This window comes from Dermacentor andersoni, chromosome 2 (assembly GCF_023375885.2).
Source record: "Dermacentor andersoni chromosome 2, qqDerAnde1_hic_scaffold, whole genome shotgun sequence".
Taxonomy (NCBI): domain Eukaryota; kingdom Metazoa; phylum Arthropoda; class Arachnida; order Ixodida; family Ixodidae; genus Dermacentor; species Dermacentor andersoni.
The window spans coordinates 156,514,861-156,586,550 of NC_092815.1; the positions used below are offsets into that span (position 1 = coordinate 156,514,861).

The following is a 71,690-nucleotide window of genomic DNA, read 5'->3' on the forward strand; positions in this document are numbered from 1 at the left end:
AACTATTCTATCCGGCTCGACCTATGTCAGGAAGTCCACATTTATATTGCGACGACAATAATTTTTGCAGTGCATGCTCATATATACGTGTTCTCTTTTGGTTTGTCTTCTACTTATACGACCAAGCAGTCCTCAGTAGTAGTGAACTTCTTACGCGAGAAAGAAATGCACGGTTGAAACAGGGGGGTTTAATCAAACAAAAAGATCAAGCTCAACAATAAAAATAATTTACCCAGATACTTCTCTGGGAATTGCCTAAGCATACATAAGCATTGTGCCACATGCTCATCTCTATACAGCCTTGTGTCATTATCAATGTTATGAAATTTCATCGGACCAATATAAAATCTTATCGATCGTTACCAGCCTTATCTGACTGCATCTTACACCTATCTCGGTTATTCACCTTATCGGACTCGATCCGACCTTTACAAACCCTATCAGTCGTTATCAACGTCATATGAATCTATCCCATTCTTATCAACCATTACCTTTCTTTACCAACCTTATTGGGCATTATTCAAATGTTATCTACTCTTATCAGTCCTGATCAACCTTGTCGAACTTGATGCAACCCTTATCAGGGCCTATTGTTCTTATGAGAATTGCCTCGACCATTTAAACCCTGATCGCTCTTTAGCACCTTATCAATCCGAGTTGAAACATAATCAACCGTGATGAAACGCATAATCGCCCATAACTCCTTATCACCCTTATCAACTCATTGACTGTTTATCTGTGTCTGTTGGGCGACGTGAAGCGCATGAGCCATCACAAATCGGTTGCATTTTGGTTGGTGAAGAAATGTCCTAACGTTAGAAGCCTCCCGCGACAACTGCAACGGATCGAGGATGTGGCATGCTGGCAATATATTTTCACAAATCGGAAGTTTTCCTGGGCCACGGCTTTGGTAAAGTGCACTTTCATAATGCATTATTGAGTAAATACTCCTGTCCCTAATTACAGACCTGTCAGAAGTGCCGGAACACACGGTAGTTGTCCTAAATGTGCCTGCCAGAAATACAAGCAAGCAAATGTGTAAAATTTTGTCTTACAATAGTATCACTGTGAGAGACGCGATAGGCCCCCTGTACCTCGACGCAGATGTTTTCTGAAACGGTCGATTGGTAAGCGATTGTTCCTTCTTTGGCAGGAATTACACATAAAGTGGAGAATTCTGTCATACATCAGCTTTATGATCAACCGCCTTACTGTTGGAAACTGAGCAGCTTTGACGAAAACAAAATGATTTTTTCATTATGTAACGCAGCTTTTATTCACGTGGACATGATTCAGAGAAGCTACAATACTCGAAAGCAGTTGCTATAAGTTCGGCGGCGCAGCGCGCAGTGCAAGTATTGTTCAATACCAATCGAAGAAAGGAAGTTTACAACACTAAAGTTGCCCCAGCACTAAACATGTGGCAAGTTCTTAGAGTTGCGATTGTTATTCTTGGAGTTTGTGCTCTGCCCCTTGCTTTGAGCAAGGCTAAACACCAGCTTCCGCACAATATGACAGAAATTAAAAAGGTGAGCTACTGATAATCTTATATGTGTGTACATAACCCAGCTGCCTTCCTACAGGTAACGTATTTTTTTCTGTATCACGCTCTTAAATTTGGTTGGTCACAATGACATCCGTATCCCCTTTACGATGGTATGGTGGAACAAGCTACGCATCTTTTCCTTTTCATATTTTTCATGCCTCTGACTCCTTAAATGATTCCATGCAGTACGCTGCACAATTCAATAGAGAAATATTGCATCATTGCACGTTCTTCCTGTCTATTCTTCCTTAATAGTTCAACAATGTTATACTAGCTGACACTTTTGATTCCATTACCTTAGCCATACTATCTATCCTTAAGCCCAGGATTTCGGGCAGGATGTCAGAATCTATGTGCACCACTGAGTAGATACTGTGAGGACCTACCTGCACATGAGGAAAGTTTTCTGCAACATATCCAGATATCACGGAGGAAGATCTTCTTCATCTTAAGAATTTTCTCCCGTAACTCCGCACTCTGTGGCATTCTGGTTTGGCTCACACCAGCATGTTCGTCTCTTCGAGTAAAGCTCATGCACTAGAATTGTGCTGTCGGCCACAAGCACTTTTGAAAAATGTTTGAGGGTGTTCATTGAAACACCGTGTAAAGGTTGCTGATAGTCTCCAGTATATTGAACGATCTCCAGCTCAAATGAGCCTGCGTAATTTCATTTGACCTTTTCCCGTGCAGACAGGCCGCTTTCTTCTAACGCCCCTTCTATGTATCTCATGTTCTGCGTGCCCTTCAAAACTCAAACACACCACTGAGATTGCAAGCATAAGCCCGGGAACCACACACCTCGTAGCCTTTCCAATTTCTTGTAATAATAAAGCAGTCTATGTTTGAATAAAACCGCGTTTCTTTCGCCGTTCGCTTTGGTTGCATTGTGATGAATTTCTACGTATCCCTTTTTCAATAGCGTTTCTCTGTATTGATCTCTAAATGGCATCTATATTTGCTTTATTGTGACCACCTGATCAGTCGTGTTATCAAACGCGACGAAGCCTTATTTAGGTCACTGTGCTTCATCCTCTAATCCACATATACCACGTGTTGCACGTAACTAAAACGAAACCTTAAAACTGAAATGGAACACCTTGGACTACAGAGGCAAATGGTACAGTTTTCGCCTTCTCCGAGTTACTCAGAATATTTCCGGAACCGCAAAAAATTTGCTGTTTAGCTTAGTTCACGTACACAAAAGAGATAATTTTTAATGCCAGACAGTTGCAGAGGTCGGCCTCAATGAAATTCCTGCTAATCCGTGCTGAGGAAGGGATTTGGGCGAATAACGGAGATGTGATGTGAGGAGGAAGGAGGGTGGTGGTTCTGCCGAAACGGTGGTGAGGGCTGCACAGCATACTGCTTCGGTAGAGAGCGTACGTTGGCATAGGGCAGTGGGTGCTGGGGAGGTGTACTCGGCCTGCACGTGTAAGGGCAACGGAAGATTCCCGCCGCCGAAATGCGGCACTCCAGGAATTCGAGTTCCGAAGACCCGAAGACGCATTTCTAGTGGCTGACAACCAGGCCTAATTGTTGAAGGCGCTGAAAATGTTCCAGGTGGCGACGCTCATCACCTTGTGGGGTAGAACTCTCAACGAGGGTGGCACCGATGTACGCAAGTATAACAGGGAGGCCGCGCGTTACCTTGGCATCCTTTGGAACGTTTGAGCTGCGTTGCGTAGCCCAAAAAGCATGTGCACATACTCCAACAGGCCGAAGGGTGTAGTAATCTCTGTCTTTGGGATATCGGCTCACTCAACGGTGATTTGGTGACACGCTTTGAGAAGGTTGGCTTTGCTAAACATCTTGCATTCTTCCAAGTAGCCTGTAGAATCTTGGCTGTGTAATGGGGGATAGCTATTCTGAACCGTGTGAGCGCTGAACACCCTGTAGTCACTGCATGGACGCCAGTCGCCCGGTTCTTTCTCGGTTACCAGATGAAGTGGGGAGGCCCAAATGATGAAAAAAGAACGAATAATGCCCAGCTGGAGCAAGTCATCAAATTCCCATTTAGCAATGGCGAGACGCTCCCCGAAGAGGCGGTGAGGATGAGCTGGGACGCCTGGACCAGGCATGAGGATGTGGTGGGCTACCCTGTGCTTGGTTGGCTCATTTAAATTGCAAGGCCTCATCACACCACGAAAGCTTTTAATAATTCTAGCGTCCGGGTATTGTGGACTCAGCGTGCGGATACCAGTGGGAGTCACAGCCAACAAATTACCTGTAATGTAGAGGCGTGTCTTGCTTCCATGCAGTACTTAGCCAGTACTAATACTGGCTAAGTATAGATGCAACAGCCAGTTAAGGCTGTTGCATCTATTATTAGCATATTAGCATATCGGTATTAGCATATCCGGTATTACCCGGTATTAGCATATCGTACAAGTTTTTCGTTTCTGGAGGGAACTTTCCCAACAAAACTTAAAGTGGCGAAAGTTACTCCTATCCATAAAGGCGGCATTACTTCTGAATTAACAAATTATCGACCGATATCCGTGCTACCAGTCTTCTGGAAAATATATGAAAAATGCGTAAACAACCGTCTTACGAAATATCTCGACAAACACAGCCTATAATCGCCATATCAACGTGGTTTTCGAAAAAACAAAATGGCGGAAGAGGCTCTAATAAGTGTAAAAAACCACATAATAGAAAATATTGAAAATAAGATGTTCACTTTCGATGTCTTCCTTGATCTGCGTAAAGCTTTCGATTCAGTTGACCATCATATTCTATTGCTGAAATTAAGCCGCTATGGAATTCGTGGTGTTGTCCTGGACCTATTTAAAAGCTATTTATCATCAAGATATCAATTTGTTGGCATAGAAAATGTAGAGTCCCAGTACTTAAGCGTAATAAAAGGAGTTCCACAGGGATCTATATTAGGTCGCGTGCTTTTCCTTCTATATATCAATGATATTACGGATGTTCAATATACACCGGAAATTACAATGTTTGCTGACGACACTAGCCTGTTGTTCACAGGATCTACTATTCATGAAGTAGAAGCTTCAGCAAATCTATACCTCACTAAACTTTCAGGTTGGCTAACTAAAAATAAACTAAAAACTAAACACACAAAAAACTAAATTTGTTATGTTCAGGCCTATTAACAAGCACATCCGCGGCAATGTAATAATTTATTATAATTCCTAGGAGTCTGGTTCCATGAACACCTGTCATGGACACCACACGTGCAACATCTCTTAACTGATCAGGCTCGCTCTGTAGGATGTCTCAGTAAAATTGCTTCCCTTCTACCTTCGTGGTTAACTAAATCACTCTACTATACGTTATTTTACTCGAAACTACTATACGGAATGCTGGTGTGGGGAACAACAACTAAAACAAATTATGATAGGTTAATAATCCTGCGGAAGCGCGTGCTTCGTATTCTGGAAAAATATAAAGGTCACGCCAAGGACCTAGCCACTGAACCACTTTTTCTCAAACATGAAATCCTATCCGCAAAAAAAGTGTATAGTCTAAAGTTGATGCAACACATACATAAACACAAATTACAGGATGCCTTCCCAAGAACTGTATCCACGAAATATGGGTTCAGAAGCTCTAGCCGAAAAACTAAAAAAATACGCACGAACTATGGCAAACAGGCCATTGAATATAAAGCAGTGCAATTATTAAACCTCCATGAATCGAATATTGACCTTACATTACAAGCCAAGAAGCTCAAGCGCAATTATAGATCATTCCTTCTGACTACTAACCTCATAGTCGATCCATAAATGTTGTCAAATTATGTTTTGTATATTTTGAGATGAATTTTTTAAATTTTTTTGCTGGAAATTGCGAAAATTTAAACAAAATTGTTTGATTTCATTTCAATGTATCTTTTTTAAATGTATAATGTATTGTAGAGCGTGTTGCATATACATGTATAAACAAATACGTATGTGATCCGATGTAGAGAAGCAGATGCATTGTACTTAATGAATCGTATATTGAGTCGTGTCAACTGCTGTAGACTGTCTTGTTCATCAGGGGGCTATGACCTCGTCAGGCTTTCTCGCCTTTAGTCTTTGCCTCCCGCAGGGAAATTTTGTATTCTTCCTGCAAAATAAACATGTTTGATTTGATTTGATTTGAATCAGACGATGGCGGCGCATGTTGACGTCTAGAGGTTGAAATAGTTCACGAAGCCAGAGCTCAAGATGAGCTGCTTGACGTCTGATTGCGGGCCGAGTTCGAGCGTTAGCGACCGCACACATACGTGGCGATGGCAGTAGAGTTCGTCGCACGAAGCGTTGGTACAAGTGACTTAGAAGTGCGGTCACGCTTTGAGAACGGCAGTGTGCTGACCTTGGCACCCATGTCTACGAGGAAGTGCAGGCCGGAAACGCGATCCATGACTAAGAAAAGGTGGCTGGGTTGTAAGGCGAGGTCGCATCCCACTGTTATTGATCTTGCAGCCACTTCCCTACCATTTCCATCGGGACTTGCACATACTGGCGGACGCGTTGTACTGGCGGACGCGTTGTTGAACAGTGCGATGATAGTCGCAAACAGGTGATGTCCGAGGACGGCGCCAGCGGAGACAACTCGGGCAAGGCGAACGACGTTTATGACGTGAGGAGTAGTCAAACTGAGTGGGCGTCCGTAGGGTGTCGAGGGAAACGACAAACTAATGGGTTCCGGACTCTAAGTGCGGCATGACTGAGCACTCAGGTGTTGAAGAGAAGGCGGCAACCAAAGGAGACGCGTCGTGGACTCAATCAACGCACTGGGAGAAGTGTTCAAGGGTCAAGTGCCATGTAGCGGCCAAGCCAATGCGGTTGGAGTGCAAGCGCTGGAGGAATATCTCCATCAACAGCGCATCGTTTGAGATGACGTTGCGTGTGCCCAGAAGGTGCTGCATGCGGTTGAGTAGCTTGAAGTGATGGCTATCTTTAAACTCCTGGGAGGTTAGCAGGTGATGGAGGCGTGGGCTCTCCGACGTCGTGATGAGATCTATAATACTCTGCTTAACTTGCTTGTACAAGGCATTGCTCGAAGGTGCAGCCATGACGTCCGTCATATCGTGAGCCAACTCAGGAGACAGGTTGAGAAACCTATCTTAAGAAACCGAGACAGTCTAGAGAAACCGAAAGTATCTGAGGTGATGTAGTGCTGATTGTAGGTGATGTAGTGCTGATAACCAAACATTGGGGTCTCAGCACGTCTCAGCATATTGCGAAAGAAGCGGGAGAGAAAGAGGAAAAGCTGGAGCGCGGGTGGCAGGCGAAGTCGCAGTTTAGGGGCGAGAGAATATAAGCAGTAGTTGGTGAAACCAGTTGAATTCCAGTGTAGATGGGTGATGTGGCGAGTAAATGGTTGGAGTCACCGCCCAGCATCCGCCATTTGCGGTAGTTAAGCACCCGCCGTTCTTGGTAACAAACGTTTACTGAAAACCAATCTTCGCAATTACTTATTCATCAGCCATGCCTCGCCACGCATTCCTTAGTGGCAGGGTCTGTGGATTACAACTAAGCTGTCGCGACAAGTTGCGACCATAACGTGACGCTTGCGGTTACGGTTACCACACTCGTGCTTCTTACTATTGCGCGAATACTATAAACATGGGTTTACTGCAAAAGTAGAGAACAGACATTTTAGAACCGCGTTTCTCGCCTTACGCTCAACGCAAGCACCATTTCAGCATGTTGCAGCATTGCAGCATTGAAGCATGTCCCTTCAAGACAGGGACGCGAACGCAAACCTAAGAACGCGTTAGAAGACAGGGTACCGCCTTGGGACTCGTGCCAAACATATCCAAGCCAACAATATGCTAATAATCATGCCGTCGTTTCTACGCAAAGCGGTTATGTATTTAAACTTTTGGAGTGACAGTCCAATCGCCACCTACGGGAGCGCGTGAAGCCACCGGCAGCCATATTGTTAGAGAAAAAGGAGCGCGGCTACAGTACGTGGCTGCGGTATACGCGCGACGCAACCTGTGCTTGCGGTTCTGCGATGAAAAATAAAATTAAACCCCTCTAGGAGGTATATCAGTCCGATATTGTGTGTCGCTGTTGTAAAAAAAAATGTCGTGGTGGTGGGGGCCTTGTGTTCTGTGTACAATATGTTGCAAGAACTGAAAAACAGTCGTTTCCTGTTTTTTTTTTTTAATTCAATTAACCTGCAGCGTGGATCGGCACTGTGATGCCCTTTCGTCGATACGTGGTGTCGGCCCGTATTGACACAATGACATGACCTTGAAATACAGTATCCTTATGCCATTTCTTTAAAAAATCACTATTTGTGCCAATAAGCGCTTTTGGTTTAAATCTAGAAAACAAGAAAAAAATTCAACGGTAGGTCTCATTTTTGTCCGGCGTTTCAGTTCTAGCTGAAAAGAGTCGGTGAAAGCAACTTTACAATAAAGCTGAGGCAACCCACAATCTGCACGTAGTAGCAAGCCTACATGCTCTCCAATGAGGGTAACCTGCCAAAGTTAAGGTCATGCGCCAGCTGGCGGCTCAAGCAATCTTTACTTTTCTTTCGTTTTTGCATTCGTTCTGCCTGCGTCTGCGGCAAAAGCGAGAAGTGGGAAGGCAGATAAACAGAAATTGGTGGAGGGAGGTGGTAGTGTAATGGTTAACGTGCCCATCTCCCAAATGCAAGATGCGGCATTTGGGAAATGGGCTCGAATCCCAGTGGTTTGTTTCTGAAGACAGCCTTCTGTGCTTTGTGGTGACTGCGAAGCTCAGAATGAGGCGGCAGCCTGACAACCGTAGCCGTCAACGTAACAGAATAAGTGGGCGTGCAAGGTCACACCTAAAGCCGAAAGTACATTCAGAGGAAATACACTATGCCCTTGTCGACAAAAAAAGAAAAAAAAGGAAAACGTGATGAGCAACGAGCGGTGTTGTTTAGCGAGGCTGTAGATAAATAATGTAACCATAGACAGGACCACCCTCCCATCCCGGTGCTAAGCGGAAATATACATCGACAACATGTCAACTAGCGTGTAAGTGAGACTTCATTAATGACGTTGCGTGTTTATGTTGTGTCTAGCAGGAGCGAGTAGTGCAAGAGAGGACACTGGAGAGAAGGTGGTGAGCCAATTCCGCGAAAAGTAATTGAGGATAGCCATATTGAACGTCGACGCCGTGTTGAAGAAAGCCTGTGACTTCAGTTCCTCAACCGCCAGAAAGGCTTGAGCGGTAGCATACCGCTGGGCGTATTTGGTAACCACAGCGATAGACACACACTTTGCGGAAGTAAACAGAGGAAAGTGACGTAGTGAGTTGGCCGCCCTTTTCGCGCTCTGGCATAGACTGAAAAATGAATGTGGCGAAGTATGACGCACAAGATAGTATATGCCAACCCAAACGAATCAGCGTGGTCATGCTTGCGCGACACGCCATGGTATCCTGCCAGCAGGACATCATGAAGTTGCAGCACTGACAGTTTTCATCGGGTACTTGAGAATAAAAACGAGCATATCAGAGACGTCCGAGGGACGTTTCTACGGTACAAGAGCACATCGCCCCCCCCCCCCCTCCAGAAAAAAATAAATCACGAGTATAAGCTTACGAATAGGGGAGGGGCATCATAAGACCGAGCACTACGGCGCTTGTTGATCTTGTTCAGGATGACGTCAACGTTTCATTCAGCGTTTATTTCTGAGAAAATTTGTCGAAGTTACATTTATTTGCATCACAATGGCGGGAGTAATCAGGCATACATTGACATCATTTCATTAGAGGGTGCCTGACTACTCTGTGGAGATTACGTATGACAATGAGAGCAAACAGAGAAAGCTTTGCTTACATCGATTCGCACATACGTGAGATGCGCATAATTTTTTGACTATCAATTTAAATGATTAAGAATGGAGCTCATTAACGCAATATTTCTATTCACAGTGAGAAAAAGCGGCTGTCGTATTCACAGTAGAATTCATTTATATGGCTTTAATCCCATGGACATTATATTGTTAGCAACTTCCGTGGGATTGGAGTCGTCAAAATGGGATACAGGTGACAGAGAAATCAGGAGGTTGATGAACGGCAAGAAGGCAAAAGCTTGCACAAGACCTCAGGGATATAAAATGACTTTTTGAGCAGCTTGGTCAGGGGGCCACGCCATGGTTTCCACGTCTATTAAAAATCCTCCAATATATGAACAGAGGCCGACAAAAATGCGGGCATTTTGGGAAAGGTGAAACCGCAGGAAATTTCAAGACAGCATTAGCCTAAATATAAAAGATGACTTAAAAATAAGAAATCATAATGTTGAAAGGGTGCCCAAATTTTGGCACAAATAAACTGGCTGTTGAAGCAGTTCAGCTGAAACGCAATGGTGCGAAATAAGGCGAGAATGTCGGCAAGTGTTGAACAAAGGTCAAGTAGGTCCTGTGGCCGACGCCAGCGCTCGGCAGCTGTCAAGCGACTGCACGTATTAGAGAGATGCCTGGTCTTCGGTCGTTACAGTATGATTCGGGTCTGAAATATTGGAAGCGGACTCCATCACATTAAATACACTGCATTCCACGGTGTCATTCTTGGACAGCTGGCACCGATTCTCGCGCAATGAGGATGGGAACAAATTGTCTCACGTGCCGGCTATCACCTTCCTCGAACTGCCAACATTCCTTCCTCTCCGTAGTTGCTTAGATATTATTGGGTTCGGCTGCTAATGACGAGGTCTCGGGATCGAATCCCAACCACGGCAGCCGTATTTCAATGGGTGTAAAATGCGAAAACACCCGTGTACTTAGGGTTAGGCACACGTTAAAAAATCCCAAGTGGTCTAAAGTATTCCCGAATCCTCCACTACAACGTGCCTCATAATGAAATCGTGGTTTTGGCAAGTAAAACCTCATAATATGTTATGCAACATTCGTTAAGGATGCCCTGGGCGGTCGCACAACTCTTGAATACAATTAAGTGTCAGTAGTTGTGCGCGAGGTCCTTGAGTATGTGGATAGCCTTCATGGCGTTCGACAGCTGCTAGTCTACATTGCGGCTATATAATAAAGGCGGAACGGCAACATGGTCGAGTATGTGTAGAACATACAAATCTTGCATATATTACTGCACAATAATATTAAATAGCGTTCTTGCTCCATGCACGTGGATAACCGTCATTGGAGACTACTTTGGAAACTAACTGCAAGTACTGTATGTGTCATACCCAAGGGTGTACCTGGCCTGGTGGCCAGTAAATGTGACGTAATATTGCGAGCAGCTTCGGCCATAGCATGCTAACGGACGACGACACAGACTGAAGTGACTAGCGCAAAAGTGGACAGGGGACACTAGAGAGGCTACAAGGACAAGCGCCCAGTTTGAAGTTTGCGCTTATCCTTGTCGCCTCTCTAGTGTCCCGTTTCCCCTCTTGCACTAATCACTTCAGCATGGAATACCAACTAGCCCGGTCTCACACCTTGCGACGACACAGGGACAGTTTGCTCAATTCCTGTGTCGTGACTTTTGTGTCAAGGTGAAAAACCAACATATCTATGTATATGTCTTGATGCTTAAGCACATGTAAATTTGCAGCTGCGGCGGTAGCCCATGAGTGCGCATCGCAAAGTAGCTAGTGTAATAATTGTGTGCACCTTAACGACTTCTATAGGTGAAAATCAAAATCCGTCCACGACGGCGTCTCTCGTAGACGCTGTGCGATGTTCGGGCGTTAAGAATGTGTGCCGACTGACGAAAGGCTGCCACGAAGTGCTTCTAATGGTTAGGCTAGCGTCTTTACTCCATAGAATAAAAAAAAGAAAAAGGAAAAGAAAACAGAACCGTATCAAAAGTCCAGAATCAGCCATTGCACTTCGCGACTAAACGCTCTTAGGATGACGAGTAATTTCCACGCGACGAGTGGCTACGCTTTACCAAGAACACTGATAACGCCGGCGGGACAAGCATTGTGGTGAAGTTGCATGCGTAGAGATAGCTTTCAATTATTTTATTTTTGTTTCGTTGACGTCATCACGCGTAACCGCTCGAAGTTTGAAAAGTTTAAGGTCAGTACGCCACGTGGTGGCACTCATGCGAACTAAACCCTTGTGTCCAGAAAAGCTGGATACGCACGTTCCTGCGGAAAGGTTTGTGTCGGTCCAATGCGTGCGTTGGACTACACAGCCGAACAACTAATGTCGACATTTCATCCAGACAATAAAATGCAGAGACAAACGCACTGGGCTCCACGACAATAAGCTTCGCTTATTTTAGCTATCAGCTACGATGTTTTCTGCACATTTCACGTATGCCTGTTCATATGTAATTGCGATGGTTGGTATGAAAATATGCGGGGGAAACATTTTGACGGACCTATTATGTAACTGTTCATCACAGAACGATCAAACGATTTCCCTTCGGACCGTTTTGGAAAATTATACGCCGGCTATTTAGAAAAGTTCCTCGGAAAATGGCTTTGTGTATCTGCGTTGCACAGAGCGATAAAGCTTCGACTCTTTTTATTTCAAATCCAGCAGCTTATATGACCTGTTTTGACCGACTGCAAAAAAAAATTGCAGTTTCTCCAGGACTAGGAAGCACTGACTGCGATAGCATGGCTTAACGTTGCGTCTGAATTTCTAGGACGGTGCTTTAATTACACACAGATCCGACTAACGTGGACGTGACATGCGAGGGTGCGCCAAGATTTCTGGCACTCCTAAATGCTTTAACACGCAGTGTAGGTTATGTAATGATATCGCGCAGGCGTTAAACGCTGCCCTTAAAGAGCAGTACCACTAAAATGACACCGCTTACAGGTTTCAACACTGATAATATTTTGGATCAAGATTGAAGACAGAGATTGAGGACGAAAGGCATGTGCTGCAATTGTTATGTTTCATGTCATTCTTTTGTGGGCGGCCATTCTCAGCATTTTGAGGAATAATTCAGTCAATAACGTAAACCAGGTATGAACAAATTTAGTCATTGAATAGTTTATCAATATAACCGGCATATCTGACATCGATAAGCATATAGTATGTATATACTTAAATATATGCAGAGCCCCGCGGCGGTGGAGATTTCAACGACGACGGTGAAAGTTCACTTGCAGCGTCATGTAATTGTTGTCAGAATAATAAATAGTTCATCCTTGGAGCGGTGACCTGTTCTTCCTGCTGTCTACTTATTTTGAAGTTATTCTGTGCCTTCCCTAGTGCAGCATAGCCAGCTGCGCTCAAACCAGTTAATAACACCGCCTTGCCTGTGTGACTTCCTGTTCTCTCTCGCGCCTTGCCGCTTCAATATTTCATACATATGCAGCTTGTAGATTTATGCTTTATTTTTGCCTTCGCGCACTACTCTACAGCCTCAGAAGTGAGTCGTTATGCAACAGCGGAGCGTCACCTCTGAAGTTACTGTTTCACTTGCTGCCTTACTTTATTCAGTTAATGTGTTCCCTGCCTCCATTGGGGAGCAGCGCAATAATTTTACAACCCTTAGGGCGACATAGTGATTTATACTGCAAAGCGTTTATTATTTTATACGAAATTCTCTGTCACTGCAGTCGTGCTCATAGTTCAGATGAGAAGGGAGTGCAGAATTGCTTCTAAGCCATTAGTATTGTTTCTATGGTGGACCGTAAATGACTCTAGAAGGATGCTCCTGGCTTTATGATCATTGCATATATTTAGAAATTCACGAACTCTGTCCTCCAACAGAGTGCGTTGTGTGTGATTCACAATGTGATCCCTTCCAGTAGGACAAGCAGGAACACGCCTTCAAGAAGGCGCATATGGAGACAGCTGGCACTAACCTCCGATAAAAGTTTATGTTCAAAAAAGTTCCGGCCATTATGCCTTCAGCTTGATTGTAAGCTGTGTTTGAAAACTAACGTTGCCAAAAAGCAAATCTGTTAGAAGTTAGCCCCGTGTGTGTGTGTCTGAATGCACCTTCATGTCTCCGCGTTCTTGCATGCGATGGAAGAATACCAACAAGCTCGCATTCAAGATATTGTTCGATTGAACGCACAGTGCGTGTATGATGTCACCTAAATGCGACGGTAACAGCCATAAGTTCTCTTATCCATATTTTACCATTCCTGAATACGACATCTCAAGCGAGCTGGAAACAAGATGTATAAGGAAAACGTTAAAATGGTGTCTATGAAGGCCATCTGCGATCGGCGACACGTACTTGGCCAGCATGTTCGTAAGCGTTCGTTTCGTCCGTTCAACAAGACCGTTGGCCTTTCGATGATATTGCGTTGAGTGTCGGAATTGCGTACCGCATAGACAAAGCAACTGTTCTACAGCTTCGCCGATGAATTGCCGACTGCGCCCACTTATGATCATGCGATGTGGGTCATGGTGTAGAAAAACGAAGTGCAACAAGACAGCTGCGACACCAGCAGCGGGACGTGAGGATATTGCTGCTGTTTCTGCGTAGTGATTAAGGTGGTCAACAGAAATATTGACCCGTTGGTTGCTGTCCAATGAACGTGAAAAGGGGCCTGGGAGGCGGACACCAACACATCAAAAGGGTGTATGTAGAGGAACAGTGTGTGGAGGACGCCCTGAGGTAGCGCTTGAAGGTCGCTTATGACGTTGGAACTGGTCGCAGCTGACCCGGTACTGACCTGTTGTGTGACGCATCTGTGGCCAGTAATAGAGCGCCTGGACGCGGTACAGCGTGCAGGCAAATCCCAGATTACTGTTTACCGGGACATCAAGCATGGCACGTATATAGCACGTCACTGCTTAGACTTTCCTGCACAACACGGAGGAGGCGAGCACTACTCACTGAGAATTTGGTTTTATAAAGCAGGTCGTCAAGAATAGAGAATCGAGCACTTGATTTGGAATTGTTGGCAGCGAAAAAATAGAAGTTACAAGCTTATGTCTTTGCGCTGTTCCTGCTCAACGATAACATCGGCTAATAATGAGCAATAGCAGACTGAGAGTAATCGATGGTGTCTTCATCGGAGCGTGTCATTGCCAATTATAGGCGAGATATGCAACCACCGTCAGCGTGACGGCAGCCATTCGCGTAGATTTCTACAAAGTTCTATTTTAGAAGTCGTAAAGCCCATTGTGCGAGGCGGGCAGACGGATCTCGATGGCTTACAAGCCAACATACTTAATGGTTGTCGGTTGTGATTTTGAATGGGCGATCGTAACAACAAGAACCAAATATCTGGACAGCAAGAACAGCCGCGGCAGATTCTGCCTCCTTGACTGCTATATTCGCTCAGAATTGTTCACACAACAACTGGAATAAGGAACAACGCGTTATGATTCATTGTATCATTGTCCGATAGCTATGGCAATGGCGTCAGTATGGATTTCGGTGGCAAAAGAAACTTCAGGGTCGAAGTGACGCAGGGTAGTTCCCGACGTAAGTAGGAGCTTGAGCAGACAGAACTGCAATTTTGGTGGAGGATGCGTGGTACCCCGCACCTCCTCCAAACTTGTTACGTATGACTGCCAGCTTATTGAAAGAAGAAGGTCAGCAGAGATGATCGACCTTAAATATAGCTCGCTAAAATGCTGCCACTCACAAGAAGGAACCGTCATCGTCTTCCTCATTTTTTCACAAGCGCCTTAACCGACTTAATTAGCCATTTCAATCGCTTTCACCCGAGTATTAAATTTACTGCTCACCACTCTCCTAGTCAGGTCAACTTCCTGGACACGACGGTCTACATAGAAAACGGAAAACTGAGAACGACACTTTACCGGAAGCCTACAGACAGCCAGCAATATTTAGACTACAACAGTCATCACCCACGACATTGCAAGCAAGGAATTTTTGTCGGACAAGCGAAACGTATAAGAAGAATCTGCAGTGAAGACCACGATTATATCCACCACCTAAATGACCTTAGATCAACGCTAGCAGAAAGGAACTATCCCCAAGTTGCTCTCGATAGAGCTTATGATACCGCGTCAAGATTGGAGAGACAGTCGGAATTGGCGAAGAGACAGCCCACATTAGAATCTGACAGACCGCCGGCCTTTATAACAAAATATTCTAATGCACTCCCAAACATAAACAACATCTTAAGAAAATACCACCCAATATTATCAAGTAACGAGCGTCTGCGAAAAGCGTTCCCGGATGTACCCAGGGTTACCTATCGCCGAAACAAGAACTTTAAAGACATGTTAGTGCACGCAAAAGTCAGCCAGCAGCATTCCCCCGTAATAAAAGCATGTTGTCGCCCTAGATGCAAAACCTGCAGGCACCATCAAAGTGACATTAAAATTAAAAGCACCGCAAATAATTATACACATGAAGTCAAATCCAGCTTCACTTGCACAAGTTCGGATGTGATTTATATGCTTGAATGTTCCTTCTGTAAGAAACAATAAATCGGTGAAACAGGACAATCAATGAACGTCAGATTAAACGGACATCGCGCGGACACAGCTAAAAAGCTTCCCAAAGCCGTCGCCGAGCATTTCAACCAACCAGGTCATAACTTTGATGAACTTAAACTCTACACCTTACAGTAAAATTTCCTTTCTGAACGAGAAAGAAAATACAGAGAATCATACCTTATCCATAAGTTCAAGACATTGCAACCAATAGGCATAAACGTTTCAAAGGGAGCTTTAGAATCTATTCGCTATGCTAAACCTCAAGCTATAGGCAACAACACTTAGTTTGATTTCTTGGCGTATCCCCCCCCTTTTCCTTTTTCTTCCCTTCTTTTTCTTTTTCTTTCTTTCCTTCTTTTTTTTTTCTTTCGTCAGCTGGCGTGTCAGACGCCCTTGACACGCCGGCTAACGCGCGTGGGTTGACAGACTAGGGTGAGGGGAGGGGGGGTCCTGGCTTTGACCTTGTACACACCGTTCCTTTACTAATTCGACACGCTAACACACTTTCCCTCGTTTCCGCGCCCTCCCGCCTCACACCCCCTCCCCTTTAGAATAACCCCACCTATATATACTGTGGCGAGGAAAGCATATGTCGCCTTGAAGAAGACAAGTCCACTTGTCGAAACGTTGGCTCCTGCATTCACCTTGTTCACGTTTTGCTCATCGCCTTGAATTGCCATCTCCCGGATTCCCCGTCTTTTCTCTGCATTTTTTCAAAGCGTTACAATATCTCTTCAGAAGCGCTTGTCAAGGAAAGAGAGAAAGTTGACAACAGAGTAATATAATTATTGGGAATAATTTTAATGTCTTGATGTGAATGTCTTTCTTATTTTGCAGATTTTCGAGGGCTTTCGGGCCGGTCTTGCACTCTCCGACATCGACAACGACGGTGACCTTGACTGTGTAACGACTACCCAAGTGGATTACAATGCCAGCGTGCCATCTGCAACATACGTCTGGCATCTCCAGGCCGTAAACGGGCACGAAGCGTAAGCTTAATGTCGGTTTACCCAGCTACTAAGTTATCACTGAACAGGGGATCGAAAGAGTCTTCATAGCCTATGATGTACAGTGTCGTATAGTTTCACATAAATGTTATTTACAGACAGATCCACTTTACGGTTTAAAACATCCAGTGGGTTCTCTAACTTTCAAGAATTTTGCACCTTCCCATTAATTCAACTTTTAGTCATTCAGCTTTTATTATCGTATCTCCTTATTCAACTTTCCTGAGCCAAATAGGTGGCTGTAGGTCTTGCATCCCGATAAGAAAGTACTTACTTTCGAATTTACCGATAAGTTGCGCAGTCTTCGTTTTCAACGGCTCTTCGTTTTTATTGAGTTTGTGCGTACAACTATAATCGTGATCAGCGTCAGCCGCAGGCTGAAAAGAAGAAAGGCTATTCCTATGTATAGCATTTCTTAATTCATATACTGGGAAAGGCAACTAGGGGCATAAGAACGCCACATGAAGTGATCGAGACATGCTCACTTACTGCGGCCGACAAAAAGTTAATTATTCAATTTTAGTTCATTGGGCTGCTGACAACGATAATTATCATCGCACAACTTTTTATTTATTTATTTATTTATTTATTTATTTATTCATTTATTTATTTGTTTATTTATTTATTTATTGGCCCCACAACGTATTTGCACAGGTGCTCTTCGTGTGCCTCCAAGTGCCTAATTTTAAGAATACCATAAAGCTTAATTTTGAACACCCGGTATATGCTGCACTAAGGAGTGCGGCGGCGTAGCCCCACGGCAAATATGCCATACGTTGTTCGGGTTATATTTGCTTCTTTATTAAGAAAACAGAGTGCTAGAATGTTTGCATTACTAGTGTCAAGGCGATTAGTGGGAAGCTATAGTAACTATCAGCGAATCTCGTTGACAACTGTGTGGTGCCGCGCACTTCGCCTCATTATCTTAAAATGGGACTCCGAACCCCAGATGATAAAAACCTGTGCAACTGGAGCAGTTGTTAGAGTTCCTTCACAGGAAATTAGAGCAATAATAGAAATCTGTTAACCTAGTCACGCACTTACCCTTTACTAGATCAATATTAGATCACGCTAAGAACCTACATATACAGTAAATACATATTACTACATACTACGTATTGCTCTGAAGGAAAGTGTTAAGCATTGACAATATCTCTACGCGTTTATGTGCTTATTCATGAAAAGATTGCAATAACACACTATCTCTGCAAGTTTCAAAATCGAAACAGTGTCAAACTTTTTTTAGAAAATCACTGTAAAGCTTTTTGATACTGACAATAAACGTCTTCTTTAATACAGGTGCGTGTATGTATGGGGAAAGGGGGGAGGTCACATGCGACAAAAATCACCCTTTTGGAACGACGAAAATCGAACCCCGTGAAACAGTCTTTAGTAATCCTTTGAACGCGAGTCCGGAGAGCGTTATCCATCGTCGAGGTGATTGGCGCACTCTATTTCCGCTGAAGGACTAAAAACATTAAAAGTCGAAGACCTCACTTGTGGCGAAGTCCCGCATAAGGCAGACCATCGCCAGCGACGCCGTTTTGAAACATCGGAACGAAGGTCGTTAAGGAGGAATTGGAAAGGTAAACGTTGCGTTCCTTTCGTAGTAGCTAGGTTTGTACTAGGCCTTTTTCGAAAAAATAAATACGTGATACACTCTCACTAGGCCCCTTGCTCGTTCCTAGCCGTTGGGGTTATCAGGAAAAGCGGTTCGTTCCCCCTTTAGGGGCAGTCTGGGTCGCGACATACTGATGCACTTTTTCTCTACTGGAGCTACAATCGGCCCCTTTATTTTTTAAGAGAACCTGAAAATTGCAGCTTTGGCTACCAGGCCGTCATGCTCTCTCTTGTGGCGAAATGAACGTAAGCCCAGAATCCAATTATATGCATGCATGTCTTTCATATAACATTTTTTTTCTATCATTGCAGGCGAAATATTTACTTCTATGTCCGCCCCGGCAATGCCCCTGGCCGGATCCTTTTCACTGCCAACAATGGTGAATATCTTGTTGCGGTCAAGAAGGAACGCATTAGATACCTAGGTACTGTTGTTAAAGAAAGAAACAAAGAAAACGCGAAAAATGGAGCCACCTAGTAGCCTCTGATCAAATGACTAAGCATACCTTTAAAGAAAAAGCGAATTTAGCTCGAAAGAAACAGAACAGAAAAGAAACCGAGAAAGAAGCGTACCAAATTTGTGGAATTGATGACAGATTATTCGGTGAACGAAGCAAGCAAGTCTGGCTATGCTTATAAGAAAAATAAAACATGACAAAAAAACAGCAGCTCTTTGAGTCCATGGCGCCATCTAGCGACGCAGAATTCACTTAAAGGGGGCGCGGAGTTTTTATTGCAGTACTAAATATGTTCTACTTATCTGCTGGTGTAAAGTGTCGGCACCGTTGCAGCTTACAACAATGAGTTATTCTTTTATGCATTGCTTAGCCTAAAACACCTATGGACCAAAATAACGTTTCATGTGCAATTTGACAAAGTGTCACGAGATATTGCTACCGGCCTTGTCACTGGCGTCCTCATTTGCCGTAATCCAGCCCATCCCTAAAGAGTGACAGATGTGTGGACAAGCTACAGCGTTCCGGTATTCGCTGAAACGAATATTTCGCACTCATCACATAGTTCTTGTATTCTGCAACGCCTGAATGTTAAGCACTATCATCATTATCACGTTACCGTACGCATCGAGACACACAGGCAATTAAAACGTCTCCGGTAATTGCTTTATGTTAGAACGGAATGGTAGTACCGTACCGTATACTGCACTTTCCACATGGCAACTTGCCACTGCTAAAGCTCTCTAATCTTGTAGGAGCCCGGCATAAAACATTCTCGTGTTAAATGAACTTGGTTGGATCCCTGTGTTTAAACGACGAAGCAGGTTACGCCTTAACCTGTTTAATTCAACCTTCCATAATTATGCGGGGATCTGCTCATCTCAAGACCCCGCATTATGTTTCCTCACGTAAAGACCATCCACCTTACGTTAGGCCTTGCCTCTGTAGGACTGATCTCCTTGAGTATTATTTGTTTCCAAGAACCATTGTCGCCTGGAATTAGCCGGCAGATGAGGGGTACGGGCCCACCCCACATCACATTAACACTCACCGCAATCGCCTTAATGGTGCTGCTGGTCATGTCGAAATGTACATTTCGACATGACCAGTACATTTCGACATTTCGAAAATTTATGCGTGCGTAAAGCACGCATAAATTTTCATTGGTTAGCGTTTTTTCTTACTATCCATTTCTTGTGCCAATTAGTAACGACGTCAAGGTCAGAGAGCACTCTATAGATATTTTCGCCATGTTTTTCACGGATTTATAGTTAACTCAATCATCAGTCAACAGATGAATGCTGAAGAATTTTTACATAATCGCAATATGGTGTCGTGCTTAGAGAATTCAAGCATCACTCACTTGAGTCACTGTTAAACGAATCAAAATTGGCCGATTCGTACTAGGTCCAACAACTTCGCAACTTAAACCTGTGGTTAGCATTTATCAAGTTTCACCTTTCCTCATCCTATTGCCCTGTTTCTTTGTTAACTGACAATTTTAACGTTGTTTTTTTTTAGTTTCAATTACGCACTCAATAAATAAAGACACAATTGGTGGACGCTGCTGACAGCAGCTTCAAACTCATCATTCCCTGGGTTAACTATGAGCGCTGTATATAATTAGGGAATATTGCTTTCACGCCTCCTATTTTCTTAGATAATACAAGACATATAGTAGGCGTGTCCATTCTCCTCCGTCTGCCAAACCAGGCGATTACGTCGCATTTGTAGAAATTGCGCACGTTAGGTTATGCGCGCGTGCAAAATTTCGTTCATGCGGTTAATCACCGCGTTATACAAGCCTTCTGCGTATGTATTTAGGCGCTTTGGGTGAAAACGACCTGACATCGGCTTTCCACGAGGACTAAATGGCGTTCTAGCGTGCATACTTTGCAAACACCATATGCTGGCAAAGCTTTAAACTGTATAATAGTGTTACAGCTGATGAAACTTTCTACTGCAAATGCTCGAAAGAAACAGCTTTGCTAGAAATTTACTGGATTCCCTGAAGTCACAAAAAAGTGTACGTTGTTTCACATTTGGTTTGGGCCTCCTCCATTTTTTGTATATGTCAAGTAAAATGAAACAAAATTGAATTGAATTGAAAGTCCGTTTTTTAATTGCCAGGGGCTCGATTTTAGACAAGCCCCCGCAGGCTAAGTAAGAGAAAGTGAATCAATTGCAGACGTCGGCACCAGGCTCTTATCGGTTATCTACTTTCACTCTTCTGGCTCTGCCCCATCGAAACCCTCTACACTTGAGCGTGCTCCTTGCCTCTTGTCAGCCAATTAAATAAGAAAAAACACTGAACGTAGGCAACTTTATTCGTTTCCAAAGTAACAAAAGTGGCCTCCTATAGAAGAGGAGAGCGTTTGATTGGGTAGTCCTGGAAACGCTGCGGATCATCTACCGATGCTTGCGTCGCCGGTTACGTAAATTAGACGCCATGTGATTGCAATAAAAACATATTGGAATTGTTTTAAGTAATAAGGCTCAAGGCTATAACTCGGAAATATTTCAGTCGTTTATTACCAATTATTACTGAAGAAGAGGATGTCTTTGATGAAGCTTGCAGCATAGCGCTTTGAAATGTTCCAATACGCACCGCAGTAGCATCTTCTAAATTATTTAGCCTGACAGTTATAAAATTCCTGAGGTATAAATTTTGTGAATTTTAAGGAAGCAAATGCTTTTCTTATTAGCACCCCTGCGTGCTCCCTTTCTTTCCTCTTCTTCGTGGCCAAGCAGCTTTACTAATATCCCCATCAACAGGTACATTATTCATACTCGGAGTAAGTGGGAAGCTTTATCTCGGGGCATCCTATCTAAATAAATTGGAAATCGGCAATCATTCTTTTAAGCAACAACTGCACCGAGTTTCAGCAGTTATGTTGAATTTAGAAGAAACGGCTATAATGTAGTGATTTCGCAAAGCAAATTGTTTATTTAGGCTACAAATATTTTTTAACGAAAATTCATAAAATATAACAGAACTCGTGAAAGCAAAAAAGTATACAACACTATACGGCAACAATTGAAAACGATATTGAAGTGCTGCAAACTACACATAATAATACATGTAATGGGGACAAAAATTGTTTAATTTACGCCAGCCTAAATTTTACAAATAATTTGAGATATGCCGCTTGCAAAACCGTTTCAAGCATTGTACCAAATTCATTTACGTTTGAAATTCGTACATCAAACTTGTCCGCGTTATATGCTCCAACGAATGCTGTTTATAAAATGCGAGATTTGTTTTTGGTGCTAAGTTATGGATTTCTAAATTTAGTGCTTATTTTCAAATTTAACAATTTCCGGCAACGTTTTTTTTTTAATACCGTTCCCAATGTCAAAAGTGTTTGCGCCACCGCTTCATTATTTCTCTCTTAAATAGAATAAGTTTCATTTAAGTCGATTCAGTGGTTTCGTCATAAAAAAACCTCCCTGCGTTACATATATATAGAAACACTGAACTGAATATATATATATATTTGAGTACCCCGCATCCGAGATAGGTCCAAGCTAAAACTGCCTCGAAAACAATCCAACGCACCGTTTCTATACAAACCCATGAAACAGAACGCTGACGTATACGGAAGCTCGCAGACACAGTGGCGCAGACATAACCAAAAGACCGGCACTGAAGAAAAAAATTCCAGGGAAGCTTCGCGGAGCCGTTCTCTCGACTATACCCTCATCTGGAATGCCGACGAGTTCTCTGGCCGGACGTCTAGCAAAATGATGATCGAGTTATTGGTAGCCGAACAAGTAGCTGGCGATCTTCGTGATAAGCCTGACACCACTGTGCACTCATTTGCAAGTATCGAGAATCGAGATAAAGTGACAGCCTCACAGTGCTTTTCTTTATTGTGTTCTCTTTTAGTTCTGTGTCATCACATACGTTATGGAAGGCATTCCAAATTTTTAAAGCCGCTACGCCACGTCTTGGTGAAAAGGGGAAGGTGAATGAAGTGTCCATAGTTCCGAGGTTAGGTGCCAGGACATTCCGTCGGCACGACCACCACCGCATGTACTGCCTTTTGCTTGTGAAGCACGAGTTCCTGTTAGACCGTGTGGCATGTTTCGCCAGAATATGTAACCATTTAAGGTTTGGGGTGGACCCTGGACCCTCACGTGTGCCCTGATTTTGTTTTCCCCGCATGGCTCTCGCGTATCCTGTAATCCCGGTTAACCGCATAGCTGTGCCCCGCCACCGTTCAGTGTAGTTAACAATAGTACAAGAGATCCGGAAAGTGCTGCGCTGCTAACGCCACCTCACGGCAGCATTATTCGGGCGCAGGAGGGAGTAGTCTCTTCCTCTTTCGCTTGCCGTTGGTGATGCGCGGACGGCGGCGCGCGCGCGCTGACACGGGTACTAGCACTGATTCACAAAAAGCTTCAAAGCGGGGGACCGGAATGAAGTAACACGATAGTTTGAATGCGCCACCACTAGCGGGCCTGTACAAGCAAAAGATTTGGCCTTGGAGTTCGCCATGGGGCGAACATTTCCCTTGAATATCCTTCCTCAGTGAGGCAGACTTCCTCGCTTTCATAGCGCCCATCGGCATGCTCTATTGGTAGTCGTTCGGCTGGCTTGGTTCGTGTACAGAAGATGGAAAAAATGCCCTTTTAATTGTTTCCACTACTCTGTTGCGGTTCCTCTGTGCCAAGAGCATGTTTGAGACCTCACACATTTCCCTCTAAGTGGCGATTAGTCTTGATGCAGCGAAGGACTCATACTCGTTGTACTCCAAAATGTTGCACCCCCCCTAATTTTTCTTTACCTTCCCACATCCTAGCAAACGCACTATACCGATATGTGAACCAGGGGCTTAGGTAATACCTGGTGCCGATGCCAGCGCCAAATTTCGGCTTCAACCAAAGCCATCGTTGGGCGCGGCGCGAAGCAGACTAATGTCAGCACAGGTTCGAGCAACATAAACTGCCTGCAGAAAACCACCTGGATATATAAGCGCGGGATTTAACCGTCTCCATCTCTTTGCAGTTGATGGGCCTCTTCAGCATGGTACAGTATTCTACTCTGACTACAAGGACTGCATCGTGCTGAATATGCCTTACGGAAACTCGGAAGGTATAACACAGCTAAACGGCTAATCAGCTACAGCCTTACGAATACGTGTTAGAGCGCACTTCTTGAGCAACTGGGATTTCAATGAAACGCTATCAAAAGAACAAATAGCATTCGAGTGAATGCACTGGCAGTTTATAATGTACTCTGTCATTCGTTCATGAAATTCCTGAAAGTAACCTTACATTTATACAAAGCAGGTACATAAATACAAATTGCGACTATGTTGCAGTGACACTTAAGTATCATCTTCATTTGGATTACCCAACATCGACTGTGTTTGCCCGAATGAACCGCCTGAAGTTGCCACGCGTAGCGGCGGGCAATTTCCCAAAGAAAAAAATGGTGCGAGGAGGACAACGCCGACAACGACGCAATGACTCACTCTTGGTATCCGTGGACTATTTGGGGAAATTTTCCGATGGATGTATAGTACCATTACTTGCCGCAACCTGTCAGAAATTGTAACACACTAAACAAACACTCTCTTCCTTTTACGACAGTATTTTATGACAGTAAAACCATCATAGGCTATATTGACATAGACTGCCTGATAACTAGTCCTAATGAAAGCACTGGCTGTCTTAATTCAAAAATTTCCTCACCATAGCAGAAGCAGCGGCAGTATTACTTGCGAGAAACGCCGGCAAAGTGCGGACAAATACTTCGTAGTGAGGGCATATCAACACGCACTCTGACAATCCCACCGAAGAACACAAGGAGAAGCACTTTATCTACATATTCTTATCTCCAGCTCATCGCGTTTGTTTGCTACGTCTTCGTGACACGTGAACAAGATAGAGCACCAAATAGTTCTGTTGCTACAGGTACTGTTTCCTTTATCAATGCCAGCTTTATGTCTGGAAACTCCTGGTAGCTCAGCAGCCACATAAAGTCAAGCTTTATAACATAAATCGCAGTATAAGGTAAAATTCCGAAATCCACGTGGCTTGCATAGCAAACGAATATCTCAAAAGAATAGCACTTTCTCGCAAGTAGCCCACACCGGAGGGAGTTTGTGTAGGATGCGTGCATTGCGATATTGCTTGATAATAACTCAACAATAACTACATCTTTCGAAAAAGCTTCCGACTATTTCGGCGGACATTTCCATCGCAATCTTCGGAACTGAACCTGCAATAATTGTACTAATCTTGCAATATCCTTTTAAGGTTCAAAGTTCAATTCTTGTTTACTCATAAATACGGTAAATACATAGACACATTGCCTGATATATTTTTCTATGCAGATTTCCAGGGCCGAGAAACTAAGAAAAAGTTTATTTGTTCTTGTGCTGCTGTTTAATGACGCGTAAGCTGTTTTGTATAATGTTATGTTCCAATTGCGTCTTTTGCCTCCACAGAATGCATGTTGTGGATATCTTGGGAAGCAAAGAACAACGTTCCGCAGCGTTGCACAGAGGAATATGACGACAAGTGCGAAGACGCTAAACTAGCATTTGATGACGAGACCTGCAGCCCTTTCTTCGACCTCAACGGATCATAGGAGTGTTATAACAATCACACATGGAGATTATTCCTTGCACTACAGCACGTCGTTTGGTTAATCTCTAAAAAAAATAAGTTTCTCACGCTTACATGCCATCTAGGCACAATGCTGTAAAGTCGCAACTACAGGCGTATTTTTTATTGATGGGGTGGAGCGAACTTTCTGAGCTTTCAACAATAAATGACAGCTGAAAGGCAATTCAATAGAAGCGGGAACTTTCCTTAGTGGTACGTTGTACACTCCAGCATAGATTAGAATGCCGAGGAAGGTATAAAAAACATTAAAGTAACCTTCATACAGCACTATTTTTTTTCTTTTAAGTCTGGTGCCTACGTCCTTGCAACGACGTATAATTAGATTTGTTGTGCGCCAATGCATGCTAACACAGCATTATTACCTCGTACCCCACTTCGCGATAATGGCCTTGCGACTACACCATCGGGCAGCTGTGGTCGGTGACATAGGTCCCATATCAGCAAGCACCATACATTTAGAATTCTTCCGTTTTATTAGAAATGCTGCCAGAGTACGATACAAACAGCAAACTTGAGGGAAGTAGGCTGCGCATACTAATATCATTCAAACAAACAAAACAACAAAAAGAGCCACGAACTCAAAACTAAGAGATTCGTTCACCGAGAACTAATGTTTATCTCAGGAAAACAGGTAAGACTCATCACAGCTTGCTGCCGACTTCCTATTTTTCCTATTTGAAGCGGCATGAGCGACCAACGAGAGGTGAAACTTGAGTGTTCTGGGTTATAGTTTTCTCTATGAGGAAGTTTAGTTGAAAGCGGCTTGCTAGCGGCAGCGCGAGACAGCGCTGAATATAGTTTGCAGTAGCTAATGCTGCGAGTTCGTATCAGCAAATTCACCACTCATCTTGAGGTACAGGTGTCGACCTTGTGGCCTGACTGGTTGGTTGACGGCGTGCAAGAACGTGGTAGCGCAAGAGCTCATCGCATAGTCCACTGGCGTTCACTGGAATACCGAACACCTCGAAGCTCTTTAAAGGGCTGCACCGATCGTGCTAAAGGAGATGTTGATACAAGCACGTGTTCGCTATAATATAAAATTGCATGCTATGTTTCGCGGCCTCACTGTCGTACTTTGTCCACACATTTCGGTTTCACACTCAAACGTCTAGACAATCCTAGCAATAAGTGCAGCACCAGCCGCAGCCGTCACCTGCAACTACATACGTCGCCACATTGTCGGGCCTTTCAGAAACAAAGCGGAGTATTTTGGCCGAACTCATGCATATTACTGCTTAGTTGCCTCACGTGGTGAAGCTTCAATGCGCTGTATTGCACATGTTTTGTCGTAAAGAGCAGCCGTTGTATGTTTCTACATTGCCAGGAAATAGGAAAGCATATAGTTAACCGTACACGACGTTATGACCATTTTTCGATATTTAGATATTACTTAAGGTAAACCCTTTTCACGCGAGTTTGTTTTCTGTTGTTTTGGAGGAAGAAGACGACGTCCATAGCATTTGCACGTGCCTCTTATGGGCTCCGTTTCTCTTTCTTTATTTCCAGCTTGGCTACAAGCTCGTTCATACTCGTTTTATATGTGTCAAAGTATGAAGCATTGGCATCACAGCTTCATCACAGTCATTCGTCTTGTACACGTGACGTACCTTCACAACCATTTCCACAAGATATTCATACACAGATCGCCCTTTAACATCACAAAGTCTATATGCCAACAGACTACGCCAGACTGCGTGCAGCCCAAGTAAAAAGATAACATCCATCCGTTCAAAATAGCTCTCAGGTAGTAAAAAACGAATGCCATGTGGATTGAGGGGTAGGTATATCTTTAAAGTTCTGTGTAATATATCCCGAAAGAATGTGGCATTATTACAATCAATGAAAACATGTTCGATCGTTTCAGCTTTGTTGTACAGAAAACATCTGCTTTCTATGGCACATAAATCCCCCTTTCCTCTAACCACGTTTTAACAGGCAAGGTTCCCGTGTGAAGCTTGAAGAAAAATGTTTTAACGTTTGCCGGTATCCACATATTTTTAACTATTTTAAGTACGTCTTGCCCAGGCCCCTCTTGAAACGTTAACCGATACAATGGAACAGGGAACACACCCTCAACGAGATCCTTCATAAGAGGCTTTCTTTTTACATTGTAAAGGTACTCAAGGGAAAATCTCGCCCTAAGGAAGCGATAGGACGTTACAACTTCACGCAAAAACCTTGAAATTGTTTAATGAGGGCCAATGGCTGAAGAAACAAAAAAATCAGGCATAAAAACTGTTAACATAGTTTGAAAAAAAAACACAAAAACGGGTCTCTTTCGCCCCTTATCAATATGAAACGTGATACAACTTGCTGAAGAAACAAGTGGCACACCGACAGAGCACCTTTACTCGACGAAACAAATTTGTCCTTGATGTTCGCTCCGACGTAGAACACCAGATAAGCGTGGCAAACATTCGGTGAAATTTTTTAGTGTGCTTACGTGTACAATACAGTGACTGCAGAAGATACATAATTTTCGCAGTGAGAGAAACGTTACAGATAGTATAACACGTGCAAAAATCGACAATTCACGCCACCCCATCCTTCGGCGATCGCACGCATTTCATTCGTTTCTTTTTTTTTCGAGCCAGAGTGACTCGTTCTCACGATACCCATCCAAAGGTACCCACAGGTCGTGAGCCACGGGATATATTGAAAAACACCGGGCGTGGAATTCCAATGACCATGCCAGAGACGAATACCCTTTTGCTTATTGATTTCACTGCTGCTTTTCTCGCAAAACCTTTCAGTAATTCTTAATAATGAGCTAACACTCTCCCTATCTGCAGCAAATAGGGCAACATCATCGGCATAAGCTAGAACACGTACTTCACAGGACTGTATCTTAAGCCCCCTGATTTCTGTATTATTAGCTATTTTTATAGAGAGCGGCTCCAAAAATAAAGCAAAAGTAAAGGACTTAACGGAAAACCCTGTCGAACGGAAGAGAGTACTTGTATGCGCTGTGAGAGTTTATCACTAACAATTAAATTGGTACATGAGCATTGATATGCTATTTTGATGCCTTTACACATGACAGAACCAAGCCCTACATAATTGTTTAATGAAAAGAGAACACTGTAAGGTACCATGACAAAAGCCTTAGCTATATCTATTTACAGCATCGCTACCTTGAGGAGAGCGCTATCGCATTATTCTAAAATGCTTCTAGCCGCATGAATATTTGTAAAAATTTTCCTACCCCTTATGCCGCATGTTTGCTGCGACCCAACTAACTTCCCTGCAGCCTTGCTGCCAGAACTTTTATGAAAACGTTGTAGTCAACATTTGTCAACCTAACTGGCCTGTATCCCGTTACATTACGTAATATATTTCTATCTTTGCCTTTTGGGATTAGTATTGTGTTCTCACGACTGAACAATGGAGCTGAAGTCCCCCGCTCGAGTGCCTCTGAAAATACTTCATGGAACACTGTTGCCATATCCGTCTTGAACCTCTTGTAAAATGCTGCGCTAATCCCATCCGGACCAGGAGATTTTCCCGAGCGTAGTTCCCCAATAGCCCTCTCAATCTCTTCCATACTAACTTTCACTTTCAATAAATTCGTTTCCTCTTTGCCTAGCGTCGGCATTTCCGCCAAAAAGTCATCCTCGTAGCCTCGTAAACAACTCTTTATAGTAACTTTCAAATGCCGCCATGATAACTTTCTGTTCTCGGAATACCTTACCGTAATATTCTATTTCCAATATTTCATTTCCTCGAGCGCAGGACTTTTCATCTGACAAAGCTCGCTTTGTTGGTACTTCCCCACGAGATATTTTTCAGCTCGTGCAAGTATAATTGGAACTGTGTATTTATCCTCCTCTAAGCTTTCTAGTTTTCTTTTAATGACTTGCAGGTCTTGCGTCAGCAAGCCCGGATTAACGGTTTCGATTTGCACCATGTCTTTGAGCTCTTGCCGCAGACCCTGTTTATGTTTTTGAGCTTGGTACTTCATATGCCCACCTCTTTCTATTGCGTTCAATTTTACCCCTTGTTTAAATAACTCCCATTTCTCTGAGGCACTGTATAGTGTCAATAAAAAACTGCTGCATTTCTTTTTTGTTTTAACTATGAACACGTCATCCTTGATAAACTTGGCGTTCAATTTCCACCTTTCCCATTCAAGTTTCATTTTTTTATTTCGGCCGATCCGAAACGTCACTAAACAATAATCACTGAAAGCAACAGCATCAACATCGTAGTTCCCACACAAATGCGCAATCTCTGAACACACACACATACACTCGATCTAATCGTGCATGGCTGGTGCCTTGAAAGTGTGTGAAGTGATGGCGACTTCCACCTCTTGCGAACTGTTCCACATCATTTAAAGAGAATTTGCTCACGCATTATTTAAGATAAGCAACACTTTCATCATTTACACTAGCAGTGGTTGAACGGTCTTCCTGATTGAGGACACAATTGTAGTCACCCAACACAATCAAACACCCCTCACAGTCAAAATACATACTCAATTCGGGAAAGAACAAACATCTTTCACGCGGCTTTGTAGGTGCATAGACCCAAATAAATGTAAACTTTGCTTCCCCGTAACAAAGATCGCACAAAAAAACGTCCTTGCAAGCAGCTTGTAACCGTTTCAACGACAATACCAACTGAATTTTTAAAAAACAACATACACCCGGCTGATGTTCCCACCGCATGGCTGACGCATACACTGTGCCTTAAAGAAAATTTTGCTACCAAGCCTTCGGTCGCCTCCTCTCTGCTAACCTTGGTCTCCTGGACCGCAAGTAAATCTAGGTGTCTTTCTTGCATTATGCGTTTGACCTGATATTGTTTGCGACTTGCCCCTAGACCCCGTACATTGACTGTACCACCGCAGGTATACTAATCATGGTGATTGTAAGCGCGAACCACCAGTACAACGCTTACAATGGCTCTTCCCTGCAGTGGGAATACCTGGGTGTTACTTGTCGCGTCGCTGACCCCGAACCGGTGACGATGACGCCGACTGGTCTTCGGGGACATATTTTTTACCCTTGGCGCACGGTGGAAGATCGTGCCTTGGCGCCAGAAACGCGATGCCTCTGACGCTCCAGGCGTTGAACCTTGCGTTCCGTACTGTCCTCCGTCAACTTCGGAATGCCTGTTCTGGGACGCTTCCCGCGTGCAGCGGTCGCCCCCGTAGCATCTGCGTGATCTTCGGCTGTAGTGATCTCGGTGCTGTCGCTGATGTCTTCCTCTTCACTAGCTTGACTTAAGAGCAGTGGATCTTGCGTGCAGCCTATTTCGGCACGTTCCTCAGTTCCCTTCGTCAAGTCCCGGCTGTCAGTTGTTGTTCCTGTAGCTCTCTCGGCGTCCGTCTCCCAGGCCTTGTCTTCGCGTTCCTTGGTGTTGCTGTTCGGGGCAGACTTTTCGGCTTCCTCCACATCCATTATGTTCTCTTGGACTTCTGTTGAGAGACCCGCTTTAGTTACTCTAGCGTATCTCCTTGCACAATCACTGCTTTCCTGACCGAATGCCCGGCACACACCACAATGTGGCATCTGGCAGTCTCTTCGAATGTGTCCTTGCCAGCGGCATCTCAAACATAGCGGGAACGGCCCGGGGCCACAAGAAGGACGGTGCCACTTCCTAACTTGAAAATATGAGGCAGGTCGTCAAGCTCAACACCTTCCTTAACAACCTTCCTCAACACCTTCCTTTGGTGACGTCAAGGACGTCACCAAAGCTGCTCAACGCTTGCCGAAAGCTCTCACTTTGGACAGCAAAGTCGACCCAGTGCATTTTCATGGTGACGTATTGCTGGGCGGGCTCAATGAGAGCGCAGAAGCCGCCCTTGACTTGAAGTCCACCCGTTTTCACCAGAGCATTCTTGTCCGCATTGCTGCACAACTTGACTAGCCAGATGGGGATTATCTGGAAGGCTCCTATACCCGTGATGTTCATGATGATGCCAGCTTCCTCCAATGGCTCTCGAAAATCTTCCAGCCGATATGGTCTCCTTACCAGGTCCCTGAACAAAAAAAAAAACACACACTGCTGCATACTCTCGCCTGAAGGCAATGTTGGCAGCAAAACCCTATAATCCGAGGGTGCAGAAGAAAAGCTGTCACCGCGGCCAACGGCGGCCGCCAATGAACCTCGCATGGAGCGAACCATCAAGCGTCCGTCCTCCTCGAAAGCGAAACGTCGTTTACGCTTTCAGTGCGCGGCCTTCGGATACATTCAAGCTGAAAACCTCTTCTAAAGGATTTGCGAGTACATAAGGACGCGAACTGCGACCTGTTTGGGGGATGGAGTAGATTTCGGAGCTATTTTTGGATATTTCTATACCGACTACACCCCACAAGGCCAAGCACTACTGCCGCCGCCGAGAACTGATACGCCAAGTGAATAAGCCACAGACGGAATGGGGATCCCAACGGAAGAGTATGGCGACGCCAGCTAGTGGTTTTCTGCGAGTCAAGCATAGAAATTGGCGAACTGCAGCATAAAAAGTGACTCTTTTTCGTCATTTTCCTTACGGAACATGTCGACTGCCACATCGACAGCAAACACTACCGCCGGCATTCAAGAAGCACGCCGTGCGGACCCCCACAATTCCCAAGCGAGTGCATGTGCCGAGATTACTTAACTACTTTTTTAAAATTGTCTTCAGGGCCGATAGATGGAAAGAATTTGAAGAAATTTACCGTCATCCGAATCCTGCTGGCAACTATCTGTGGTGCAATGGTTAACGTCGCCGAAAATGGTAGCGTCCGTCAAGTGTTGGAGACCAGAACATCGGCAGGATGCCTGCCCGGAAGAGAAGCAAAAGCTCTCCGACCGATGCGGACAAAAGCATCCGAAGAAAGAAAAATTGGAGGACGCTTAAGCTTCGCCTTCAAGAGTGGAACGCGAGAGCGTTCCCGTCGACCCGCCAAGGGGTGGGTGTGAGACAATGGGCTACGGCGCAGCGACTACGCGCCCCGCATCGGACGCGGTGAGCGTCGAGCAACGCAGCGTTCGGCGCGGCAACGAAATGTGCGCCTGAGCAAGCGACGCACGCCTGAGCCTTAGAAACAGCTCGTTTCTAAGGCAACACCGCATTCACTAGAGGCGCTTTTGTACCGCTTCGAAGCATCGAACTCGTGGCTGAGTGCATTCTGCTTCTGGACGCCGTGCAGTACGGACGCAGAATGGAGGGCTCCTCGAGAGCTGCGAAAGCGGCCGACGTTGGCCGTGGTACCCCGTGTTCTGCGTTGCCCAAGGATTACCGTGTCATCTTGCCTCCGTTACCAACAGGTGAAGGAAAAAGGCGCGCAGTTGTATTGCACTGCGACGTCACTGGACGGCCTTATAGAATCGACGACTTCCGGAAGCCCTTGAAGGATGCTGGAGTAATTCACCAAGTAGGTGGAATTGGTGCCTACCAAATGTCGCACGTGTGGCTGCTGAACATGAAGACAGATGAGGCAAAGCAGACGCTGCTAGACGCCGGACCACTACTGGTGAAGAACCGGCCATGCCTCGTCATTGATCCAGCGAGGCAAGAACTCAGGATTAAGCTACATTGGGTCGCGTTCGACGTCACCTCTGAGACCATTCGACGAGCCTTCCGAGAGTATGGCGAGATAAAGGAAGTCATCAGTGATCGGTGGAAGGCCGAGGACTTTGAGGGCGCCGAGTCAACTACTCGTCTAGTGCGTCTTCTGCTGCGCGATGGTGTCACACCAGACCGCATCCCACATCAGATGCGTCTTGGTAGCGGCACTGCGCTAGTGGTTGTGCCTGGACGTGCCCTGTTATGGCTTCGTTGTCACACTGGACACATACGACGTGAATGCCGAGTGCCCAGGTGTGCTGCCTGCCGAGCGTTCGGGCATGAGCAGGCTAACTGTACTCGCTCGTACGCCAGAGTTGCAAGCGTAGGCGGTGAAGCAGACCGGAGCGAGATGCTCATGGACGAAGAGGAAGCGGAGAGCGTGGCTGGGATGGTGGCGTCTATCAGCGACGCGGCCGCAGTGGCGGCGTCCACCAGCTCAGCAGGTTCGCAAGAGAACAAGGCTGCAGACGCTCGGGCAGCAGACGCCACTCTGGAAGACGCTTCGACAGGAAAGTACGAAGAAGGTTCGGCAGAGTGCCCTTCTGAAACCCACTCTTTAGGAAAGCAGCTGCCACTAAGTGCGTCCGGGAGTGGTGAGAAAACAGCTGAACTCAAGACCGCAGTAAGCGAGGTCGTTGCGACGCTCGAAGACAGTGATACGACGGATGAGGCTGCAATGAACGCCGATACAACACCTACGAAGCGCCGACTCAGCAAAGCAAGCACGGCTTCTCAAGACACCCGGCTACGAGCAACGGATAGGCGTGGGACCGAGCCTGGAACCAAAAAGCCTCGGGTGGCCACCAGCCATCAGCGGTCGGCGTCGCTTACACGCGGCGGCGGTAAGGCGACGCCCTGAGCGTCGACTGGACTGTGTGTTGCTACAAGGTCTGTGAGGGGAGCGCCGTAGGCTCGGTCTGGTGTCACTCGCCAATATGGAGTCCTTAGAGAGGTCGATAAATATTGCAACACTTAACGTCCGAGGGCTTAGTGCCAAGAGGCGGCAAAACCAACTTTACCGCCTGGTAATGGAGCACGATTTTGATATTGTAGCCATTCAGGAGACCAAAGTAGAGAGAGAGGATCAGACAGAGCGTATGGTGCGTCCTTTCACGAGACGCTATAACGTGTGTGTTGCCCATGCGGTGGGGAGGTCTTCGGGGTGCATTTTGTTAATTCGGCAGAGTCTTGGTGCTGTAGTGCAGTCGGTGACTACCTGTGAGTCACGCCGTTTCATTGTATCTGACTTTTCCCTGTCAACAGAAAATTGGTGAGTAATTTGTCTTTATGCACCAACTCAGGCTCAAGAGCGAAAGCTTTTTTTTTTTTGAAGAAATGGAGACGTACTTGAAATGCGAGCATAGACTAATCCTGGCGGGAGATTTCAATTGTGTCTGTACGGAACGTGACAAAACCAGTGGGAAACACAATGATGCAAGTACTGCTGTTTTGAAAGACTTGATTGCAGAATTTAATCTAGAAGACGTGGGTGAATGTCTTTGTGGTGGGAAAGCGGTCACTTTTACCCACTTTCAGGGTGCGAGCCATGCTAGACTTGACAGAGTGTACGTGTCGGCTGAACTAATTCAGTCGTGTCGAGATTATCGAGTCACACCTGTTGCATTTAGTGATCATCGTTTTGGTTTCTTTCCGTGTTGGAAAGGAAAAAAACAAATAGCAAAGAAATTTCCTGGGATCTTTGGAAATTTAATGCAAACTTGCTGAAAGACGACGAGTTTTGTGGGCAGTTTCTCAAGGCTATAGATAAAACAACAACTCAAAACTTAGATAGTTGGAGACATAAATGGGAAGTTTGTAAGCAAACAATTAAATTGAAAGCACTTGAAAGGGCCAGTGTTTTAAGTCACGCGAAAAAAGAACTCGAGTCCCGTCTTTGATTGAATCTGAAGCAATTATTGGAAGCTGAAAGTATACAACCCGGTTATTTCTTAGAAGACATAAAAAGCATAAAGAAAGAACTTGAGCTGATAGACCAAGAGCGATACAATGGAGCATTGATTCGAGCCAGAGCTGAAAAATGGTGCACAGGAGAAATGCCGACAAAACGTGCCTTGGGAGTCGAAAAGAAATATGCTTCCCAAAATGCAATAACAGAAATAGAACATAATGGGTTACTGTCTACCAACAAAGAAACAATAGCAAGTTGTTTTTTGGAATATTACAAAGTATTGTTTTCTCGTAGCCAAGTTGACACTGATAGATTTAAAGAAGACTTCATGTCATTGATGCCAACATTAGATGATGAAACTAAGGAAGTATTAGAATTGCCCATAACAGTAGAGGAAGTTAAGAATGCGATTGACAATTTAAATAATGGCAAATCACCGGGACCGGATGGCTTAAGCGCTGCATTGTACAAGGCGTTTAAAGGTGTTATCGCGCCTGTTTTGACTGAAGTATACAACGAGCCTTACGCGAGCAAACATCTACCGCCGTCCTTTTTGTCAGCACACACGGCCCTAATACCAAAAACTGAAGACCCAATCAAATTACGTAACGTCACATCGTATAGGCCGATTAGCCTGACAAATATAGACTATAAAATATTAATGAAAGTATTGGCTAACAGGTTGCAGACCGTAATGAAAGATTTAGTCGGTCCACATCAAACGTGCGGAATAAAAGGAAGGACAATTATGACAAATATACACATAGCACGATCAATCCTTGAATGCTGTGACGCAATGCAACTAAGTGTCGCTATGCTGCAAGTTGACCTTGAGAAGGCATTCGACCGCGTGCCGCTCGATCTGCTTCTATGTATGCTTGAATATGTGAATGTAGGCAATGTGATCAGCGAAGGTGTGCGGATGGCTTACGCCGGATGTACGACGAGATTGATAATAAACAAATCAGTAGGTGCATACATACCAGTACAGCGCTCGGTCAGACAAGGGTGCCCATTATCACCGCTTCTTTTTTGCATATATATTGAGCCCTTTTGTCTAAGCGTAATTAGGAACAACGCGATACGTGGATTTCAGTTACATCAAGCCGAGGTAAGCCTTGCTTACGCTGATGACATTGCAGTTTTCTGTGTTGATCATGAAAGTATAATGCATACCGTCAATGCTGTTAAAAGTTTCTGTCAAGCAAGTGCTAGTGTAGTAAACTGGGACAAGTGCGTTGGGTTCTGGCATGGGTAATGGGACGTCGCACCAAGGATGTTTTTGAACATTAAATGGCAACAAACACCGCCAAAATACCTAGGAGTACCCCTACAGTACTACTCTGACAATGAGCCTTATTGGAAAAAACAAACAGAGGTGTTACGTGAAAATGCACAAAAGTGGAAAGGATGGGATAAGTCGATTTTCGCACGGGCCACGACGTGCAACCTATTTCTTGTAAGCAAGCTATGGTATGTAATGCAAGTTTTGCATTGCAGCAGGTTAAATGTACAAAAAATGCACAGAGTGTTTGCGGTCTTTATCTGGAGCTCTCTATGGGAAAAAACGAGCCGAACAAATCTGTTTAAAAGAGGAAGTGATGATGGGCTTGGTCTAGTGCATCTGTATGTGAGACAACTCGTCAGTCGATTTGTTTTTCTCAGAGATGTAGATCATACCTTTCTCAGAACTATGATTCAACTGAGGCTGGGTAAAGTGCTACCAGAGTTTGTTGTGTCTTCGGTTTGTCAGCAAGGACCAGTATGTGGATATCTAAAACAAGTGGTGTCATCTTTCCGCTTCTTATCGGTGCGTTTTTCTTTGCAATATTTGACAGATGTGTCACGCAAAAATCTGTACAAGGACCTTGTGGATGTGTTATTTCCTGTGCCATTGTACCGTGAATTATACTGTGCACGGCAAAGGAAAAGATGTTTTGAAACGCGTTAAAAAAATGCTAGTTGCGCCAGGGGTTAAAACCTTTTTTTTAAGCTGCACACAGGAACCTTACCTGTTAAAACATGGTTAGAAGAAAAGGGTTTATTTGTTCCGTGGGGTACTCATTGTTTGTTATGCAAAAAACCAGAGACAATTGAGCATGTGTTTTTAGATTGCTGGGGTGGAGTATTCATCTGGGACATCTTACAGAGAACCTTGAAAAAAGAGTTGCCATTAAGTCCGCACGGAATCCGTTATCCCACGGTCGAAAACGACGATGGTGTGCCTTTCGATCTGGTTATGCTCCTGGGCCTGCACAGTATATGGCGAACTCGGACTGCTGTACACAATGCGGATATTGACGCTAGACCGGTTCGCGAATATTTTTGCGAATCGGTGTCCCATTTTGTTGAAGTGCAGAAGGTGCAGTCGTATGTACCAGAGTGGGTTCCAAGATTAGAAATGTTGTTGCAGATGCCGAAATACTGATGGCTTGTAGTCAGCAAACAGCTGACGGTTCTCGGCACTATTATCTTGTTAATCTGTTCTTCTGATCTCGTAAACTCTGTGAAAAGCGAGGCAATAAAGAAAAAAAAAACTCGTGGCTGAGTGGTAGCGTCTCCGTCTCACACTCCGGAGACCCTGGTTCGATTCCCAGCCAGCCCATCTTGCAAGTTGTTTTTTATTTATGAAGTGCCTGCTGGGATTTATCGCTCACGGCCAACGCCGCCGACGCCGACACCGACGCCGACGACACCGGCTTTTCTGCGACACGAGCTCCTTAACGCTGTCGCGTTAAAAACCCGATTGCACGCCCAAATGGATCGTCTTCAAGGGATACCACGTCACTGGGACCAAACGATGCAAGGATCACTACGAAAAACAAAAGAAACCTGCTACGCCTCCTGCTCCTCTCAAGAAGAATAGCGTACACGTCTCAAGAAGTTAGTCTAGTTCAGCCACACGCGGCTCTGGAACAAGTCGAAGCACTTCCCGCCCTTGGCCAAAAGCACCTCCAAAGGCCGGTCAAAACAGGTAAGCTGGGGCCCGCCAACCTCTCGGTTCAATGCAAGCAATGAAAGATTACAATACCTTAAAAGACAAAGTGCACACCCAACCTCCATTGTCACTCAAATACAAGAAGAAATTAATAACCTGAGGGCAGAGAGGGATCAAAGTAATACTTCTATATTTCAGCACTCCACCACAAAAACACTCCAAGAAAATTAGCTAACGGACCCACTGCATCAGCAGTCTGTTCGAGATCATCCTGTCCACGACACGACACCCCGCCCCCGCTCCCTGGCAAAAAAGCGGCCTCTACCGACGGAAAAAGACCCCATGTCTGAAACTAAATCCATGCTGGAGCAAACTTTCTCACAATTTGCCGCACAAATTGGCAGCAGGATCTAAGCACTTCAAGCCAGACAAAGCAAACAAGAATCAGCCTTTGCTATGCCGCAGACAACTTTCTGTGACAATGAAGGGAAAGCTACGGAGGCAAAGCGCGAACAACTGAGAGCGCTTCTGAGAAGAGGCAATGTTTTAATGCATGTTAATTTAGGCTAGAGAAAAGAAAAACGTAAACACCTCATTAGCAACACGTAAATAAGACAGAATATACTGCTTTTTTCAAAGGTTTACTTATTTTGCGGATTTTCTCTTCCGCGTCTGGGCAAGGGCGGCACCGTCGCACGTGGAAGCTGCGTCTATTTAGCGTCTGCTCTGAGCAAGCAAAAGCAAAAGTATTGTCAAGCGCTGTTGGACTACATGGCGCGGTAACACTTGTGCAGCTGCCATGCCCCTGTAGCTTTTCCTTTACATCAACCTTTCAGCAGGGTGCAACTACTTCTACATGGCGGGACAGCAGAATCTCATGAAAATCTTGCAATGGAACTATATAAATTTCGGAGAAAAACGAAGTAAGCTGTAGTTGCACGTACAAAACCTTAAAAAAAGCTGCCCGACATTATTGTCTTGCAAAAAACGCTTGGTAATGTTAAACTGCGGAACTATTAAACGCAAAAAACATAACTTCAGAGAAATACGACATCGCCGCACTAGTCCAGAGAAATGTAATAGCCATAGAACATGACCTAGAAATGTTTGGCTTGGACTGTCTCCTAGTAGAACTAATTCCATTAACCATAGGCATATCCACCACATTCATACTTAATGTATGCAGCAGCTCGAAATGAGGGCACCCTACCATTATTGAAGCAATAAATAGGACACTCAAAATTTCTTAATAGAATCCACTAGTCATAGTGGGGAACTTCAATGCACAAAACATGGCCTGGGGATACAGAGCCAATAACGAGACTGCCCGCACCTCTGGAATTTCATCCAGGATGCGCGCCTTACGCTACACGCAGACAGTAACTCCTACTAGAAATGACTGGAGCACACAGGTTAACACATCCCAGGACCTGATGCTCCAAGAGTACATATGGCAAATAAAACGGCCGAACACCACGACTAACCTAGCTAGTGATCACTACATAGTGGACACTACTATAACGGCCAAAAACCTGTCAGGTTGAGGCAAGAAACCGGCACAAATTGCGAACTGGCACAAATTTAGGCAACTCGGAGATCAAAATGCCGGGAAGAGTTCATATGGACGTTGCCGAATACCGAAGTAGAGATGCCTTCCCTATCGGCATAGTCAACAATTAAGGTCAGGCCCACTCCACAGCAAAAGTTCGTTGCATGCATGCAGAGGAAGCAGAAGAAGCAGCTGTAGCTCTGGCTAACAATGGAACTAGCGCGAAAATCAATTTTACCGATTATAAACTGCAGTTATAAACCTTGCCAGCAGCAAAATTCATAAATTGGCCAGCAAATTCTAAACAAATATCCGCCACCTGATCAGGAGATCCAGAATTTGCCGGGATCCAGATCAACTGGACCCTGGCACATTCCTCGTACCCAGGAAATGAGGCTGCCCGCAATTATGCCCGACATTTCATCAGCCGGGTGGTGGGAGGCCTCCACCCGGGTTCAGCCGGGATCGCATGGTGACGTTCCACGATATTACTATGCACTACCATAAAGGTAGAAAAAAATACGCCCTTCACAAAAATCACTGGATAAACTACAACAGGTCACCTGGAGACAGTTGCAGACTGGCTCATTTGCCCACCCTTAGATGTATTCACTAATATATCCCGGCTGCTTCGCACCTAAATGCAAGAACTGCAACGCCCATAAGGCAAACCTCACATATATACTGAGTGACCGCCCCAGGTTAAAGCCTAGGGCAAAAGTCCAACCTAATAACACTTCATACTGGAATACAGCGGTGCCCTGCTCGGGTCCCCCAGTCCAGCTGGGGATCGTCAACTGGGCCTCAGAGATCGCCGAAAGTCAAGGGCTTACGGCCACCTCACCTCGCGCCCTCTGGAAGAAGAAATAATCCAGTAATTCAAAGGAACTACTCGGACATAAGCTAAGGCAAAAAAAAAAAAGACTGGACATGGCGCTACAAGCAACTGAAAGATTATTTGGAAGGTTAGAGATTGTATAAACCCGACATGTCTTATGTCATCACGCGTCATCAAACGGCATAAAAAATCAGAAAAATATCACAATTTATCGATGTTAGCTCGCCAAGAAAATTTCCACGAGTTAGTTTGTGTGGTATGGTATGACGAACTTTATTTAGGTCCTGAGGGATCAGTCTGGGACTGATGCGGGCCGCTCCCACGTCGGTACAGAGAGGCCGAGCCCCTCTGCCGTCACACGGTCCCTCTGGACAGCCCTGAGTTGGCCCGCCAGCACTTCACTCTGCAGCATCCGCTGCCACCACTGTTCACCTCTAGAACCATCACCGTCCAACGCCAAGCAGCGCCAAAGCATGTGTTCTAAATCGAGCAAACCCCCACACTTACTACAATAGATTGTTAGTTTGTGTCTAGAAAATATATTTCAGTGTCATGAAGCGCTATAGAAGCATGACAGACACACCCCACCCCTTCTTTTGTTTATCTCATGAGCCTCTACAACTTCTCCGGTTGTTCGATCTTGGTGTCTATAAAGGACTGTAGTATAATCAAACTTGGGTGTGCATTTACCGTCGAAGTTGCAGTCTCTTGCGTGTATTTCAAGCTGTCTATTTGGAATCCTTCTTGAGGAATTGGAATGTTGTTTCAGACAAGTGTTAAAGCATTGGCCACTTTGACCTACATATGTTTTTTTCACACTAGAAAGGTACAGAATACACCACTGAAGTTGAGCATTAAACTAAAGTGTTTACCTGATTAACACTACATCATTGCGAACTCTGGCTGGATTTCGTTGCAACACCCATGCAGCGGGAGTCACATAACGCATGGAGCCCCATCCAAGCACAAAGTTTCAAGGGCGTTTCGATGGCGACCAGGCTTGTCGCGGCATCTCGCGGAGGCCGCGGATTCTACGGAGCGCATCGATTTCAATTCCAAAACTTTTATGGGTGTAAACATAGAGTTTCTCACTATAACACCTAGAGGGTAATCTGGCGCCACCGTCTATGGGAGTTTCTTAACGGGGCACCGTGCCGTCATGGGAATGACGGTATATGTGTCTGCGAGGCTCGTGTTGGCTGGTGTTGTAAGAGGCTTCGTCTAAAACGTGGATATGGCTACGCAAATAACGCGTTTTCAAAGTAAAATCTTCATAAAATGTTTCTATTCACGCATATTACATCTTTACTCACCTACGATGCATGACCAAGCGAAGAAAATCAAGAACAGACGACCAACTGTTTCAAAGCGAGCGCGAACTTTGTCGTCTGTTCTCCAACTGTAGCGGCCCGCTGATACTTTTTTACGTAACATATAATCGTACACGCAATAACAAGTTCTCATAGTTAAACAAAACATGTTTTCGCGTAATAATAAAGCTAACACAGCTTTTTACGTGCTGTTCCTGTAGAAAATGAATGATTGTGACAGACGGAACGGTACTTACCAAGCGCGTCTTCAAGGTGTCCTGTCTCTACGAGAACGATGCCAATCCGAATCCACAATATACCGGCATTCCCATGCATACCACAGCGCAGCAGCGCCAGATTTCCCTCTAGGTAATGTAGTGAGAAACTCTATGGGTGTAAAGTTCCCATAAACTTCGCTCGCGAAAGGTGTATTGACATTTCCAAACTTGTATATGGGACCACAGAACGAGACAGGAAGACTCAACAGACTATCAGACAAATTGACTAGAATGTGCTACACTAATTTTGACAAAGCACGCAGCAAGCTCCGATGAGACAAAATCATCATCATCATCATCATTTATGGACCCTTAAAGGCTCCTGTTGGGGTATTACATAAGGGGGGAGCATATATAAGAAAAAGAAAGGTACAAACAGTCATGACTGAAGTAAGAAAGAGCAAGTGTTGTATATGGTTCATTTGTGCCGTGATGTCCCAGAAAATAACACTAACATTTTTTTCACCTTCACCAAAGCATCCATATGAAGACAATAAAGCCAGCAATGGTACCTACGATCTTATTTATGTCTACTCTGACTTTTATTCGCGAGGACACCTTGAGCCCCTTAAATTTTCTTGTTCCCTCTACACGCATGCTGCCAGAGCCAGCCAGAGCGCATGCGTTTTTCTCGCGTTGCACCGACCTCAGCGCGAGCACATCGATGCGCGTTCACTTTTCTGTGGCAGCGTTTCCCACGCTTTCTGGCTAGCGGATGAGAAAAAAAAAACAATAGCCACTTGCCGCCACCACTGTGGGTACTCGACGGATGGCAACGCGTTCGCTTTACCTCAACCTCTAAGTAATGTCTAGTCTGGCCGCACTCCCAAAAATAGGACACGCAATTTATGCAGACGATATTACAATCTGGTCCCCGGGGGGATCTCTGGCCGATCTAGAGCAATCTCTCCAGGCGGCCATAGATGTAACGGAAGAATTTCTTACAAACACGGGCCTCAAGCTGTCACCGACCAAATCCGAACTCCTCCTCTACAGACAGTCGAGGCAGGGCGTTAGGAACCTCGAGCCTCTGGAAACGCTGCCAGTCAAAATTACAACACGAGAAGGGCACCCCATTCCGAGGGTGAACTCCATCAAAATTTTAGGACTTCTAATCAACGCCAAAGGCTGTAATGCAGAAGCTCTAAACAAGCTGGGTGCGCAGGCGAAAAACATATTAAGACTCATAACTAGAATAGCAAACAAAAGGGGGGGACTCAAGGAGGACAACCTACTCAGGGTCTTCCAAGCTTTCTTCATCAGTCACATTACTTACACGGCACCGTACCTAAAATGGAGCAAAACTGAAAAGAACAAACTCGACACGCTCATCAGGTCCGGCATCAAAAGAATACTCGGTATCCCACAATCCGCTAGCACAGTAAAACTACTTCAACTCGGAATTCACAATACCATTGACGAATTAATTGAAGCGCAGTTTATTGCACAGATCTCCAGGCTTTCGTCAACTAAGCCGGGAATCAAAATTCTCGATGAAGCTGGTCAACTCCCTATACAGGCACCGCTCGACAGGCACCCCCTGTCTAAATTAGCCCGTGAAGGTATAAAGGTTGAGCCCGTGCCGAGGAACATCCACCCAATATATAACGAAGGTCGCAGAAGAGCGCGGGCTAGAACCATCCTTCGACGAATCGATCCTTACGGGGCAGACGCATTCTTCGTCGACGCTGCCAAATATGGCAGCGAAGACAGGTTTGCAATCACGGTCGTTGACGCGCGCGGGACACTTATCAGCGCCGCATCAATTTACGCTAAACACGCGAATGAGGCGGAGGAAACCGCGATAGCCTTGGCTCTTCAAGCCGCAAAAGGCCAGGCGACCATTTTCTCCGACTCGCGCACGGCGGTTAGGGCTTTCTCGTCCGCTCTAGTTTGTAAACACGCAGCCGACATCGTCAACAGATCCTTACGTATAACTACGCGAGAAGACATTGGAGGTCATACATTAGCATGGTTCCCGGCGCACGTAAACGATGTAACTAACCAAGCGGGTTGCAACCCTAACGAGCGGGCCAACTGCCTGGCGCGTGAATTCACGAACCGCGCCCGAGATAACGGTCCGGCTCTCCCGCAGGATTGCCCCTTCAAAGATAATCTTACGACCTTTCATGAAATTACATCACATTACAGACAAAGCAGGAGAAAATTCCCTCCCCCCAGCCCGAAACTGAACAGGGCTCAGGCTGTTACTTTCAGACTTTTACAGACGAGATCCTACCTAACCCCTAGAGCGCTGAGTTGGATAGACCCGAACTTTCCGCAATCGTGCTCCAAATGCGGTCACGCGTGCTGCTCCTTCGACCACATGCTCTGGCTGTGCCCGTACAACGCGGGCTCCGACTTTCATAACAAGTCCAAGTGGGACGCCTTGCTGAAGAGCTCGGATTTCACAAACCAACTACAGGCCGTCCAGAGGGCCCGCGACGTCGCGGAGAGTCACCACCTCCCTGTCCCGTCGTGGGCGGAGCCAACAACTTGATCGGGGAGCCTTCGGTCTCCCAATCGAGTTCCTCAGGACACTTAATAAAGTTCTTGTCACTGTCACTGTCACTGGCCGGTGTATGATACCGAGCAGTATACGTATGATTCTCTGTAGACCAAGCGTCTCACGTTTTCTTTGATATTCTTTCGGTAGGTGTCCGAAGTAGACATTCTATTGTGGCCAACATGCGTTTCATCCCGTTTTTTTTTAATTTGGTGCCCTCCCCCCAGAAGAAGAAGAAAAAACGTTGCGGCGCAGCGAATTGTCGCGTGGTGAAAGTTCGATATTGTTGCTTCTTCTTTTGCGGTAAGTAATGGTCACGGGACGCTTAAATTGCTGGAAACTCCATTATATTATTGTGATAGCAATTAGGTGGACACTCCAGGCGCATTCCTTCCGTTTCCATCGCCCTCATGTTCCGTATAAAGTCTAGGGGCGATAACATCGTTACCATCGTTACCGCGCGCCGCATGCAGTATGTACGAGTGAAAACGTAGGGAGGGGGGGGGGGGGGGTATGTCATGAGTCAGCAGACGATATTGGCTCAGTCTTGTGTGCGCATGAAAGAAAAGCGTTGAGGAAGCGCGCCGCCTTTCGTCGCGCGAGATTATCAGGGGGAATGGAGGGCGGAGGGGTGTCCCATAATATTCTGTGATCCCTCAACCTGTGATTTCCCAAGATATTTATTTGCCTTGTTCGACGCATTATATGAAGTGACTTTTTCCTGCATACCTATATTCATTGGAGACTTATACGTGTATTCCATTTTCTTGTTGCGAGGTTTGTGTATACGTGCAGTGAACTTTGTTTGCAGTTTGACTCTTTTGCCTTTTATCAAGCTGCATCATCGTATTTGAATATTCCATTGTATCTTCGCATTTGTAATGTACGAGGGCAAGTCAAATGAAAGTGACCCAACCCAACCCGTGCAGTAATGATTCGGTTCATTATCTAGAGATCGAGGCATCTGTAATTTGCAAAAGTGACACGCAGGGGTGAGGATGCATTTTTTAATGCTCTCATACACTGAGTTGAACATAGTTGCTTGACATAATTGACGCTTCTAAAGTTGAACAGCGTGGTGTCGTGAGGTTTTGACCGGTGAAGGTGCTTTCCAAAAAGAAATTACTGGCCGTATGGCTGCCTCTTATGTTTAACATTGCTTGTAATCGGCCACTGTGAAGCGTTGGAGCAAACTGTTCAAAGAAGGACGTGAAAGTTGCAAAGTCGATCCAAGACCGCGCTAAAGTCACCGTGCAATCACCCCCAACACGATTTCAAAGGTTGATGAGCTGATTAGGCAAGAACGGATGATAAGCATCGATGAACTAGATGTGCGTTTGAAAATCAGTCGCGGTTTGGTTCACACCATAATTAATGAACATCGCGGTTATTGGCTCTTGTGTGCGCAATGGATGCACAAGATTTTGAACCACCGCCAGAAGACGGAGAGGCTCGGCGCTGCCTTCATTCATCTAATCCGGTATCAGAATGAGGGTGACGACTTCTTTTTTGCAATTGTGACCGGGAAGAAACATGGTGCCGCTACTAAGAGTCTGAAAGACAAGGACAAAGCTTCCAGTGGAAACATTCGAATTCACCGCCTTCAAAGAAAGCATAGGCGTCCATTTCTGCAGGAGAAGTGTTAACTTTTTTTCAATGGTCACGGCCCATTACCGATCGAATTTGCTAAACATGGAGAGACTATTAATCGTTTCTGGTATTGTGAAACTCCGGATCGGCTGCGTGTCACAATCAAGAACAAATAACGTAGAAAATTGAAGAATGGGATCATCTTGCTCCGCGACAATGCCTGTCCCCACGTCGCTAGTGTGGTTAACACAAAACTGGTAAAGTTATAGTGGGAAACGCTGCAACGTCTGCCATACCACCCAGACCTGTCGCCTTCAGACTTCCACGTTATGGGGTAACTAAAAAACCAAACAAAGGAACCAGATGCGTGTGGGACGATGACGTGAAAGAGTCAGTTAAATACTTTTTGAAGAAGCAACTCAAGAAGTTTTATGAGACGGGAATTGTGGGACTCGTAAGTTAGTGGGGCAAATGTCTAAATGCTAATGGAAACTACTTTTAAATAAAGTATCTCGTTTCTCATATATTCGCATTGGCTCACTTTCATTTGCCTCGCATTCGTACATGTTGCAGAACTGCTTCTTTGTATATGTGCTCTCTGTTGAGACTAATTTCGGTGCAATTACTCACAATACACCACCTGTAACAGGTGCTCCTGCGCAATGCATTGGAACAAAGGACAGCGTCATTGATATTTTTGCCTCGCCGTTGCATATGTATAAAAATGTAAAGAAGGTTTTTGAATGGCAATGTCTCATTAAAATATTTGTCGTCAACTTGCGAAGAATGAGAACATGCTCAGACTCGTTTCGCGAGTGACGAGTAGGAGGGGGGGGGAGGCATCAGCAAAGCCTACCTCCTAAGGATCTACCATGCCTTCCTCATGAGCCATATCAACGACGTGGCTTCCGCGCTAAACTGGTCGCGATCGGAGGAGAACAAGATCGATGCACTCATCAGGAAGACCATTAAACGAGTACTCGGCATCTCTGGGACGACCAGCACAGAGAAGCTGATACAACTCGGGTACACAACACCCTGAGCAAAGTCGTAGAAGCGCAGAAAACGGCACAGATCGTTCGCCTCTCTGCCACCAAGGCCGGCAGCCGAATACTAGAGATGGCGGGTCTGGCAGCCATGGCCGAGGAATCGTGCGCCGTCCCGCTCATCCAGGGTGAAAGGGACGCATTTCTAGTGTCTCGCTTCCCGAGGAACTTTCACCCACAACACAACGAGGCCCGGCGCGAAGCAAGAGCCCGAGCACTCATCAAGACTGCCCAGCAGAACCCGGAGCTCGCGTTCTTTCTCGACGCGGCGCTATATCCCGGAACAAACTCGTACATGGCCAGGGTGGTTGAACCCCAGGGCAAGATCCTGAATGCAGCTCTATCCAACGCTCGACGGCGTCTGTCGCAGAGCAAGTCGCAGTGGCGCTGGCTCTGTGCGAACCCGGGCGCACGCAGATATTCACGGACTCCAGGTCGGTGGCGATGGCGTTTCTCGCCGACTTGGTCTCGGCCGGGGCGTCGGCGGGGCTGAGGATCCTCAAGTCAAGCATGGCCCGTCACGTCATCATTTGGTTCCCGCCTCACATGGGCCGGAACATATCCCCCGGCTAGATTAACCGCAGTGAGCTGGCCTAGGACTAGGCGCGAGGTCTCGTCAACCGCGCCGGTCCTAGGGACCTGACTTCGCAGGGGATCGAGCGAACCACGGACCCACTGCTTACTTTCCGCGATATCACTGCTCACTACCAGCTAGGACGCAGGTAGTTTCCGTCTCCTCACCCAGAGCTAGGCAGACCCCAGGCTTCGGTGCTGAGAACGCTGCAGACGGGCTCCTTTCCGTCTCGATCAAGGCTGAGCCACTGCACTCCGGGTATGGATCCCCGCTGCCCCGACTGCGACGAGGAACGGTCCACCTTTAGCCACATGCTGGGGCAATGTTCTGCGTTGCACCACTCGCCTTTTAACAGACAAGAAGAATACGAAGAAGCCGTGAAGAGCGGCGACCTTCAAGTCCAAATTCGGGCTGCCAAAGGGCCTGCGACAGGGCTGAAGATCATGGTCTTCCGTCCCCGGCTTGGGTGCTGCCGGCGACTACGACAACGTAGTCCCTTAGGACTAAATAAAATTTCTTGTCTGTCTGTCTGTCTGTCTGTCTGTCTGTCTGTCTGTCTGTCTGTCTGTCTGTCTGTTCTCAACTTGTTGATTTGATGGCCTTTACGATTTTCATAGCAGCAGCATGCACTGCTTCGCTGGTTTCGAACTGATACAGTTCTAAAGTTTTTGGGACATACGAGTAGGTTTTTTTATGACAAAATACATATTCTACTAGTCTTGGTAGTGCGTAGCGTTTAATACTTTGTTTGGAGCATCTTTGGAAATGGCAATGCAGTTATATTGATGTATTTGACCGTTCGACAAATTCTATAAGGAGGAAGCCGAACTGCAACATGAGCATCCCCCCGATGTCTTTATAAGCAGCTCCTGCACTTATGTTTGGTAAATCGGATTTAATCTGTAGTCGCCGAGTTACTCAAATGAAACAATTTATCATAAAAAGGTGAAAGTCTTTATTGATCACTCACGAGACAAACTGAAAAATATTTCGAGCAACATGATGCACACACATAAAATCAGATTACGTTGATTTCCATGAATTTACAACACATCTTATAGTAATATACAAGTATGTTCTCCAGAGTTTCATCAATATTGCAATGTAAAAATATCCCCTTTTTTAATAGGCTCCATCTTTTCAAACATAATGTATACAATGGAAAGGTAAACATAACACAAACGTGCGCAAGATTACTAGGTATTGACAATACAATCGAAGAGAACGACGCGCCGAATTACTGGCCAGCAAATGCATTTCTAGCACACAACCCACATGGCAGAGGTTAACAGGTGAGTTGCTAAGCATGAAGCTGGTAACGTAGATAAATTGTGCAACAAACTTTTTTATTGTCATATTCTAAGACAGCAGTTTATTTGATAATACCATGTAGAACGTATGGATGTTCCTGACTGAGAGTACACTGCATTTAGAAATTTGTCGTACATTCTCATGTAAGGCCGCAGGTCTAGTTTCGGTTATAATAACTTTACATAGAGTTATTCATGTGCGGGTGCTGACGCCATTGGTTCTAAGCGTGTGTCTTGTCGTGGTTCAGCTGCAATATCCCGCCTGGTCTCAAACCAGCACAGAGGCTTACTATATTTCCTATTCGGTTGGCGTCCTCGCGTAAGTAGTTTCCTGGTGCTGTTGGGATTGAGCCGTTTTACATTGTCACAAATAACTTACATTAAATTTACTATATCATCTAGGGTGCAGCAAAGTGAGTATAAAAGTGCAAGGAGCATTGGCATTAAAATCTTGCGCATCAAATTTCTTGTCATATATGGTAGGTTTCGTTACGCATTAGGGTATAAAACACTATACTTCTCAGAATCAGCTTGCATAATTACATGATCAGGTATTCTGACTGGTAAAAATACAATATAACTGAAATATCGCATGGCTTCAGACATGAAACAAAAATCAGATCTTGTATCAAAGGCGACATAAGCATAGGTACCGGCAGGGCACTGCACGATAAAGACAAACAAGGAGGCGAATCATAAATTCGAAAAGGCATCATCCTATTTTACATATGCTTTCAGTGTATATGGATTTGGCTGCGACTAGGCATATACTTGCGCAATGAACCGACTACCCGAAACCAAAGTTTTTCCTGTTTAAGTGGTTGAGGTGCAACAAAGTAATAAAAATTATCGCTCTGTTCGGGTAGAACAGTAACACGTAAGGTACAGCACAGGCAAGAACGTCAGCAATTAGGTGCACACTGGCGGTGAACGCACATTGAACGACGACTGGCGGAGCCGTGGTGACTGGGTTGTGAAGCTGGGTCAACTGATTGGGTAGTAGCGTGCTCGGGACAGGCTCTGTTGGGACAGAACAGTAACACGTTAGATGCAAAAACACAGGCAAGAAGGTCAGCCATTATGCTTACACCACCTCTGAACGCACCTGTGGCGACGGCTTGCTGCTGGGGGGCCCCGCAAGAAGTGCCTGGGACAGGCTCTGTGTGAGCAGAACAGTAATACATCAGACGACGAGCACTATAAACCTCCAGCTCCGAGTCGGTGTTTGAGTGTGTCTCACTTTCTTGTCCTGTTTCCTTCGGCTCTCAAAGAAATTGAGAAAAAAAGACTGTTACTTTGCTACTTCAAGAAAAATAAAGCTCTGTTCACTTCATTGCTTTGATACTACTACTCATCATGCATTAATCACGAAAACAGTATCTGGTTCTCATAAGCAAATAAATAAGCTTCGATTTCTACTGTGGCCTTTATTGTACTACATTGCGCTACATGTCATGCTACACTTGCGCAGATGTGCACAAGTGTAGCATGACATTTTTGTCAAAGAAATATGGTAGTTATTTACAAGGGCCATTGGTTCATCGAACGAGTCATTTTGGAGGAAAGCATTTGGGAGTGAGGATCAACGGCAAATATCTCAGAAACCTTCAATTTGCAGATGACATTATCCTGTTCAGCAACACTAGGGATGAGTTATAGCAAACGAATGAGTTCCTTAACAGAGAGAGTATAAAAGTGGGGTAGAAGATTAATATGCAGAAGGCAAAGATAATGATCAACAGCCAGGCAAGGAAACAACAATTCAGGATCGCCAGTGAGCCTCTAGAGTCTGTGAACGAGTACGTTTACCTAGGTCAGTTACTCACAGGGGACCCTGATCATGAGAAGAAAATTTAGAGAAGAATAAAAATAGGTTGGAGTGCATACGGTAGACATTGTCAGCCCCTGACTGAAAGCGCACCATTATCACTGAAAAAAGGTGTACAATCAATTCTTTCTACCGGTGCTAACACACCATACATAAACTTGGATACTGACAAAGCTGCTCGAAAAGAAGTCCAGGACTGAGCAAAGAGCAGACACAAAGGAAGATAGCGGTGTGGATCAGATAATAAATGGGAATAGCCGATATTCTAATTGACAATAATAGAAAGAAAATGGAGCTTGGCAGGTCATGTAACGTGCAGGTTAGATAACCGGTGCACGATTCGGGTTCCAGAATGGGTGCCAAGAGAAGAGAAGCACATTCGAGGATGGCAGAAGACTAGGTGAGATGTTGAAATTAAGAAATTTGCAGGTGCTAGTTGGAATCAGTTAGCGCGGGACAGGGGTAATAGGAAATAATATAGGCTGATGATGCTGGTGATGATTTACAAACATGCCTGACTAATATGTCTGGTTGTTCCTGTGCCTCAGCTACAAAACTTACAGTTGCTGCTTATTTATGCGTGGCACGAGCACTGTGAACATTTATTTCCTTCATTCTCAAATCGTCTGCACTTTCTTTTCTTAATGTGCACCCCATTTGCTGCTAAATCGCAACCTGGCATGTGGAAACACCTCAGAGCTAACCTTGCCTTAAACAATAACTGATGCCATGCGACCAAATGACTAATATGTATAATTCCCGTGTTGTTTTACCAGTGTGCCATTACACTTCAGGAAGGATTATTTTTGGTCACATATGGATTTCACACAAGACATTAGGCAATCTCATGTAGTATTTTCTTTTTATGTTAGAACTAATAATGCTGAAACTTAAATATGAAGAAACAGTCGTATGATCTGCTATAAACACATGACACGTATCTCAAGACTAGCAAGCGAATACATCATTTATCAAGGACTTATTTCTCAACCCAGTGTTGCTTACCTTGTAGTAGCAGCCAAAGTCCACACAGTGGCCTTGAAGTTGACAGTAGCGTCTCTTCAATCTGTGCAATGCCATGCTTTACACAGGCACCATCCCTTTTACTGCATGTCTGGAAAAGAAATCTTGACTCCATTAGAAATTGAAAAAAGAACGATATAGATAAGTGAGATCCAAAAAACATGTCCAGTGGTGTTGGGCACGTGCGTCTCTGGAAATACGCAGGCGCCAAGGGCGGAGACAATGCCATGTGCACCTCTACAAAGGAAAGACCAACAGCACAGATGACCGTTATTTGGAAAGCCGTGTACACTAATATTTCTGGCTAAAACAAACAATGCGTTGAAAAGCATGTTGTATAGTGTTGGATGAACATGCTATTAAGCTGTGCTGTATAGATAAAACACTCAAATCGTTGGCACGCATGTGCGCCAACTTATATTCTAACCAAATAAGCTCAACCACACACTAGCAGAACGAAAAATTATTTCGCCTTAACCGAATTGCGTTGTATAGAACCTAAACCTGCCTGGTACTGCAGCATATACGTTGTTAACCACACCTCGTTTTCCACTGTACGGTAACTATGAGGACGTGGAATTTGCGCAGCTAATTTTGTAAACCGCTTGTGCTCATGCTTCCTCTCTTGAAGGGCGAGAGCGGCGCTCCTAGAGGGAGAAATTCAATTGTTAACTGGGGTTAAATAGGACGTTGTATCAATGTCCACTTGTGTGAGCACCTCGCCTCCCTAGGTTCTGATGACGGGCAAAACCTGCCTCGCCATTGCCTAGAATGTGGTTGCTACCCATCCTTCACCAATGTTATTATTCTTGGCAGAGGCAGCGGCAAGGAAGAGCACGAAATTTTAGAAGCTTACTACATAGGTTTGCATTGTGATGACTACATTAGCACAACTTCGGTGCGATTGTTCCTAAAGGGATATTCTTTATTAGATTAGTCGCGATAGACTTGGTGTACATCTCCCCCTTGTGAGTGCCCCGTGATTAGGGCTGCTTGTGCGGTGCCTGCTCGCTTAGCCTCACTGGGAAAGTGCTGTTTTCAATAGAGCGCAGTTCTTAGTCCATTCGTTGTGGTGTGAATACCCTTCTCTTGTCCTTTGTCTTTTTGACTGGTTTATCCTGTTAATGATGCACCAATTCGCCCGCATTTCGATTCTACATTTTACATTTGTAGTCAGGCGCAACAGTCCAGAAGGAATGGAGTCAATGGTAGAGATGAGGTAGGGAGAGGAGGCAGAGGAAGAGCACAGCCAAGGCAGTCACGAAACGAGAGAATATAGGTTTTGTCATTCTTGGTTCGTGACAGCTCGCATACATGGGAGGAGAACGAAAAAGGGGGAAGGTGACCTTAGCAAGCATGCTTTGTTTGGGGTAATTTCGCTGAAGGAAAATTGACTCTAGATATGAAAAACGATGGGGACGATTTGTATAAATGTAAATTCAAATTATGGTACGATAGCGTCAGGTAAGTATTCACTATTTCTAAAAAGCAAGCACCATGTAAATTTCTTTAGCTGACAATTGACGCTGGTCGCGCAGTTGGAAAGGCACATTAAGTAGCGCCATGTCAAGACTACAATACGCAAGCGGCCGCTCAGCAAAATAACACTTCTGTGCACGTCGCGATAGCTTAATGGCTATGACCTTGTTAGAGGTGATGTTCTTGATCCCAACATGCAGCAGCCGCATTTCTACGTGGCAAAAATGCAAAAACGCTCGTGTACTTAATTTACGTGCATGTTAAAGAACTACTGGTAGTACAAATTATTTCGGAGTGCCTCACTACATTGTGTTTCAATATTCAGTTGTAGTTTTGGAAGGTAAAGTACCATAATTTAATTAAAGATAGACGTTTATGCCTGAATGCGATATGCCTTCAGAGGCAATGCGAGTGCTAACGTTCCCGAAAGTTGTGATCAATGATGCACAATAACGCCACAAGCAAACACGTCCGGCTGTGTGCTTGTGTACTACACAGGCAAACATCAGTGTTGCACGCAAGGTAATGCGTAAGATCAACTCACTTCTCTCTTATTGCCTAAACGCTGAAGGGCTTAAACATTCTCCATCAACATCAACGCCAGTTATTGTAAGAAAATGCAAGCAGGACCGAAAGCTTTGCGTATAGTGAATCCGACAGTTACTGGGATCCACATCATTTTTCATGTTCATCTTTCTCGCCTGCACTTTTTCCTCATTTCAGTCGGTTTTGTTCCTCTCACGCCTTTCATCTATGACACTTGCCACTCCTGGCAGGAAGTTACCGCACGCTAATTCAAAAAAAATTTCATAGTGATGAGTACGGCGACACTTCAACGCAAACATGGCGGCAGTAAAGACCAGCTGCGCTATAAAGGCAAGCTCGCATCGACCGTGGGAACAGATGGAGACGCCGAATCAACATCTCACAATGTGCGACATGTCTTTCATCACTACACAGTCAAATATCGTCACAGTAAAATTCCTTGGATTTGATTTGCCTTTTTTTGACAGTGGCCTTGCGATGCCTGAGGAAGGAGCTAACGTACGCGTGGAATCGTGGCCCCAGGCCCAGGTCCGAGATGGCGTCTAGCACGAACCTGTGTCAGATGTTACCAAAAGCCTTGGACAAGTCTAAAGCAAGGATTCCCCGAGTGTCTCCAGTGTCGTCATCGATTATTTGCCTCTTTATAAGTAACAAGACGTCCTGTGTGGGAAGTGCCGGCCGAAAGCCGGCCATGTTGTGAGGCAATAACTAATTAGTTTCTATGTGCCTAGATATGCGGTTGTGAATGGCATGTTCGGCCCCCTTGGCCACGCTGGATATGAGCGAGATGGGCTGCATGTTCTCCGGCACAAGAGGTTTGCCTGGTTTTGGGATGAGCCCCGCCGAGGCTGTCTTCCAGGAGTCAGGGACGAGGCCTGTTTCCCAGATTTTATTGACTTCCTCGGTGAGCAGCGAAACTGAGTGTTCGTCCAAATTGCGGAGGAGCTTATTGTAGATGCCATCCGGGCCCGGTGCAGAGCGACCGTTGAGCGTTTGGAGCAGGTCCCAGATTTCGGATTCCGGGAAGGGGGCGTCGAGCTCCCCCACCGAGGATAATCCCCGTCACCGGAGGGGCCCAGTGAGAGATACTTTTCGGCGAACTCTTGCAGGACGACGTGTTAAAATACGCCCACCACCATTTGATTCTGAACTATGCGATCAATGGCTAGTCTCTGATCGCTTTTGCTTTGGAAATCGTCGAGTAAGTGTTTGAGCAAGTTCCATGTGCCCCGCTCTCATCTGCCCACCAACCGAGGAACACACTTCGTTCCGTTCTTATTTGGACAGCTCGAAGGAGGAAGATGTGGTGAATGCGGAAGAGAAAAGCGTGGTGCGGCGGAAGGTGCACTATGGTGACGATGGCTACAAGATGGCGCCAGAGTAGCGCCCATCTTTAGGGTACCTCGATGTGCTCGTTCGCCTCCGCTCAATTCGCGGGGACGCGTGCATCAAGGTAATCTGAACGTAGTCTTTTCATCAAAGCGCTGCATGAGCGGAGGTCTGTCTGCGGCGGCTGCTGTAAATCGCGCCTACACGTCAGCCACGGGCTGCTTCTCGCGATGTCCCGACTAGCCAGACAATTGCACCACAATTCGCTCCTTTTGGAACGTGCCGCACCTATATGATTGTCCGCGTCAGCCAATGTATCGCGAAATGAAAGCACGTGTAGAGCTGCACTCAAATTTCGCATTAAGGAGTATTGCAATCGTCGCTGAAGAAATTTTTTTTGTAGTCTGTTGACCCAAAATGGCTCTCTTGCACGAAATCACAATCAAAGAATGTTTATAGTAGGTTGGCGTGCTTGTTGGGGCTGCATTGCGAAATTGGCATTGCTAGGCACATACAGGCCAAAGGGAAGGCACATGAACGCCTACTTTATCCGAGTGCCTACTCTCTTCTTCCCGCATGTTTGTAATTATTTCGTTGTTGTGCCTAATGAAACAACTGAATTATTATTTATTGTTTATTGCAAGAACCATTTATCTTGTTTCCCGCGGACTTCTGTTCCGCGGAACCTACGTCATCGTCTAACATAGCGGCACTCGGCCAGCACGCTTCAGCCCGTACGGGTGGACGTTTCTAAGCACTTTGTACCCTTCACAAGAATGTAATGGTGATTTAAGTTTTCGCTTCATCTTCGTATAAGTACCGGCAAGGTTCTGGCACGATCTTGGCGTTCTTGTTGAGAGTTATTTTTGAAATGGAAGGAAGGTGGCCTGTGGTAGCACACCGATGGTTCATGATTGTGAGTATTGGATTGGGAAGGCTTCAGGGAGCTGGGTCCGAGCTGCCTTTAGTGTGCGAGCTGCCCTCTTCGTGGAAGCTCACACCTCTAAACTTTTCAAACATCTATTGACGCGCACAAATGCACGAACACGCCTCGAAGTTTCATTATCTAAAGCAAATACATCACACACTCGCGCTACCAACGATCTGGGCGAGTAATTAATATTGCAAAACGCTGAAAGACCCAAACATTCAATGCGCGAAAATTGTGACACTTGAGGCTTTCTTCTTCCTCGCAAGAGCATCGTATGTGCGAGGAACTGGGTTCGAATACCGGTGCCACCGGAAACCCACCAGCTTTGCTTAATGAATATATGTGTACCACGACCTGGCGCTCGGTTACATTGGAATAACTACATTGGAATGTAGTTATTTTTTTAATTCAATAGTGTTTTCCTGTGCCCCTCCGAAAATAGCTAGAATAAGAGTTCCATATTCGGCCGTAACCCAAGAAAATCAGGCAGGATTGCCAATGCAGATTGACGTGCCCAGTCAAAATGCATCACTCGCAGTGCAGACTGCTGAGCAATTCACCGAATGTGTAGGTCCTGTTACGGCACCCATTCGACATCCGGCAGTGGTGTTTAGCCAAAATGAAACTTATTTTTCACCCGATAGTCGTATAACAGAGTCGACTGGTTCAACACAGGCACTTTCTGAATATATAACTCATGTGCCCAGTCCTCGGCAAGGTGCGCTGCAGTGACCATAGGATCGTAAGAACTCGAATTAGCCTAGACTTGAGGAGGGAACGGAAGAAACTGGTACATAAGAAGCCGATGAATGAGTTAGCGGTAAGAGGGAAAATAGAGGAATTCCGGATCAAGCTACAGAAGAGGTATTCGGCTTTAACACAGGAAGAGGACCTTAGTGTTGAAGCAATGAACGACAATCTTATGGGCATCATTAAGGAGTCTACAATAGAAGTCGGTGGCAACTCCGTTAGACAGGATACCATCAAGCTATCGCAGGAGACGAAAGATTTGATCAAGAAACGCCAATGTATAAAAGCCTCTAACCCTACAGCTAGAATAGAACTGGCAGAACTTTCCAAGCTAATAAACAAGCGTAAGGCAGCTGATATAAGGAAGTATAATATGGATAGAATTGAACATGCTCTCAGGAACGGAGGAAGCCTAAAAGCAGTGAAGAAGAAACTAGGAATAGGCAAGAATCAGATGTATGCGTTAAGAGACAAAGCCGGCAATATCATTACTAATATGGATGAAATTGTTTAAGTGGCTGAGGAGTTCTATAAAGATTCATACAGTACCAGTGGCACCCACGACAATAATGGAAGAGAGAATTGTCTAGAGGAATTTGAAATCCCCCAAGTAACGCCGGAAGAAGTAAAAAAAGCCTTGGGAGCTATGCAAAGGGGAAAGGCAGCTGAGGAGGATCAGGTAACAGCAGATTTGTGGAAGGATGGTGGGCAGATTGTTCTAGAAAAACTGGCCACCCTGTATACGCAATGCCTCATGACTTCGAGCGTACCGAAATATTGGAAAAACGCTAACATATTCCTAATCCATAAGAAAGGGGACGCCAAAGACTTGAAAAATTATAGACCGATCAGCTTACTGTCTGTTGCCTAAAAAGTATTTACTAAGGTAATTGCAAATATAATCAGGAACACCTTAGACTTCCGTCAACCAAAGGACCAGGCCGGATTCCGTAAACGCTACTGAACAATAGACCATATTGACACTATCAATCAGGTGATAGAGAAATGTGCCGAATATAACCAACCATTATATATAGCTTTCATTGATTACGAGGAAGCGTTTGATTCAGTCATAACCTTAGCAGTCATGAAGACATTGCGGAATCAGGGTGTAGAAGAGCCGTATGTCAAAATACTAAGATATCTATAGCGGCTCCACAGCCACCTTAGTCCTCCATAAAGAAAGTAACAAAATCCCAATAAAGAAAGGCGTCAGGCAGGGAGATACGATCTCTCCAATGCTATTCACAGCGTGTTTACAGGAGGTATTCAGAGATCTGGATTGGGAAGAATTGGGGATAAGAGTTAATGGAGAATACCTTAGTAACTTGCGATTCGCTCATGATATTGCCTTGCTTAGTAACTCAGAGGACCAACTGCAATGCATGCTGACTGACCTGCAGAGGCAAAGCCGAAGGGAGGGTCTAAAAATTAATCTGCAGAAAACTAAAGTAATGTTTAACAGTCTCGGAAGAAAACAGCAGTTTACGATAGGTAGCGAGGCACTGGAAGTGGTAAGGGAATACATCTACTTAGGACAGGTAGTTACTGCGGATCCGGATCATGAGACTGAAATAATCAGAAGAATAAGAATGGGCTGGGGTGCGTTTGGCAGGTATTCTCACATCATGAACAGCAGGTTGCCATTATCCCTCAAGAGAAAAGTATGTAACAGCTGTGTCTTACCAGTACTCACGTACGGGGCAGAAACCTGGAGGCTTACGAAAAGGGTTCTACTTAAATTGAGGACGACGCAACGAGCTATGAAAAGAAGAATTATAGGTGTAACGTTAAGGGATAAGAAAAGAGCAGATTGGGAGAGGGAACAAACGCAAGGTAATGATATCTTAGTTGAAACCAAGAAAAAGAAATGGGCATGGGGAGGACATGTAGTGAGGAGGGAAGATAACCGATGGTCATTAAGGGTTACGGACTGGATTCCAACGGAAGGGAAGCGTAGCAGAGGGCGGCAGAAAGTTAGGTGGGTGGATGAGATTAAGAAGTTTGCAGGGGCGGCATGGCCACAATTAGTACATGACCGGGTTAGTTGGAGAACTATGGCAGAGGCCTTTGCCCTGCAGTGGGCGTAACCAGGCTGATGATGATGATGACGATGTGCCCAGTCCTCATGGAGAGTTTTTTTTTTTTTTTTAATAACGGATGTATCTCTGAGCCTTCGTGCTCCCATTCAGCCAGGGATGAGTGTTCGCTCCCAGCTGTTGCTGAGGAGCGCGCCACTCAGTCTTCAGACTCTTTTGAATCTCCTTCTTCGCCCACAGTTTCGTCTGGCGGACGCTTCGGTGAGCTTGGAAGCTCAAACATAAAGTCCTTGTCTCCGCCCCCAGCTATCTCTGTTGGGAGTTTTACTGAGCATGAAAGTTCAACGGTTACGTTAGGGCTGTCGTTGACTCCTACCGAGGGAACTGAGTCCGAACTTTATTTGTATGCCGGAATCCTCGGCGTTCAAAAAGGCAGCGAAATAAACCACTCCATTTAAACGATTCTGTGCCTTAATGGATACGCTGTATTTTATGTTCGCGCTTTACTTAGTTCTGTCTTTTATTTATTAGATTTTAATTTTGTGAATGCGTAAATTTCAACAGGTGTTCACACTGTTCCCGTTGGACACTGGTGGTTGTGGTGGTGGTAAACTTTATTGAAAGGGTGAAGGGTAAAGGGGGACGCGGCTGAGGGATCGGGCTCAAGTAAGGCCCTGAGCCTGATTGGCATTCTCCGCCCAGTCCACCAGTTCATGCTCTCGGTAGACGTCCCCAGAACTGAGTCAGGCTGCCCAGTCAGTCTCGCTGCTCACGGGGGTTGAGAAAACGGGAACGAGGTGCATTCCCATATTATGTGTGTGAATGTTCCTGTTTGTGAACAGAGCCTACATTTGTCGCTTTCCTTGCGCCCTGTGATTTTGTTAATGTAGTTTGGGTGTGGGTATGTGTTTGTCTGGAGTCGCCTAAACACGATCGCTGCCCAGTGGTGGGAGCACGTGACGCCTCAATTGATACCTATGGGCTATTCCACGATAAGTCTCGCAGGGTTCCTCGTGTCTCTGCACTGCATTTTTGCATGTATGTATGAAATCTGCAACATGCCTTCTCCATTCTATCAAGTTATCCAAAATGTAACTGCGGTGGTTGTGTTTAAATATAATACCTCGTGGAGAACAAGCTCTTTTCCATGTCTTATTGCGATGCAAAACATCTATATTTCCCTAGTACTTTAAATTTTTCTTAACATGGGGAAACGATCTGTGGAATAGTCTCCTATTAATGCATAATATAAAAAGAAAATATGTTTACGTATTGTAAATGAAGCTGCAGAAATATATATGAATGGCTGCTTCGTTTCAACACATGTAACAGCCCATTAAGTAGTGTGTAATGTCAACGGAAAAAATTCTTTGTCTCGTATCAACGGTAAAATTGTGCAAGAATGGTGTTTCGTTTCGAACACATGCAATCACTTATTAAGAAATATGCAAGTACCTTTCCCCTGTTCTTTACTAAAAAATGGGGGGTATGATGTATGGCGGTTTAGCTTTCGAAGCCAAGGTCACTCGCCCTCAGGTGGCGATGCCGCAGCTAGCTGTGTCCATATAAGTGACTGCTCGCCCAATAACGTTAGTTGTTCACCTCGGTACCAGTCCGCGTCTCGGTACTTCCAACTGGCCACCGCCCGGCGTGCCCATGCGCTCCTCCCCGTGCCCGGCGCTGGCTTCATGGCGCCCATGTCGATGCGACAAAAGCTTAGCTATTTCTACTGCTGTTATGTTTACATCACCGCCACGGACACGCCCTCTCACAAACGCCAACTGAACTGAAATAAATGGGCTCACTAGATTGGGAACAAATATTAGGCACTCAAGAAGGTCTTATACACAAGGCTGGTCTGGGAAATAGGAGAGCACACCTCCTATGCCAAACTGGCCGCCCTGTGTGATATTCTAGAAATGGGTCGTAACCGTTCGTAGTTCCGCCTGAATTCCTTTCGGGTTCTCCACCCGCATGATGCCGTCATTGGTTGCAACGCGAGGCGCGGGAACGGATGTGACGCTGCTGTGCCGGAAAAGATAGAAAGATAAATCCTGCGGACGAATAGAGGGAAGCTAGAGGAAAGCCCCTGTTTCTGGAGAAGAAAAGGGCGCCTGTTTGGTCAGATCACTACAAAACGCACTTAGTAAACAACAATGACAATAGAAAAACTCTTAACAATCAATAATGCATCAGGAAACGCTCAATTATTGGCCACAATCCCGAGAGCACGACCCGAGAGAAACTGAATCATTCATTTCTGAAGACTAGCCGCGTGACAGTCATCTTTATCCTCTTCTTCCAAAATTATAATATATACAACAATACATTATATTTAAACTATATCAAGTTTTGTGTGTGTGTGTGTGTGTGTGTGTGTGTGTGTGTGTGTGTGTGTGTGTGTGTGTGTGTGTGTGTGTGTGTGTGTGTGTGCGTGTGTGCGTGTGTGCGTGCGTGCGTGCGTTGTAACGACTTTTGGTATCAAGATATGTAAAAATAAGCTACTCATTAAGGCGCGGACAAGTGCCTAGAACTCAAGATCACGTCAACCCCTGCACAGTGGAGGCAAGCCAAGATGTCCTCTGTCTCGTGCCGCTCTCTACGAACGTCGCCCTCCGCCTTCCTTGATCCTGCCACACGTCCAGCTTTCCCACTCGCCCGGCAGCTCACAGGAGCCCACCCAGTTTCATGAAGGACCCTGTTGATGCTTCCCTTTGTTGGAATGCTTGCAACGTCCTATCCCGTCGACTTGTACCTAAACGAACGTTATGTAGCAGGATATATACATATATAACCTTCGCGATATGCGAAGGTTGTGGGTTTGGCTCCCACCTGCGGTACGTAGTTTTCAATCCCCTTTAATTTCCATTAATTTATCGTTTCTTTATTTCATTTATTAAGCACAAGTAATTTTCCCTATGTTGTCCTTGGCGTCAGTGTTTGTTGGCTTCTTATGATATGACTAATAAAAATGGGGCCCCTCGGTTAACCCCCTTTCTTCTCGTTTATTACGTAACGAGGGTCTCGAATATGCCCCCAGGTAGCATATGTGGGTTTACTGACCAGTTGCCTTCGCTAAAAAAGGTCACGTTCTCGTCACGCCTGCGGCAACAAGGACGTTCCACGTCCGCCACCTAGGTCTGTACGTGGTGGCACTGGCTAACACTCGCAGGGTTCTATTAGGACACATAAATACCCAAGAAAGTGTATGGGGAAACGGCGCCGCGGTAGCTCAATTGGTAGAGCATCGCACGCGATATGCGAAGGTTGTGGGATCGGTTCCCACCTGCGGCAAGTAGTTTTTTCAACCCCTTTAATTTCCAATAATTTATCGTTTCTTCAATTCATTTATTAACCACAAGTAATTTCCCCTATGTTGTCCTTGGTGTCACTGTTTGTTGGCTTCTTATGATATGACTAATAAAAATCGGGCCAGTCGGTTAACCCCATTTCTTCTCGTTTATATATATATATATATATATATATATATAAATTATGTGGTTTTACGAGCCAGAACAACGCTGTGAATTTGAGGCACTCCGGATTAATTTTAACCACCAGGGCATCTTTAACGTGCCGCCAATGCCGGGGACACGGACGTTTTTGCATTTTGCTTCCATCGAAATGCGGCTGCCGTGGCCGTGATTTGATCCCCCGACCTCGTGCTTAGCAGCGCAACATCATAACCGCTAAGCTACCGCGGCGGGCAGAAGCGCCTGAAGGTTAGGTCGCGCAGCGTGGTGCCATCTCTCGAGGCTACTCAAAACCTGTTTCGCGCAACTCGTAGACCGCATGCGTTCTGCGCGCGGTGCAAAAAGCGGACAAGGAATTGTACATATAGTGCCCTGTATCTGGTTTTTGAACATCTCTGTTGGAAATGACAAACAAATATTGAGCGTGCGAGAAGTTACAGCTTAATGGATATTGTGAACAAACATTAGGAAGAACTCGGAAGCAATATTTTTTGTAACTTATTTGGGCAGTAGCTGGTCTATGTATTACGTACAGTCCTGCACGAGGGGTTGGGTGCGTGATAGCGCATATTTTAAAGGGGTGACTGGCTGCCCGGATGATCTCGTTTTTTTCTCGCAATTGGCCGGGAGTGCGCGTCGTTGGAGTGCGCGGATAACGGATCTGCCCTATGACCCAAGATCACTTGAATTTCGCCGACAACGGCAGCTAAAAGCATTTCATGCTTAAAAACATTATCATAAGCATTTGGCGAATACAATTTCGAATAAGCGGTCTTGAAAAGACATGCATTTTGCATAAAAAGGTATAACCTGCTCATGTAAGGGGAGTCCTCATAGTGCTAAATTCTACTTGCGCGCAGTTTGATCTTCACAACAGGAGCTACGATGCCATAAAGAAAAGAGGTTGTTAATATCACGAAAATAAAAAGGTCAGAACTGATCTGTTCCACGCTTTCCTTGGCTGTAGTTCCAGAAATTCTAATTACTTCTCAAGTTTTCTAATAAATATTTTGATGGCAAAGTCTTTTTTAGTAAGTTACCATAGCTCTCTCGTATCGGGTGTGTTTCTAGCATCTTTCCTGATTTAGAACCAGAACTTTAGACTAAGAGCGAGGGTCTATATGAGGAAGTCGGGTAGGATAATGCCACCTTCAGCGTAGATGTGCGCAGGATACCCTCTGTTTTTCGGCGGGCAGCGAGACACAAGGAGAAGCAAATCCTGCTGTCACTGGTGTTCTACTGTGAGGTAAATAAGCTCAATAATTACGGCCCATTCTTCGTTTTCCCTGAGAAATTCCAGCTCTGCAGTCTCCTTAGGCACACAAGTACTTCATACAGGGCCGTACTGTATAGCCACGCTTGTCAGAACCACTCCGAATATAGGATTTTGCAGACCACTTTGCCATGTCCTGCAGGCGGGGTGAGAGCGCACAAAAACGGCTTGGACACCATGCGGGAATTCCCGACTCGAATGCAGGGTGTCACGGCACGCGCACGGCACATGACGATTCCGATCAAAATTACGAGCATGGACGTAAGGAGTGGTGCCCAATTAGGAGAGCCCAACGAAACAGAACTATAATGAAGCCAGGTGTAGATTTGGTTACTCGGTAATCCATGATGTGCACACGCCACAGCAAAAGAAAGAAAGAAAGAAAGAAAGAAAGAAAGAAAGAAAGAAAGAGGATGGGAAGGCACGACGGAGACAATCCCTGATAGCCAACAAAGTTGTGTTTTTCTGAAACACACATATAGATGCGCTCACTTAGTCTCCTTCGCAACTTCAGAATCATGGTTGGCAAAGTGAAAAGACATCTCTAATCGCTACTTAAATTAACGTAGCGTACGGCCTCCCGCACATTCCTCCTAATCACGTTCCTTGTCGGATAAGGCGATATAAGCTTTGCTGACACAATTGCATTTAGCAATGGTCAATTATCGACCCGGTCCGATCGTTAAATGCTTAGGAATTACTGAGGTTTGTTCCAACACCGGAGCGCCGTCACATTGGTGGCTGCAATGTAAAGCGAGAAATCTTTCTCTCCCTTTGTGCACTTTTAGACTGTGCTCATTTAATCTTTTATTAGGCATCCGCCCGTCAGTTCCACGTACGTATCTTAAGCTACAGGATAAGGGGATGTCATATACCACACCCCATGTACAATGAAGAAAGCTATTTATGTGCGATTTCCTATTAACCGGGCATCCAGACACCACTGACAGAGCTTACGCGAACCGGAAAGAAACTACAGCAAGCTCTGGCCAGGGCCCAATATTTTTTAACTTATGCTAGATACGAGTTACGATGCGAGATACGAGTTATTCCCTACGATGTTCGTGGGGAATAACTGAATAGCGATTGATGCAGAAATGAGAGATGTTCTTTTTGTTTAGCAAAGCATAGCTCGGAGCGGTGTTTATGATCACGTTACCGTGTGTAAATATGTGTGTTTCAAGAAATCAAAATTTAGTTTGTAGCCAACACCTGTGTCCGTCCAGCCTTTCCGTTCTTTGTCGCTCTGGGCACATCATACACTACATAATGGCCCGGTCTCAAAGCTAGTATTTTTCCAACACGACCATAGCTAGGATGATGCAACAATTATATTATTTTCCGTTCATTTCTTTTTCTAAGTGGTCCGAGGAGTGACACACTTGCGTTGTCATGAGTATTCACCGGTTACGACAGGTTTCTGATGCGAAAGAAATTTAATTGCACGAAAGCAATCTCGACAGTATATAGCCCAGATGGCTGTCACTGTGCCATAATTGGTATTTAGACCACAAAAAGTACCTCTGTCTCAAGTCAATGACTGCGTAGACCGAAAAGCCGACATTTATAGGGCGACCACATGTATTCTTGTAGTGTACGCGCAAACATGTGTTCATTCTTTATTTTGTTTTATTATTACTCATAAGGCCAGGCAGTCCTTAGTGTATTAGTCACATTGTAACGCAAGAAAAAAAGCACGGTTGAAACAGCTGCTTCAATTTATCAAAAGAACCAACTCACTAAAAAAAGAAAGAGCGGTTCTACCTGGTGCGAACAACTGTGTGCCCAATGAGGCGAGTGTTCCACTCTCTAGGCAACGTAGCCAAGATGTATTTATATAATTTGTGGCTTTCTTTTTCTTCCTTTTTTTACTCCCAATGTATGTACGGAGAATCAACCTTTTCGTCCCCACTTCTCTTTAGGCCTGACACAAAAAAAAACTTAAGCAAGAAACTTATGCACGAAGCTTAATGTCCCCTTTTTTATTAGGCACACTTTTTAACTTAGAGCTCTAAGTTCAGTATCTGTTTATCTATACATGGACTTTCGCCTAACTTAAAGCAAACTTCAAAAGTTTGCAAATGCTACGTAGCTGGACAGAACCAAGGTAATGTTGTTTGCCGTCACTTGGAGACACTCAATTATTTTTCGGCCTAATTAATTAGCCCCAAGTAATTGATGAGCTTCTCAATTAATATACTTAAATGAAAAGTGTCAACTAGAAAATGAAAAACAGGGAACATGGGCATGTCCCGATACATTTGTGCGTAGCTCAATACATGCTACATAAAAGTGTGTTTAAGAACGTGAAAGAAGCCCACGAATACATGCAAAGTGCCTCGAGCGACCAGTCACGCGGCAAATTTGCGTGTATCCGCGGGCTTCAAGAAGGCCGGTCCACCGACCGAAACTGTTGGGTATATAAACCAAAGATGACCGAGAATTAGTGCTTCTCATCTTTGTAAATAAGTTTGGACCATTGAAAAATCCAGTTGCATCATTATACAGGGTGTTTCAGCGAACGCTTTCAAAAATGCATAAAAGTTGTTGGCGGTACACAGCACAATTTAGGTTCATCAGGTAGTCTACTAGAATCAGCGGACACTACTTGCACAAAAATCTAAATTCATAATCAGCAAATAACCAAAGATTGACGAATTTACTTTTGAACTTACTTCCTTATGGCCCACATTGCAATTTACAAATTCTAGCCGTGTAGTTATCAAGGTGGATCCACTTGGAACGAATTCTCAGGAGAACACCAGTTTCGAGATATAAAGTCCCGGCCTTTGCGAAGATACTTGCTGGCGTTCAGGTTACTTTTGTGCATAAATGCATAAAAGGACGTTTTGTCAAGAAAGTTGCGGGAACGCCAACGCATTTTTTCGCAAAGTCCGGGCACTGTTAGCTCGAAGCTGATGTCATCCTGAGAATTCGTTCGGATCCGCCTTGCGAGCTCCACGGCTAGAATTTGTATTTTGCAATATAGGCCACAATGTTTCTAGTTTAAAAATTAATTAGTGCATTTTTGTTAATTAAATGTATAGGCATTTAATTTTTTTGTGTAAGTAATGCCCGCCTCTTCCAGTAGACCAGATAATGAACTCTCATTGTGCTGTCTGCCGCAGGCCACCATTAAAAGAAATTGAAAATGTAAAAATGAAAATGAACATTGAAATACCCGGTACACTCTTACGATATCTGGAGAGGGTTAAGCGCATTTTCAATGTTCACCAAGGCCCAAAGACAGCGGAAATCGTAGGAACAACTTCATTATCCTTTTTCCTTTCTCCCGCTTTCCGCGTTTTTTTCCGACTGAAGATGTGGTAACTCGCTTTGGCTCTGACACTGTGTGCAATTGGCCACATAGGTGTAAATTGGTTTGCGCCTTTGGGGCCAGTATAATCGTTCTTTGGTGCGACTGACTGTTCGTAGGGTCCGTAAGTAACTAGAGGCCAGGTCATCGCGCGTAACGCACACGAGATGTGTGCAGAGACTCCGTAACCAGCAGTAGAAAGCGAGCGCCCGTCGTTGATAAATTCCTCGAACGGAAAATTGGCTTCGGTTATACGCCCTTGTGCGACAGAGAAATGAGCGTTCGAGCATGAGTTCTTGCGCTGCTCTGCGGCAACTGTCGAGTCATAAGGAAAGGACGGCGACAGGGAAGCGATAAGGTGGTCAACGTTATCGGCTTCACAAACCGTCCTGCTTAGTGGCATCCTAGAAAGGCAATCCGCTTCAGCTTGTCGACGGCCACTATTGCACAAAATGTACAAGGCACAAGGCGAAGGGCCCATCCCGCGAGGCGACCAGATGAGTCAAGAAAGTTGACCAGGCAGTACAGGGAATGGTGATCTGTGAAGATGGTGAACGGGTGACCATAGGCGTGCGAGTGAAACCACTGCACGGCAAATATTACCACTCGGCATTCTTGTTCCGTCACAATCTAGTTCCGTTCAGGCTTGCTTAAAGAACGGCTTGCGTGAGCTACGACATGTTCGTTGTTGCTAGAGTGCTAAACGAGAACGGCACCAGTGCCGACGTCATTTGCGTCTGTGTGAATCTCTGTTGGAGACGAATAATCAAAATGCCGGAGTATTGGCTTTGAAGTTAACAAAAACTTCAGCTGACAAAAAGCGGTTGCACACTTAGAGGCCCACTGTAACGGAGTGTTCTTACTTATAAGATTCGTCATAGGGTGAGCGAGGTCCGCTAAACCAGGTATGAACCGCCGGAAGTATTATAAGAGCCATACGAAGCTGCGAAACTCTTTGGAAGATTTGGGTTTCTCGAATGATTCAAAGGCTGCCGTCCTCTGTGCGCACATGACCTGACGCACAGATGACGGACCATGGAAGAGCTGTCGTATGTAACACCAAGTTACTTGATAGCATCTACTTGTGGAATAAGATCGAGCTGGTACGAGAGAGCTATATGTACTTGGGCCTTCCGAGCAAATACGAGCAATGAGCACTTGTTCACGTTTAGAGCCAGACGAATGGAATTCAGCCAAGCTTCTAGAAAAGATAAATGCGGTTGCAGGTTTTCTCAAAGTGTTTGAATATCCTTTGCCGATGTAATGAACGCTATGTCATCCACATACACGTACGTGTACACGTCCTCTTGGGATGGAATAGTGCTCATAGAATGGAATAGTGAATAAAACCTGAGGTAGCACTGACCCCTGTGGAACTCCTTTTGCCTGTTTATGTGTACTAGATGAAATTTCGTTCCGGAAGCAATAAAATTCTCTGTCACTTAAAAATTGCGTATTCCATGCTTGCAAATATTTGGAGAGCTTATGTTCTGGCAGCCGGCTTACCAATATCTCGTGCCCGGTATGCGTTGGTGATATAAAGCGTAACCAATGCCACATACTGGCCTTGGCGCCGTGCAAGTTGTATACGACTTTCTAGGTCAACAGGCGGCTGCCATATTGAGCACCCCGGCCTGAATACAATTTGCCATGGACTAAGAAGCATTCTCGTAATAATAATATTCATAACGGTAACATGTGAATCAATGTAGAGGAACGAACATCAGAAGAAAAGCGATACTCCAGCCCTTTAGCTAGAACTTGCAATGACATTCTAAAGTCATGCTGTGATAGAACTCTAGATTCGACGTTTACCGACAACTGAATCATTTTCCTGTATCGAAGAAAGCCGAACAGCGCTTGTTTGTTATTGAGTTTGGCAAGAAAATCAAGATGCTTTATGCCGTATTCATCTTTTGCTTTGGTAAAGTACGTTAACATGTAGCTGCAACAAATTTCTAGTCTGACCAATTTTTGGGCATTGGTTACGTAACAGTTTATTCAAGGCGGCTTTTCTGCTTTAATCCTGTGAACAGTCATCAGTCCACCAGCTCGAAGAGGATTTATATTTAACTTAGTTAACCTCAAATTCAGCTTTTCTACGGGAATCCTCTAAGAGTGAGCGAATTCTTAATGCTTTTTGCTTAGAATTCGCTTCAGATAGGGAAGCCAATGATGAGCGCAAATTATTTTGTAATTTGCTCTCATTTCTGTATGTTTCCGCATGAGACGCTAAGAATGTTACCGGGCGTATAATCTCAAAACTTACCGGTATGTGGTCAATATTTGTGGCATAGTCGACAGTCGACCAAGAGGACCTGAACCTGAGAAAGTCATCTAGAATAGAGTAGCTAAACATCTAACACAAGTAGGATGACCTAAATTTCGACATAATAGATTATTGTCCTGAAACCAATGCAACAGACGAGTACCGCACGGATCTGTTTTTGTACCACATGTCAGATAATAGGAGTTGACATCACTCGCCAGTATGACATCATTTTCGCTAATTGAAATTAAACTATCAAGAGTCCATGTATCGTGTAACCGTGCAGGATGGTATACATGGACTACGAAATATCAACGACATAAATAAAGGTCGATTTAAGGCTATTACTAGAAGTTTGAATTCAGCGAAAAGAAGTTTCGGTGCTATCTTTGCTTTGTGGCAAATTCTGTATGAAACTAATGTAAGTAATGCACTACGTTTTTTTTTTTTTGACCGATCTAAACAAAAAGAAGTATAATTTCTGAGATGAACATTTTTCTCTGGTGCTAGCCAAGTTTCTTGAAAAATGACTGTTTAGGATCTAATTGAACAGTGAGACAGGGCAAATCTGTCGAAGCTGTAAAAGATTAAACAAAAGTTTCATTGTAATACTTTTTAAAGAACCTATGCTGGAGATTGTATTGCACTAGCAACAACCTTCTCTAAGAAATCCTCTTTGAGGACCTTATTAGGCGGATACCTTTTGTTATTCTGGATCGACAAGGAAGAAGCACGGTTTATTGGTCACCGGCTACTTTGACTTCGAGCATCGTAGTGACGGTCAAGTCCAAAGTATGAGTATGGCCAGAACTCGCTGACGATTTCGATATTACTCGGTTGTCATCTGAGGGAAGCAAATTCCCTTTGTTGATGATGTTTACTTCAGTTGGAAGCGGTAGGTACAGGAGGATGAGGTGGAGTAATATTTACCAGGGTGCCCATCTCAGTACTTATTAGCTGGGATATGTATTCTGAAAGGCTGGCGACTAATTTATCCATTGCTTTTGTCATTGCCTCTTCCCCTGCAGCTTCAACTGTCTGCGCAAAAGTTGCATCCGTGAAAGAAGACTGACGTCCGGCAACCCCAAAGTACCCATGTGATCTATCCTTGGCAATCACCATAGCGTTTTTCCTGGAGCACCGACATTTGTCAATAAATTCTAGCACTTGTGTTTCTTGCACACTAACTGTAGAATATACATAGTCCGCTCTGTGTGCACCTTGACAGAGGCAATAATTCTCAATTTAGGCAATGCAGTAGGTATTGGAGTGATCCTCTCCACATATGCAAGAGCGCAATTCAGATTTGAATCCACCTGCACTATGACCGAATCTTCAGCAATTTGGGCATCGTTGGAGACGCGAAGCGAGAGGTTCGACTTTAATGGCAAGATGCCATGCTTCGATTTCTTATGGGCACGATGTATTACCAAATGTCGCTATAATCGATCCAGTGGATAGCCTTATATTATCCAGAATGCAATTACACCGATATATTGCTACAACTCCGGCTATGGCTAGGTTATCCAGGTTGTCAGATGGGGTTAGTTGAGAGCCAACTCTGCGCACGAGTCCCTTGGTGCATGCATGATGTGGTGATATAAACGAACTCACCGGGATAGAGGCAAATGACAAGCAGTTTAGTACATCCGCTACGTAAGCATGGTCTGGTGACCTGCGCACTATGCCACCGGGACCGCACTGCCGGACATCGGTGATATTCTGGTAGTGAGGAGTCACAACATGAAGCTGCTCCTGGATTATACTGGGGTTATTTAATCTGATGGAGTCATTACCCAAGGGCACTAGCGCAACGGGAATGCTAATAATGCCGCTGAGGAGAAAGGTTTCCTGTGATAATTCATCAGGTTTGAGAGAGGCTGTCCATCCGGAACGCCTTAGCCAAGGAGAGTTCCTGGATATCACTCTGGCCTCTGATGTATCGCTGCAAATAAAACGGATTCTTGGTTAAATTGGAAAGGAATGAAAAGAGGAACCAAATTGACTAAATACTACCCGGTACGTAAATGATGCCGCGCAGAGAAAGACCAAAAAGAACACAAACTGTCAGCCCAGGGTTTGAATGGCTGCGCGTGGAAATGATAGGAGCACCGTCGCCCTCCTGTTCATCTTATCCCGCTTCTCGCGTTTTTCCACTTGCAGTGACCCTTTGTGACAGTATATAATATATATATAGTGTGTGTGTGTCTGTGTGTGTGTGTGTGTTAGCTAACTGGTCAACATTCCCAGGGTTAGTTTTTGCAGTAAAACATTAATACCTCAGAAGGTGGGTGGTAAAAGGGCTCAGCGGTATCTCAAATGCATCGCATGCAAAATGCGGAAAGGTCGGTTTGTATCCGACTTCCGGACAGTTGTTCTTTTCATTCACTTTCATTTCAATTTATTTATAATTTCTTTTACTCAAATACGAGGTACAAGTAAGCTCCCCTACGTTGTCATTGGTG

The 71,690-nt window shown here is 45.0% G+C and overlaps 1 protein-coding gene across 1 annotated transcript; it reads left to right on the forward strand.

The window, feature by feature from the left end:
• Nucleotides 1-1,344: 1,344 nt before the first annotated feature.
• LOC129387439 (uncharacterized) lies at nucleotides 1,345-25,930 on the forward strand. Its single transcript, XM_055076361.2, has 5 exons — nucleotides 1,345-1,529; nucleotides 16,680-16,831; nucleotides 18,782-18,849; nucleotides 23,936-24,022; nucleotides 25,383-25,930. Exons 1-5 carry the CDS (start codon nucleotides 1,419-1,421, stop codon nucleotides 25,523-25,525), a joined length of 561 nt encoding a protein of 186 aa, XP_054932336.1. The 5' UTR covers nucleotides 1,345-1,418; the 3' UTR covers nucleotides 25,526-25,930.
• The last annotated feature ends 45,760 nt before the right edge of the window (nucleotides 25,931-71,690 follow it).

Bases quoted from the DNA above. Each gene is read 5' to 3' on its own strand.
- LOC129387439 (XM_055076361.2), top strand. From the start codon at position 1,419: ATGTGGCAAGTTCTTAGAGTTGCGATTGTTATTCTTGGAGTTTGTGCT. The intron at 1,530-16,679 runs GTGAGCTACTGA...CTTATTTTGCAG, and splicing joins ATATGACAGAAATTAAAAAG to ATTTTCGAGGGCTTTCGGGC. The intron at 18,850-23,935 runs GTGAATATCTTG...ATCTCTTTGCAG, and splicing joins CCTTTTCACTGCCAACAATG to TTGATGGGCCTCTTCAGCAT.